Here is a 72089-nt window from a genome sequence, read left to right as displayed (position 1 = left end):
TGACAGAGAAGAGAGAGACATGAGAAATGAAAGAAGAGGAGAGTGGTAGAGAGCATGACAGGAGAGATGTGAGGACAGAGAGAAAAAAACAGTGATGAGAGAAGAAAACTCAAAGAGAGGGAGTCATTTAGAGAGGGAGAAAGCAGAATAAGGAGAGGAAAAATTTGAAGAGAGAAGAGAAGAGAGAAAGGTTGGAGAAGAATAGAGTTAAAGAGAAGAAACAAGAAGAAACAACAGGGGATGAGAGGAAACAAGAGAAGAGAGGAGGGGTGCGAGCGGAGCATGAGAGAGGAGTGTGTGAGAGTGTTGGCTTCAGGGACCTGCCAGGATAGCGTTGGTGTCATCTCCCTACAACCTCCCTTATCATTAAACACTGTCAGCTAGAGGAGCAGGAGGTGATAATTGTCTCTATGCTTACCTGGCTGGGAGGCTGCTCTTCTCAGCAAAACACACTCAGCGACACACACGCACATGCATGCACACAAACATGCACACTCGCACACACACACATAGACACACACATAAATCATTACACTCGCAGACAAACACACCGACAAACGTCCTTTTACTTCTTGTACATATGGAATACTAAGTTGCAGCAGATAACCTTGCCAGCTGACCGGCGATAGGTCCATAGACTGTCTGTTAAACTAATGGGGCAGAACGCCAGCATATTGCTTTCCCAGAGTCCCCTAGCGAGAGGGCCAATCATTTATTTCAGCCTAGTTGCCGTGGCAACATTTAGGATTGGTCTGGCGGTGGACGCTGTACAGTCCGGCCAACACAAAAACAACATCAGCAGTATAGTAAGTGTGTGTGTTAGGGCGGACCTGGGTTCAAATACAGGTGTATTTGATTCATTATTATTTTAAAACTTATTTTCAATGTGATTTCTCTTGTGCTGAAGACTGCATACGGTGACTGGATACGGAGGAGTGTATATGGAGACTGGAATGGAGACTGTATATGGAGACTGGAATGGAGACTGTATATATGGAGACTGTATATGGAGAGTGTATATGGAGACTGGAATGGAGACTGTATATGGAGACTGGAATGGAGACTGCAATGGAGACTGTATATGAATACTGTATATGGAGACTGGATATGGAGACTGGATATGAAGAATAGATATGGAGACTGTATATGGAGACTGGAATGGAGACTGGATATGGAGACTGTATATGAAGACTGTATATGGGGACTGTATATGAAGACTGGATATGGAGACTGGATATGAAGACTAGATATGGAGACTGTATATGGAGACTGGATATGGAGACTGTATATGGAGACTGTATATGGAGACTGGATATGGAGACTGGATATGGAGACTGTATATGGAGACTGGATATGGAGACTGGATATGAAGACTAGATATGGAGACTGTATATGGAGACTGGATATGGAGACTGGATATGGAGAGTGTATATGGAGACTGGATATGGAGACTGGATATGGAGAGTGTATATGGAGACTGGATACGGAGACTGGATATGGAGACTGTATATGGAGATTGTATATGAAGACTGTATATGGAGACTGTAAAGTGAGTCATTTCAGGCTGTATCACAACCGGCCGTGATTGGGAATCCCACAGGGCGGCGCACAATCGGCCCAGTGTCGTCCGGGTTAGGGTTTGGTCCGGGTAGGCCTTCGTAGAAAATGATTTGTTCTTAACTGACTAATTAAATAAATGTGGAGGCTGTATGTGGAAACTGTATATGGAGAGTGTCTACAGCACTGACTGGCATTGAGAAGCACAAAACATATTTTTAGCTGATCTGCTAAACTCGCTTAAGAAAAAAAAAATCTCGGAATTGACTCTGAGTGAAGGCTACATTATTATGTAGATGTAGGTGTTTTGACATGAATCTCATTCTATTATGTTCTCCAGCAGCCCACTGCAGCACGCACGAGCACACACACACACACACACACACACACACACACACACACACACACACACACACACACACACACACACACACACACACACACACACACACACACACACACACACACACACACACACACACACACACACACACACACACACACACACACACACACACACACACACACACGCACACACACGTACGCACGCACGCACGCACGCACGCACGCACGCACACACACACACACACACACACACACAGTACATCTCATCTCTGCTACCCACTCTGCCTGCCTGCCTCCTGGTAGCTACTCTGTGGGACACACAGTTGAAAATCACTGGCCTATTGTCAATGTGATGTAGGCAGGACAAAGCGTTTCCCTTCTCTCTTCACCTCCTGCTCACTGTCTTTTTGTCCCTTCCTCACTGCCTCAAATGTTTCCCTTTGTTTATCTTTACTCATCTCTCTCCCTCTCTACCCCTCTTTCCTTTTATACCCCTCTCTTTTACTCTCTACCCCTCTCTCTTTAGAGGCCTGCCAGTCTGTACCTGCCTAATTAGCACCTACTTTTACAAACCGCAGAGGAGAGAGAGGGGGAGGGGGGGGAGAAGAAATCGAGGGAAAGACAGGTGGGAGATAGAGAGAGTGGGGGGAAGGGAGAAAGAGAGAGAGAGAGAGAGAGAGAGAGAGAGAGAGAGAGAGAGAGAGAGAGAGAGAGAGAGAGAGAGAGAGAGAGAGAGAGAGAGAGAGAGAGAGAGAGAGAGAGAGAGAGAGAGAGAGAGAGAAGAGAGAAAGAAAGAAAGAAAGAAAGAAAGACAGACAGACAGACAGACAGACAGACAGACAGACAGACAGACAGACAGACAGACAGACAGACAGACAGACAGACAGACAGACAGACAGACAGACAGACAGACAGACAGACAGAAAGAAAGAAAGAAAGAAAGAAAGAAAGAAGGAAAGAAGGAAAGAAGGAAAGAAAGAAAGAAAGAAAGAAAGAAAAAAAAGAGAGGAACGAGTGGAGACAGAGAGATGGAGAGGGAGAGAGAGGGAGAGAGAGAGAGAGAGATTGCCAGTGATATAGAGGATGGGATAAAAAAACATGTCCTCTGTGGGCAAAGGAGAATCTCTAGCTGATGCACGATAAGAGAAGCTGATACACGATGAGAGAAGCTGATACACAATGAGAGAAGCTGATACACAATGAGAGAAGCTGATACACAATGAGAGAAGCTGATACACAATGAGAGAAGCTGATACGCGATGAGAGAAGCTGATACGCGATGAGAGAAGCTGATACGTGATGATAGAAGCTGATACGCGATGAGAGAAGCTGATACACAATGAGAGAAGCTGATACACAATGAGAGAAGCTGATACACAATGAGAGAAGCTGATACACAATGAGAGAAGCTGATACGTGATGAGAGAAGCTGATACACAATGAGAGAAGCTGATACACAATGAGAGAAGCTGATACACAATGAGAGAAGCTGATACACAATGAGAGAAGCTGATACGCGATGAGAGAAGCTGATACACAATGAGAGAAGCTGATACACAATGAGAGAAGCTGATACACAATGAGAGAAGCTGATACACAATGAGAGAAGCTGATACACAATGAGAGAAGCTGATACACAATGAGAGAAGCTGATACACAATGAGAGAAGCTGATACACAATGAGAGAAGCTGATACACAATGAGAGAAGCTGATACACAATGAGAGAAGCTGATACATAATGTGAGAAGATGATAATGGAACCAGATACATGAATTTTGGCTTTGCTCCTGAATATGACATCTTTACCTATACCATAGCCAAATAGATTTAAACTCAGTTTTTCAAAACTCCTGACATTTAATTATTGTAAAAATCTCTGTCTTAGGTCAGTTAGGATCACCACTTTATTTTAAGAATGTGAAATAATAGTAGAGAGAATTATTTATTTCAGCGTATATTTCTTTCATCACATTCCCAGTGGGTCAGAAGTTTACATACACTCAATTAGTATTTGGTAGCATTGCCTTAAAACTGTTTTACTTGGGTCAAACATTTCGGGTAGCCTTCCACAAACTTCCCACAATAAATGGGTGAATTTTGGCCCGTTGCTCCTGACAGAGCTGGTGTAACTGAGTCAGGTTTGTAGGCCTCCTTGCTCGCACACGACACTTTTTTAGTGCTGCCCACAAATTCTCTATAGGATTAGGGTCAGGGCTTTGTGATAGCCACTCCAATACCTTGACTTTTTTGTCCTTGGCTTTCCTTGACTTTGTTGCCATTTTACAACAACTTTAGAATTATGCTTGGGGTCATTGTCCGTTTGGAAGACCTATTTTCTGACTGATGTCTAGAGATGTTGCTTCAATATATCCACATCATTTTCTTTCCTCATGATGTCATCTATTTTTTGGAGTGCACCAGTCCCTCCTGCAGCAAAGCATCCCCAAAAAATGATGCTTCCACCCCCTGTTCTTCACGGTTGGGATGGTGTTCTTCGGCTTGCAAGCCTCCCCTTTTTCCTATGAAACAAAACGATGGTCATTATGGCCAAACAGTTTTATATTTTTTTCATCAGACCAGAGGACATTTCTCCAAAAAGTACGATCTTTGTCCCCATGTACAGTTGCAAACCATAGCCTGGCATTTTATGCCGGTTTTGGAGCAGTGGCTTCTTCCTTGCTGAGCGGCCTTTCAGGTTATTTTGATATAGGACTCGTTTTACTGTGGATATAGATACCTTTGTACCTGTTTCCTCCAGCATCTTCACAAGGTCCTTTGCTGTTGTTCTGGGATTGATTTGCACTTTTCGGCACCAAAGTACGTTCATCTCTGGGAGACAGATGCGTCTCTTTCCTGAGCGGTATGACGGCTGCATGGTCACATGGTGTTTATACTTGCATACTATTGTTTGTACAGATGAACATGGTACCTTCAGGCATTTGGAAATTGCTCCCAAGGATGAACCAGTGGAGATCTACATTTAGTTTTTTGAGGTCTTGGCTGATTTCGATTTTCCCATGATGTCAAGCAAAGAGGCACTGAGTTTGAAGGTAGGCCTTGAAATACATTCACAGGTACTCCACCAATTGACTCAAATTTTGTAAATTAGTCTATTAGAAGCTTCTAAAGCCATGACATAATTTTCTGGAATATTCCAAGCTGTTTAAAGGCACAGTCAACTTAGTGTATGTACACTTCTGACCCACTGGAATTGTGATACAGTGAATTACAAGTGAAATAATCTGTCTGTAAACAATTGTTGGAAAAATGACTTGTGTCATGCACAAAGTAGATGTCCTAACTGACCTGCCAAAACCATAGTTTGTTTAACAAGGAAAATAAATTACAGGAGCATATTAGTAACAGTACCATATAAGTAACAGTAGATACATAGAAGTTACAGTAGCTGCATATAGGTTGCAGTAGATACACATACTTTAAAGTAGCTACATATAAGTAACAGGAGATACATATTAGTAACAGTAGATACATATTAGTAACAGGAGATACATATTAGTAACAGGAGATACATATTAGTAACAGTAGATACATATTAGTAACAGGAGATACATATTAGTAATAGGAGATACATATTAGTAACAGTAGATACATATTAGTAACATATTAGTAACAGGAGATACATATTAGTAACAGGAGATACATATTAGTAACAGTAGATACATATTAGTAACAGGAGATACATATTAGTAATAGGAGATACATATTAGTAACAGTAGATACATATTAGTAACAGGAGATACATATTAGTAACAGGAGATACATATTAGTAACAGTAGATACATATTAGTAACAGGATATACATATTAGTAATAGGAGATACATATTAGTAACAGTAGATACATATTAGTAACAGGAGATACATATTAGTAACAGGAGATACATATTAGTAACAGTAGATACATATTAGTAACAGGAGATACATATTAGTAATAGGAGATACATATTAGTAACAGTAGATACATATTAGTAACAGGAGATACATATTAGTAACAGGAGATACATATTAGTAACAGGAGATACATATTAGTAATAGGAGATACATATTAGTAACAGGAGATACATATTAGTAACAGGAGATACATATTAGTAACAGGAGATACATATTAGTAACAGTAGATACATATTAGTAACAGGAGATACATATTAGTAACAGGAGATACATATTAGTAACAGGAGATACATATTAGTAACAGGAGATACATATTAGTAACAGGAGATACATATTAGTAACAGGAGATACAGTAACAGAGATACATATTAGTAACAGGAGATACATATTAGTAACAGTAGATACATATTAGTAACAGGAGATACATATTAGTAACAGGAGATACATATTAGTAACAGGAGATACATATTAGTAACAGGAGATACATATTAGTAACAGTAGATACATATTAGTAACAGTAGATACATATTAGTAATAGGAGATACATATTAGTAGATAGGATACATATTAGTAACAGGAGATACATATTAGTAACAGGAGATACATATTAGTAACAGGAGATACATATTAGTACATAACAGGAGATACATATTAGTAATAGGAGATACATATTAGTAACAGGAGATACATATTAGTAACATACATATTAGTAACAGGAGATACATATTAACAGTAGATACATATTAGTAACAGGAGATACATAGTAACAGTAGATACATATTAGTAACAGGAGATACATATTAGTAACAGGAGATACATATTAGTAACACATATTAGTAACAGGAGATACATATTAGTAACAGGAGATACATATTAGTAACAGGAGATACATATTAGTAACAGGAGATACATATTAGTAACAGGAGATACATATTAGTAACAGGAGATACATATTAGTAACAGGAGATACATATTAGTAACAGGAGATACATATTAGTAACAGGAGATACATATTAGTAACAGGAGATACATATTAGTAACAGGAGATACATATTAGTAACAGGAGATACATATTAGTAACAGGAGATACATATTAGTAACAGGAGATACATATTAGTAACAGGAGATACATATTAGTAACAGGAGATACATATTAGTAACAGGAGATACATATTAGTAACAGGAGATACATATTAGTAACAGGAGATACATATTAGTAACAGGAGATACATATTAGTAACAGGAGATACATATTAGTAACAGGAGATACATATTAGTAACAGGAGATACATATTAGTAACAGGAGATACATATTAGTAACAGGAGATACATATTAGTAACAGGAGATACATATTAGTAACAGGAGATACATATTAGTAACAGGAGATACATATTAGTAACAGGAGATACATATTAGTAACAGGAGATACATATTAGTAACAGGAGATACATATTAGTTATACATATTAGTAACAGGAGATATTAGTACATTATTAGTAACAGTAGATACATATTAGTAACAGGAGATACATATTAGTAACAGGAGATACATATTAGTAACAGGAGATACATATTAGTAACAGGAGATACATATTAGTAACAGGAGATACATATTAGTAACAGGAGATACATATTAGTAACAGGAGATACATATTAGTAACAGGAGATACATATTAGTAACAGGAGATACATATTAGTAATAGGAGATACATATTAGTAACAACAGGAGATACATATTAGTAACAGGAGATACATATTAGTAACAGGAGATACATATTAGTAACAGGAGATACATATTAGTAACAGGAGATACATATTAGTAACAGGAGATACATATTTATACATATTAGTAACAGGAGATACATATTAGTAACAGGAGATACATATTAGTAACAGGAGATACATATTAGTAACAGGAGATACATATTAGTAACAGGAGATACATATTAGTAACAGGAGATACATATTAGTAACAGGAGATACATATTAGTAACAGGAGATACATAACAGGAGATACATATTAGTAACAGGAGATACATATTAACAGGAGATACATATTAGTAACAGGAGATACATATTAGTAACAGGAGATACATATTAGTAACAGGAGATACATATTAGTAACAGGAGATACATATTAGTAACAGGAGATACATATTAGTAACAGGAGATACATATTAGTAACAGGAGATACATATTAGTAACAGGAGATACATATTAGTAACAGGAGATACATATTAGTAACAGGAGATACATATTAGTAACAGGAGATACATATTAGTAACAGGAGATACATATTAGTAACAGGAGATACATATTAGTAACAGGAGATACATATTAGTAACAGGAGATACATTTAGTAACAGGAGATACATATTAGTAACAGTAGATACATATTAGTAACAGGAGATACATATTAGTAACAGGAGATACATATTAGTAACAGGAGATACATATTAGTAACAGTAGATACATATTATTAGTAACAGGAGATACATATTAGTAACAGGAGATACATATTAGTAACAGTAGATACATATTAGTAACAGGAGATACATATTAGTAACAGGAGATACATATTAGTAACAGTATTAGTAACAGGAGATACATATTAGTAACAGGAGATACATATTAGTAACAGGATATAACAGGAGATATATTAGTAACAGGAGATATTAGTAACAGGAGATACATATTAGTAACAGGAGATACATAAACATATTAGTAACAGGAGATACATATTAGTAACAGGAGATACATATTAGTAACAGGAGATACATATTAGTAACAGTAGATACATATTAGTAACAGGAGATACATATTAGTAACAGGAGATACATATTAGTAACAGGAGATACATATTAGTAACAGGAGATACATATTAGTAACAGGAGATACATATTAGTAACAGGAGATACATATTAGTAACAGGAGTAACAGGAGATACATATTAGTAACAGGAGATACATATTAGTAACAGGAGATACATATTAGTAACAGGAGATACATATTAGTAACAGTAGATACATATTAGTAACAGGAGATACATATTAGTAACAGGAGATACATATTAGTAACAGTAGATACATATTAGTAACAGGAGATACATATTAGTAACAGGAGATACATATTAGTAACAGTAGATACATATTAGTAACAGGAGATACATATTAGTAACAGGAGATACATATTAGTAACAGTAGATACATATTAGTAACAGAGATACATATTAGTAACAGGAGATACATATTAGTAACAGGAGATACATATTAGTAACAGGAGATACATATTAGTAACAGGAGATACATATTAGTAACAGGAGATACATATTAGTAACAGGAGATACATATTAGTAACAGGAGATACATATTAGTAACAGGAGATACATATTAGTAACAGGAGATACATATTAGTAACAGGAGATACATATTAGTAACAGGAGATACATATTAGTAACAGGAGATACATATTAGTAACAGTAGATACATATTAGTAACAGGAGATACATATTAGTAACAGGAGATACATATTAGTAACAGGAGATACATATTAGTAACAGTAGATACATATTAGTAACAGTAGATACATATTAGTAACAGGAGATACATATTAGTAACAGTAGATACATATTAGTAACAGTAGATACATATAAGTTACAGTAGCTGCATATAAGTTGCAGTCGATACATATACTTTAAAGTAGCTACATATAAATTACAGTAGCATATAGATACAGTAGATACATGTAAGTTACAGTAGCTAAATATAAATTACTGTAGATGCATATAAGTTAAAGTAGATACAAATAAGTTACAGTGGCATATAAGTTACAGTAGCATATAAATCACTGTAGCTACATATAAGTTACAGTAGCTACATATTAGTTACAGTAGCAAATACGTCACAGTAGAATATAAGTTACAGTAGCTACATACAAGTTAAAGTAGCTACATATAATTACATTAGCATATAAGTTACAGTCGCTACACAAAGGTTACAGTAGCTACATAAAAGTTACAGTCGTTACATATATTTTACAGTAGCATGTAAGTTACTGTAGATACATGTAAGTTACAGTAGCTTCATATAAGTTTCAGTAGCATATAAGTTACTGTAGCTACGTATAGATACATATAAGTTACAATAGATACATATAAGTTACAGTAGCATATAATTTACAGTAGCTACATACAAGTTACAGTAGCATATAAGTTATAGTAGAACATATGTTACAGTAGCTGCATATAGGTTGCAGTAGATACATATAAGTTACAGTAGCATATAATTACAGTAGCATATCATTTACAGTAGATACATATAAGTTACAGTAGCTACAAATAAGTTACAGTAGCATTTAAGTCACTGTAGCTACATCTAAGTTACAGTAGATACATATAAATTACATTAGAATATAAGTTACAGTAGCTACACAAAGCTTACAGTAGCTACATATAAGTTACTGTAGCTACATATATGTTACAGTAGCATATAATTTATAGTAGAACATATGTTACAGTAGTTACATACAAGTTAAAGTAGCTACATATAAATTACAGTAGCATATAATTACAGCAGCATATACCTTACAGTAGATACATATAAGTTACAGTAGCTACATATAAATTACAGTAGCATATAATTACAGCAGCATATAACTTACAGTAGATACATATAACTTACAGTAGCTACATATAAATTACAGTAGCTACATGTAATTTACAGTAGATACAACTAAGTTACAGTATATACATATTCATTACAGAATCTACATATAAGTTACAGTAGCTACATGTAAATTACAGTAGCATATAAATTACAGTGGATACATATAAATTACAGTACCTACATATAGCTAATTCCAATCTGTAATCTCTTATTACATTTCGCAGCACTTCACTTTCAGTTGTTTTCTTCCAAACAGGCAGAATCTGAAAGTTGTGCCCTGAGTAGCCACCTGAGACATCGCCATGGAGACGCAGCTGCAGGAGGAGCCTGCCTGGGAGAGACTAACCACAGCTAGGCCTGCTGGGTGCCTAACACACACACAAACACACCTAGGCACACCTACACACACACGCACGCACGCACGCACGCACGCACGCACGCACGCACGCACGCACGCACGCACGCACGCACACACACACACACACACACACACACACACACACACACACACACACACACACACACACACACACACACACACACACACACACACACACACACACAGAACTGGGGTGTTAAAAATTAGTTGGTGGAGTTTGGTTATAAACCGTTACATCAGCCGTTTCGGGAGGCCGGTTGTGTTTGTCAAGAAGGAAAAATACAGGAGACATACTGTAAATGTGGGGTGAGGGGGGGGGGGTCTGAGTGACTGGGCACTAGTAGTACAGATTTATCACTAGTATCGATTAGCCTCAGTCTCTCAACACCACACACACACACACACACACACACACACACACACACACACACACACACACACACACACACACACACACACACACACACACACACACACACACACACACACACACACACACACACACACACACACACACACACACACACACACACACACACACACACACACACGCACCTCATACCATGCACACATAACACACACAAATGACATACACCTGCAAAAACATTTGCTCTCTGTCACGCTCATGAATTCAGAGAGAAAGACCACACAGAGACAGACAGACACTCACCTGGGCAGAAAATATTTGTATTTTGTAGTTTATTGCAAAATACCAACTTTTCAAATAATAATAATATTTTCTTTGATATTCAAATACAGGTCTCAGAAAAACAAATAACATTTGAAGGTATTTGAATATATGCAAGTCATTTGAAAACAAAAATATATATTTATTTGATGGCTGACAAATATTTGTTTGAGAATCAAAAACTACCACAGTTAGTTGATCATCAGCACATGGTCTGGAAGGCTGTTAGACATGCATCTTAATACAGCCTACAGATTAGAATGAAATACATGAGGTGCTGTGCTTTGGCAAAGTGGGTGGGGTTATATCCTGCCTGACGGGGCCACAGTGTCTCCCGACCCCTCCTGTCTCAGCCTCCAGTATTTATGCTGCGGTAGTTTATGTGTCGAGGGGTTAGGGTCCGTCTGTAAAATATCTGGTCAGTCTGTTATATCTGGAGTATTTCTCCTGTCTTATCCGGTGTCCTGTGTGAATTTAAGAATGCTCTCTCTAATCTCTTTTTCTCTCTTTCTTTCTCTCTTTCTCTCTTTCTGTCTGTCTGTCTTTCTTTCTTTCTTTCCTTCTTTCCTTCTTTCTTTCTTTCTTTCTTTCTCTCTCTCGGAGGACCTGAGCCCTAGGACCATGCCTCAGGACTGCCTGATGACTCCTTGCTGTCCCCAGTCCACCTGGCCGTGCTGCTGCTCCAGTTTCAACTGTTCTGCCTGCGGCTATGGAACCCTGACCTGTTCACCAGACGTGCTACCTGTCCCAGACCTGCTGTTTTCAACACTCTAGAGACAGCAGGAGCGGTAGAGATAGTCTGAATGATCGGCTATCAAATGACATTTTTTTTCCTGAGGTGCTGACCTGTTGCACCCTCGAAAACCACTGTGATTATTATTATTTGACCCTGCTTGTCATCTATGAACATTTGAACATCTTGGCCATGTTCTGTTATAATCTCCATCCGGCACAGCCAGGACTGGCCACCCCTCATAGCCTGGTTCCTCCCTAGGTTTCTTCCTAGGTTCTGGCCATCCTAGGGAGTTTTTCCTAGCCACCGTGCTTCTACACCTGCATTGCTTGCTGTTTTGGGGTTTTAGGCTGGGTTTTTGTACCGCACTTCGTGACATCCGCTGATGTAAGAAGGGCTTTATAAATACATTTGATTTGATTTGACATGGAATCACCATTTTTGCTGCTTCATGGTAACTAACAAATCTATTTTCATAATGAGTGACATAAGGTTATACAGTAACACTTGACATCCAGTTCTTAGACATGTGTAGTGATTTTGGGATTGTTACAATAGCAAAACTGTTTGATGGGACTTTGGAAATGGCTTTATAGCTGCATAATAATAGAGATATTACATACACTACTGTTAAAACGTTTGGTTCACTTGGTAATGTTCACTTGTTTTTGAAAGAAAAGCTTTTTTTTTGTCCATTAAAATAACATAAAATTGATCAGAAATACAGTATAGACATTGTTAATGTTGTAAATGACTATTGTAGCTGGAAATGGCAGATTTTTTATGGAATATCTACATAGGCGTACAGAGGCCAATTATCAGCAACCATCACTCCTGTGTTCCAATGGCACGTTGTGTTAGCTAATCCAAGTTTATCATTTTAAAAGGCTAATTGATCAATAGAAAACCCTTTTGCAATTATGTTAGCACAGCTGAAAACTGTTGTGCTGATTAAAGAAGTAAGAAAACTGTCTTCACACTAGTTGAATATCTGGAGCTTCAGAATTTCTGGGTTCGATTACAGGCTCAAAATGGCCAGAAACAAAGAACTTTCTTCTGAAACTCATCAGTCTATTCTTGTGAAACTCAAATGGCTTTGATTTTCTCTGAAGTATTTTCGGGTATCATTAAATGAATTGCAGTTTTCAACCTTTTCAGTGGCATGTTTAAAGAGTCATACAGTAGTTGACCATCACAACATATTTATACTTCTCTGTACAAAATATAATTGGTTGATTGGTTTAATTTGATTATGTACATCTGTGGCAATAGACATTCAGGAGAATGGATAGTTACAGAATATTCAGATAGAAATGTATTGTGTAGATCAAATATGATAGATTGGAATAGTGTAGGACATTGCGTTTGCTGTTCATTCTATTTCTATCTTTAACATGCAGTTCCAGATACAGCCCTGCCATTAGTTAAAGACAGCCAATCCAATCGGTTCTGAAAAGTAGTCACTTCCTGAGATCTGAATTCAAATATTTTTGGAAAGTAGTTGCTTTCTCAGATCTATATTCAAATTGTTTTAAAGAGTAGTTCATTTCTGAGATCTGTATTCAAATAGTTTTAAAAAGTAGTCATTTTTGGTGATCTGTATGCAAACAGCTGTAGTCACCTCCAAAGTAACTGTTCCTTACCCCCAAAAATATTTACTTTCCACAAAGCATAGTGAAAACCATAGATATCCCAGGTCTAACACACACACACACACACACACACACACACACACACACACACACACACACACACACACACACACACACACACACACACACACACACACACACACACACACACACACACACACACACACACACACACACACACACACACACACACACACACACACACACACACACACACACACACACACACACACACACACACAGCGGTCTGTATTATTTCCAGGGACAAAGGAACAGAAATAACAGAGTAAAGAGCGACAGAAGGACTCACCTCCTCCTCCTCCCAACAGGGTCTTGTTGGCTGAAAGATACACCAGAGAAGAGAAGCATCATGGGAAAACATTCTTTATAATGCAAATATCCCTTCTGGCTGGATTGTATACATAATGTTTTCAGTTTAATTGATAATAGACCTTCAAGGTCTTATACTGTATACTGTATACAGCTCTGGGATTGGACCACTGCGTCATCTGCTCTGCTTCTGACATATGACCTTAGACCTCAGTGATGTCACAAGCTCCATCATGAGCCCTCATCTCTCGGTTGATTTCAAGGCCGATTGGAATAAATGCTGTTATTTTCAGTTCCCCCCCTGCTGCTAGGAATCATGATCCTCCAATACTGAGTAACTTTTAACCTGACATGCTGGTCGATATGAGGACACCACAGCACCACACTAGCTAGCCAGGGGCAGCACAGCACAGTGGTTCAGTGTGTAACTCGTCTGGAAAGCTATCCATTCAGACAGGAAAATACAGAGGAACACGGGTAAATGGCCAGGGAGAGAAGAGGAAAGAAGAGGCTGGTCTTCTAGAAACCTTGGGTTTCTCCCTCTGTGTTACATCAACCATATTATGGATGACGCTTTATGCACAGAAAAACAAGTCTGTTACTCTTGTATACAAAGAGAGAGAGAGAGAGAGAGAGAGAGAGAGAGAGAGAGAGAGAGAGAGAGAGAGAGAGAGAGAGAGAGAGAGAGAGAGAGAGAGAGAGATAGACAGAGGGATAGGTAGAGCACGAAAGTGGGAGAGAGACGGGGAGAGAGAGACAAACACAGAGACAGAGAGGCTGAAAGAGGGTTAGGTTGACCACAAATGTTCTATATCTCAGAGGAGGAGAGGAGAGGCAGCAGAATGGCAGCATCTGTCTGTCCCTCTGGAAGACAAAAGCATGAAAGCAGAGCCCAGCAAGAGACACTGCCAAAAAATGCTCATGTGCATGCACAGCCACGCACACACACTCACCCGCACACTCACCCACAGGCACATACACTGACTCACAGGCACGCATACACAGAGGCGGGCCGAACAAGATTGAATGTTGGGGTAACCATGGCAACGCCAAAGCCCAAAGGTTTGTTACCGAAACCTACTTAATTAGAGAGAGACCGAGAGAGTGAAAGATGGGGGGGAGAGAGAGAGGGGCGGAGAGAGGGAGGGGTGGAGAGAGAGCGATAGGCAGAGAGAGAGAGAGAGAGAGGGGTGGAGAGAGAGAGGGGCGGAGAGAGAGCGATGGGCAGAGAGAAAGAGGGGTGGAGAGAGAGAGATGGTGTCAGAAAGAGGTAAAATAAGTATTTAGCCTGTGGAGGTGGCTCTCCCAATTCAGTCAGTTAAAGGAGAGAGAGAAGAACAGAAAGTGAGACAGAAGGATGAGCAGAGAAAAAAAATAGAAATAAAGAGAGAGAATGTGAGATGGAAAGCAACTGGTGAGACAGAGAAGGGTCCACCCAACAACAGTAAAGGCCTGGAGTCTACTAAACCACATTGTCACTTTGATTGGAGCCGGTGCATTGGTCAGATGACATGGAAATAGAACTCTTTGGCCATGCCTACCAGTGGTGGGTTTGGCAAAGAAATTAGAATTCATGAGAAGAAAATAACCCCATACCTACTGTAAAATATGGTGGTGAGTCTTTGATGTTATGAGACTATTTTGGGGGCAGGTAGCCTTGCGGGCAGGAGCGTTGGGACAGTAACCGAAAGGTTGCAGGATCGAATCCCCGAGCTGACAAGGTCAAAATCTGTCGTTCTTCTCCTGAGCAAGGTAATTAACCCACTGTTCCCCGGGCGCCAAAGATGTGGTTGTCGATTAAGGCAGCGCCTCGCACCTCTCTAATTCAGAGGGGTTGGGTTAAATGCGGAAGACACATTTCAGTTGAATGCATTCAGTTGTGCAACTGACTAGGTATCCCCCTTTCCCTATTTTGTTTACACTGGTCCTGGGGGCCTTGTTAACGTCAATGGCTTTATGAACTTTACCCAGTATCAAGACATTTTTGGCCAAAAACCTGGTTGCCTCTGTCAGTCTCAGGCTGAAACTTGGCCACATGTGAATATTCCAGCAAGACAATAACCCAAAGTACACATAAAAAACACAAACAAATGGTTAACTCATCACAAAATCAACATTTTGTACTGGCCATCTCAGTTTCCGGACCTGAACCCCATTGAAAACCTGTTGTTTGAATTGAAGCCATTAGCACAGAGGAAGTGGTCTAAGATCCCTCCCAATGTGTTCTCCAACTCAGAAAACATTTGAGAAAAAAGGTTCAGTGCCCAAGCAAGAAGATACAATTGCAGTTTAATTTAGACTTAGATGGGCAGTGAGGTATTGAAAGGTATTGAAAACAGGGTGTCAACTTATTTTAGAAACAAATAAAATACTTTTTAACAAAATCTCTTTCTCTGAGCAATTGTATTAGTATACAATCATTTCCCTGTTTTTTTTAGCATACAGTATAGCTGAGTATTTGAATGATTTATTTTATACAGTCATTTTAGCTGATTTTTATCATATGGGTGTCAATCATTTCAGACCCCACTATAAATCCCAATATACTAAATTATAGCTGTACATTGAACTTTTTCCAAGTGTTTCATATGATGATAAACTTGATTCCTGTTACAGTTAAATAAAGTGTTTGCTGATATGTAGTACTGATTTTTTTTAAAGGGACGTGACACAGAATAAGAGTTAGAAAAAAAAAGAGGGTGAGAAGGAGAGAGAGAGTGAAATAGAGAGAGAGAGGGAGAGAGAGAGAGAGAGAGAGAGAGAGAGAGAGAGAGAGAGATAGAGAGAGGAGGGTGAGCGAGCGAGAGAGAAAGAAAAGGAGGGAGGGCCAACAGAGAGAAGAGAGAGAGAGAGAGAGAGAGAGAGAGAGAGAGAGAGAGAGAGAGAGAGAGAGAGAGAGAGAGAGAGAGAGAGAGAGAGAGAGAGAGAGAGAGAGAGAGAGAGAGAGAGAGAGAGAGAGAGAGAGAGAGAGGAGGCTAGAGAAAACGCATAAGGAGCCACTACATTTCTGGGAACGTAAAATAAAAGATGGAGTGTAGCCTACCTTCTCCTGGAAAGGTAAGTAATGAGGTTATGACTGGACGGAGAGAGAGAGATGGAGAGAGAGAGAGACAGAGAGAGACAATAAGAGAGAAAGAGAGAGGGCACAGAGCGGAGGGGAATAGGTGATGTGTACCAGACTTGGTTTTCCACACTGAAAGGATGTACAGACCAGGGTTGAATATATATAATTTGAAAGAAAATGGACAGAAAAGATGAAAAGAAAATCTTGCTGTGACTGACAATGAGAATATATATATAATTGGTGGTATGTGGTGTTGTGTGTTAGGGCTGTGTGTGTGTATGTGTGTGTGGTGTGTTAGAGCTGTGTGTGTGGTGTGTTAGGGCTGTGTGTGTGTGGTGTGTTAGGGCTGTTGGGGTGTGTTAGGGCTGTGTGTGTGGTGTGTTAAGGCTGTGTGTGTGGCTGTTAGGGCTGTGTGTGTGTGGTGTGTTAGGGCTGTGTGTGTGGTGTGTTAAGGCTGTGTGTGTGTGGTGTGTTAGGGCTGTGTGTGTGTGGTGTGTTAGGGCTGTGTGTGTGTGGTGTGTTAGGGCTGTGTGTGTGTGGTGTGTTAGGACTGTGTGTGTGTGGTGTGTTAGGGCTGTGTGTGTGTGGTGTGTTAGGGCTGTGTGTGTGTGGTGTGTTAGGGCTGTGTGTGTGTGGTGTGTTAGGACTGCGTATGTATGTGTGGAGCAGCTGTGGGTTTCTCTACGGTTGTGGTTAGAATATACCGTAAGACTTAATCCTGCCTTGGCTTCAGAACTGAACAGTGATGTTGAGGATGATTACTATGGTGATGTTTCTGCTGCTGATAAAAACAACAGATCTGTACAATGTATCCAGAACTATTTCCTATTGTCTCTCTCCATCTCCTCTCCTTTATGTGCAACATGTTCATGTATTCTTCGCTCTCCTCCCTGTCACCTCTTGTTCCCCTCTTTCTCCAACCAAACCTCTCCTTTTTTTCTGCTCATTGATTGGATTCTATACATTTGATTGTACTTTCTTTGGACAAAAGCAGGAGAATCTGCTCTACAGTTTCATAATATTAACCTGCTATAATTTTAAAGATTACAACTGAACAGTCATAGGCCGATTGTAGTACGAGAACCACTTATATAGTAGAATAAACCAAGGCTATACCTCTTACAGAGAAATATTGACGTGTATTTTTCTGCCAAAAGGCTTTGCGTTATTTCAAGCACGGTGTCATTTATGCATCACGCAAACTGAATAATTAACTGAATTTAAAGGATAATATAACAAGCCAATTATGTTGCACATGGAGGACTTGTCAATAAAATACTTTATAGATTTATTGGTAAGGCTAGTCTGTCTGAACCGTAAAGACCTGCTGAATTCGGTAACGGAGCTGAACAGAGAGAAGACCATCAGCTCCCCGCGCGCACCACCATCACACACGCATGCAGAGCGTCAGCGCGCGCATGGATCACAGCACCGGCTCTTGCAACACCTGGCGCCCTTTACTCAACGTATACAAATATATAATGACATTATAGCCTATAGATCCACATGACTTTATGGCGAGGTTAGTTAATATGCGTAACCATATACGCGCAATAGCCATTTTTTTTAACAGATGTGCCTTTCGAGTTTCAGTGATCTGACAACTTATATTGTAACAGCGGGTTAAATTCAGGGTTAAGTTATAGAATACAGTGTACTTCTGTAATAAGGCACAGACACTGAGCTCTCGAACAAAGTCACGCAGGGAGCAAGGGAAACGGCGCGCAACGCTTATTATAATAGATTAGTGACTCTTTCCCTCACACACACTCTCACACACAGAGAGAGAGCGACACACGGGGATGGAGATGGAACAGCGCTGCGAAGGCGGTTTCCACGGCGATGAAGCATTTTGGAGGCAGTTTTTAACCATTGTAAACAGAAGAGAGAGAGAGACAGATAACGCGATCGACTCGACAAGCCTAGGCTGTAGGATCAAAAAGGTAGGATCATTCTATATGCTACAGGCTGTATAAAAACACATTCAAAATGGATTTTAAATGGTTAATTTTAAGATAAGTTATATCGGAACACAACAGGTTTATAAGAGGGGGAATAGGACCAGCCAGGTCACCCTTGATACAAGTCAGTATTCAACGTCCATTGATGTCTGAGGATCTCGGGAGATGTTGTAGAAATTGGGCCACTGGGGGCAACAGGGAGCACTGTTATCTTCAGTTAAGTTTTCGGTGCAGATGGGCATAAGTGGCTGCCTCTGGTGCCCATCAGAGTTAATATCTAACCTTAACCCCAATCTTAAGTGTCTGCCTCTGGTGCCCATCAGAGTTAATACCTAACCTTAACCCCAACCCAAAGTGTCTGCCTCTTGTGCCCATCAGAGTTAATACCTAACCTTAACCCCAACCCAAAGTGTCTGCCTCTTGTGCCCATTAGAGTTAATACCTAACCCCAACCCAAAGTGTAACCCCAACCCAAAGTGTCTGCCTCTTGTGCCCATTAGAGTTAATACCTAACCTTAACCCCAACCCAAAGTGTCTGCCTCTTGTGCCCATTAGAGTTAATACCTAACCTTAACCCCAACCCAAAGTGTCTGCCTCTTGTGCCCATTAGAGTTAATACCTAACCTTAACCCCAACCCAAAGTGTCTGCCTCTTGTGCCCATTAGAGTTAATACCTAACCTGTCTGCCTCTTGTGCCCATTAGAGTTAATACCTAACCTTAACCCCAACCCAAAGTGTCTGCCTAACCCCAACCCAAAGTGTCTGCCTCTTGTGCCCATTAGAGTTAATACCTAACCTTAACCCCAACCCAAAGTGTCTGCCTCTTGTGCCCATTAGAGTTAATACCTAACCTTAACCCCAATCTTAAGTGTCTGCCTCTGGTGCCAAAGGTTGCATGAACGAATCCAGCGATAGAAAGTTATTTTTACTATTTTTGTTTTTAGCCTATCCTAAAACTGCCTAACCTTAAGATGAACACTTTTGATGTTTGAAACAACTTAGAAATTTGACACTTGAGAAAGATGGATGGTCTAATTCTGACGTGAGACTGTGAGAGCTAGTTGCATGGACATAAAGGGCACTCTTACTAGTTTATTATTTGTATGGTGCATATTGATTTTTTCGCATTGTATTTGGATAAATAATGAAGCCAATGTGTGTGTGTGTGTGTGTGTGTGTGTGTGTGTGTGTGTGTGTGTGTGTGTGTGTGTGTGTGTGTGTGTGTGTGTGTGTGTGTGTGTGTGTGTGTGTGTGTGTGTGTGTGTGTGTGTGTGTGTGTGTGTGTGTGTGTTACACTCTGGATATGTGTGGATGTCTACAAGAAGTCCCAACAAGAATAGTTAACAAACAAAAATATGACAAATTTTGTTAGTCCCCACGAGGTCAAATGCTATTTCTGGGGGTTTAGGGTTAAGGTTAGATTTTGTGTTAGTAGCTTTAGTGTTAGGGTTAGCTTTAGGGTTAAGGTTTTGGGTTTAAGGTTAAGGTTAGGGTAAAGTTTAGGGTAATGGTTAGGGAAAATGGGATTTGAAATAGGACTTGTGTATCCCCACAAGATTAGTTATTCAAGACTGTGTGTGTGCATGTTTTATGTTATACTACTCAGGCCATAGGATCTAACTTTTTTTGTATGTGAACACACACACGCAGTATGGGCACTTAGTTGTTTACTCAAACGCAACGTATGGTGCAGCACAGCATCTCAAGCACAATAACATAAACAAAATATTACATCATCAGAACTCATTTCAGCACACAAACACAACAGGGCATAGAGAGCATAGAGGGCAGATGTCATACAGTTTTACTGGGGATTAATGTCTTTTAAAAACACATGCACACGCAAACACACAGGATTATGACAGAGCAAACAGGGCCATATTGAGATTAGAAGGAGATTCTCTGTGCCTAAACATTACAGAACATCAGATTAAAGGCAGAGACAGAGAGAGAGAGATGGAGAGATAATGCATGGCTTTCCATGTGGAAAACATTACACATTGACAATATAGAGAATGCCCAGGGGCTCCACTGGAGGATATACTAGGGGCTCTACTAGGGGCTCCACTAGGGGCTCCACGAGGTGCTCTACTAGGCTCTAATATGGGCTCTACTAGGGTCTCTACTTGTCTCTACTAGGGGAACTACTGGGGACTCCATTAGGGGCTCTACTAGGCTCGACTAGGGGCTCTACTAGGGGCTCCACTAGGTGCTCTACTAGGCCCTACTTGGGGCTCTACTAGGGGCTCTACTAGGCTCTACTAGGGGCTCTACTAGGGGCTCTACTAGGAGCTCTACTAGGGGCTCTACTAGGGTCTCTACTAGTCTCTACTAGGGGCTCTACTAGGGTCTCTACTAGTCTCTACTAAGGGCTCTACTACTAGAGGCTGTACTAGGGGCTCTACTAGGGGCTCTATTAGGAGCTCTACTCGGGGCTCTACTAGGGGCTCTACTAGGAGCTCTACTAGGGGCTCTACCAGGGGCTCTACTAGGCTCTACTAGGGGCTCTACTAGGCTCTACTAGGCTCTCTACTAAGGGCTCTACTGGGGGCTCTACTAGGCGCTCTACTAGGCTCTACTAGGGGCTCTACTTGGAGCTCTACTAGAGGCTGTACTATGGGCTCTACTAGGGGCTCTACTTGAGGCTCAACTAGGGCTCTACTAGGGGCTCTACTTGGGGCTCTACTTGAGACTCTACTAGGGGCTCTACTAGGCTCTACAAGCGGCTCTACTAGGGGCTCTACTCATCTCTACTAGGGGCTCTGCTAGGCTCTACCAGGGGCTCTACTAGGGGCTCTACTGAGGGCTCTACTAGGCTCAACTAGGGGCTCTACTAAAGGCTGTACTAGGGGCTCTACGAGAGGCTCAACTAGGGACTCTACTAGGAGCTGTGCTAGGGGCTCTACTTGGGTCTCTACTAGGGTCCCTACTAGGGTCTCTACTTGGGGCTCTACTAGGGGCTCTATTTGGGGCTCTACTTTTGGCTCTACTAGGAGCTCTACTGGGGGCTCTACTAGGTTCTACTAGGGGCTCTAATCGGCTCTACAAGGGGCTCCACTAGGCTCTACTAGGGGCTCTACTAGGGGCTCTACTAGTCTCTACTAGGGGCTCTACTTGGGGCTCTACTTGTGGCTCTACTAGGGGCTCTACTGGGGGCTCTACTAGGTTCTACTAGGCTCTACTTGGGGCTCTACTAGGGGCTCTACCAGGGGCTCTACTGGGGGCTCTACTAGGCTCAACTAGGGGCTCTACTAGAGGCTGTACTAGGGGCTCTACTAGGGGCTCTACTAGGGGCTCCACTAGGTGCTCTACTAGGCTCTACTTGGGGCTCTACTAGGGGCTCTACCAGGGGCTCTACTGGGGGCTCTACTAGGCTCAACTAGGGGCTCTACTAGAGGCTGTACTAGGGGCTCTACTAGGGGCTGTACTAGGGGCTCTAATTGGGTCTCTACTAGGGGCTCTACTAGGGGCTCTATTAGGAGCTCTACTCGGGCTCTACTAGGGGCTCTACTAGGAGCTCTACTAGGGGCTCTACTAGGGGCTCTACTAGGCTCTATTTGGGGCTCTACCAGGGGCTCTACTAGGCTCTACTAGGGGCTCTACTAGACTCAACTAGGGGCTCTACTAAAGGCTCTACTAGGGGCTCTACTAAAGGCTCTACTAGGGGCTCTACTAGAGACTCAACTAGGGACTCTACTAGGGGCTGTACTCAGGGCTCTACTTGGGTCTCTACTAGGGTCTCTACTAGGGTCTCTACTTGGGGCTCTACTTGGGGCTCTACTTGGGGCTCTACTAGGGGCTCTACTAGGGGCTCTACTAGGGGCTCTACTTGGCTCTACTAGGGGCTCTACTAGGCTCTACTAGGGGCTCTACTAGGGGCTCTACTAGTCTCTACTAGGGGCTCTACTAGGGGCTCCACTGGGTGCTCTACTAGGCTCTACTTGGGGCTCTACTAGGGGCTCTACTAGTGGCTCTACTGGGGGCTCTACTAGGCTCTACTAGGGGCTCTACTAGAGGCTATACTAGGGGCTCTACTAGGCTCTACTATGGGCTCTACTAGGCTCTACTAGAGGCTATACTAGGGGCTCTACTAGGGGCTCTACTGGGGGCTCTACTAGGCTCAACTAGGCTCTACTCGGGGCTCTACTAGGCTCAACTAGGGGCTCTACTAAAGGCTGTACTAGGGACTCTACTAGAGGCTCAACTAGGGACTCTACTAGGGGCTGTACTAGGGTCTCTACTTGGGTCTCTACTTGGGTCTCTACTAGGGGCTCTACTTGGGGCTCTACTAGGGGCTCTACTTGGGGCTCTACTTGGGGCTCTACTAGGGGCTCCACTTGAGACTCTACTAGGGGCTCTACTAGGGGTTCTACTAGGCTCTACTAGGGGCTCTACTGGGGGCTCTACTAGGCTCTACTAGGGGCTCTACTCGGCTCTACTAGGGGCTCTACTAGGCTCTACTAGGGGCTCTACTAGTCTCTACTAGGGGCTCTACTAGGGGCTCCACTAGGTGCTCTACTAGGCTCTACATGGGGCTCTACTAGGGGCTCTACTAGGGGCTCTACTGGGGGCTCTACTATGCTCTACTAGGGGCTGTACTAGGGCCTCTACTAGGGGCTCTACTGGGGGCTCTACTAGGCTCAACTAGGGGCTCTACTAGAGGCTGTACTAGGGGCTCTACTAGAGGCTCAACTAGGGGCTCTACTAGGGACTGTACTAGGGTCTCTACTTGGGTCTCTACTAGGGGCTCTACTAGGGCCTCTACTTGGGGCTCTACTTGGGGTTCTACTGAGGCTGTACTAGGGGCTCTACTTGGGGCTCTACTAGAGGCTGTACTAGGGGCTCTACTTGGGGCTGTACTTGGGGCTCTACTAGGCTCTACTTGGGGCTCTACGAGGCTCTACTTGGGGCTCTACGAGGCTGTACTAAGCTTATTTGATTTCAGATCATTTATTTAACTGTGACTTCAATATCAATTCAAAATAAAACCTATATAACATTTAAAAATGAACAATAACATCATCCATACACCATTCAATACTGTTTTACCTCTGTGAATTTCTAACTCGGTGTGTTATTATTTTACACGTTTGCTGAACATTTTGTATAAAAACAAAACTACCAAACCATTGTATAGGGCCCCAACCTCTCGGAGGCATTCTGAGTTCACATAGATCCTATCCAAAATAAAGATACTAGAGGAATGCATTACACAAGTGAGGGGAATTTCATGATCCATCTGAGTGCACACACACACAAACACGCAGCCCTATTTTTTGGAGCAGCACAACAGATCCACGCTGCTGCAGTAGGAGGCACAGAGAAAAGTTCAGGGACTGAATTTATTTCAACAGAATACAAACTGTAACCTTTACTGCCTCCATATATCCGCTCTGAATGTTTATGTGTGTATCTCTGATGATGTCTGTGTGTGAGCCTTGGGAGGGGTAAGTGACGTGTGTGTGTGTGTGTGTGTGTGTGTGTGTGTGTGTGTGTGTGTGTGTGTGTGTGTGTGTGTGTGTGTGTGTGTGTGTGTGTGTGTGTGTGTGTGTGTGTGTGTGTGTGTGTGTGTGTGTGAAGGTGTGTGCGTGTGAGTGAAGGTGTGTGTGTGTATGAGCAGTGAGGTGTCCAGGACTTAAATTGCCTGTTTATTCCCAGTCTCTGCATCATTCAGAGATAGTGAGAGAGAGAAAGAGAGAGAGAGAGGGAGAGAGAGAGAAAGAGAGAGAAATTATGTGGGGTTAGCATGTAAATTATTTGAGCTGCGAAAACACTGCATTAAATTTAATAGGCTGCCATCATGCTAGCTACGTGTGTGACAGTGAGATGGAGGTGTGTGTGTGTGTGTGTGTGTGTGTGTGTGTGTGTGTGTGTGTGTGTGTGTGTGTGTGTGTGTGTGTGTGTGTGTGTGTGTGTGTGTGTGTGTGTGTGTGTGTGTGTGTGTGTGTGTGTGTGTGTGTGTGTGTGTGTGTGTGTGTGTGTGTACAGTGAGTATTGTGTATTGTGTGTATGTGTTTGTGCATACAGTATGTGGGTGAGAATCTGACTGGAATAATTATTCTGATGATGATGATCCTCCAGATCAGAATTGGCAACCAATTTATGCAAAACATATTCACTGTGTTTCTGTCTGTCTGTGTGTGTGTGTGATACAGGAGTTTGGTGGCACCTTAATTGGGGAGGAAGTGCTCGTCGTAATACATCAGACATTGACTCCCTTCCAACCATTATAATGAGCCGTCCTCCCCTCAGCAGCCTCCACTGGTGTGTGACTGTGTGCGCGTGCGTGTACAGTACAGTATGTGTGTGTGTGTTGTGTTGCCTGTGTCTAAGTTCAAAACTCTATTAGGGCTTAAGTTAACAAGTAGTGTAGATAGTGTTTGTTTACCTGATATTTCATAGGAAAATGCAACAACGGTACTTCCTTCAAATAATTCAACACTTCCAAGAATTCCATTACTACCTGGTACCAAAATAATACACAATGGAGCTTGCTGTAATTAAGGAAACACCAACATAAAGCATCTTAATAGTGCGTTGGACCTCCACGAGCCAGAACAGCTTCAATGCACCTTGGCATAGATTCTACAAGTGTCTGGAACTCTAGTGGAGGGATGCAACACCATTGTCCTACGAGGAATTACCATTATTTGATGTCTTGTTGGTGTTGGAAAACGCTGTTTCAGGCATCGTTCCAGAATCTCCCATAAGTGTTCACGTAGGTTGAGGTCAATCAAGTACATAAACCCTGGATTGCTAATGCTATGTTTTGACCAATGAGAGGCTTTGAAGCCACAGGCCGCCATATTGGCACTCCTCAGAAAAGCAGTCCTGCAGAGGAATGAATGGAATTCTACAGTATTTAATTGAAATGTTACAAGGACAGAAATACATGTATTTAAGTATTTTGTTGTTGTGGTGGGGTCAGTAACATTAGTACTTTCTAAAAATTATACATTAAGGAAAATGTTTTAATATTTTATATAGTTTGTTGTGTATGTTTAGCTCACATAAAGGTGTGCAGTAAGGTGTTTGAAATATAATAAACATGGCAAAACCAAATGTAGACATTTATAAATGCATTTATATACAGTACCAGTCAAAAGTTTGGACGCACCTACTCATTCCGGGGTTTTTACATTGTAGAAAAATAGTGAAGACATCAGCACTATTTAATAACACATATGGAATCATGTAGTAACCAAAAAAGTGTTAAACAAATCAAAATATATTTTATATTTGAGATTCTTCAAAGTAGCCACCCTTTGCCTTGATGACAGCTTTGCTTACTCTTGGCATTCTCTCAACCAGCTTCCTCAACACCCCTATCTGCTGTTCCCACTTCAAGAGGGCCACCATTGTTCCTGTTATCATGCATTGTCGATCATGACTCAACCACACCTGAGGTAGTCAACTGGAATGCATTTTAATGAACAGGTATGCATTTTTTAAAGTTAATTATTGGAATGGAATTTCTTTCCTTCTTAATGCATTTGAGCCAATCAGTTTTGTTGTGACAATGTAATGAACACGAAGGGAGACAGAGAGCTGGTTTCAAATGCAGGGCGCAGCAGGTTTTTATTGCAAAGGACCACAGGAGGAGGCAGGGTCCATGGGCAGGCAGAAGGTCATACACAGGAGAAGGCAGGTAGCAGGGTCCAGGGGCAGGCAGAAGGTCATACACAGGAGAAGGCAGGTAGCAGGGTCCAGGGGAGGGCAGAAGGTCATACACAGGAGGAGGCAGGTAGCAGGGTCCAGGGGCAGGCAGAAGGTCATACACAGGAGGAGGCAGGTAGCAGGGTCCAGGGGCAGGCAGAAGGTCATACACAGGAGGAGGCAGGGTCCAGGGGCAGGCAGAAGGTCATACACAGGAGGAGGCAGGGTCCAGGGGCAGGCAGAAGGTCATACACAGGAGGAGGCAGGGTCCAGGGGCAGGCAGAAGGTCATACACAGGAGGAGGCAGGGTCCAGGGGCAGGCAGAAGGTCATACACAGCAGGAGGCAGGGTCCAGGGGCAGGCAGAAGGTCATACACAGGAGGAGGCAGGGTCCAGGGGCAGGCAGAAGGTCATACACAGGAGGAGGCAGGGTCCAGGGGCAGGCAGAAGGTCATACACAGGAGGAGGCAGGGTCCAGGGGCAGGCAGAAGGTCATACACAGGAGGAGGCAGGGTCCAGGGGCAGGCAGAAGGTCATACACAGCAGGAGGCAGGGTCCAGGGGCAGGCAGAAGGTCATACACAGCAGGAGGCAGGGTCCAGGGGTAGGCAGAAGGTCATACACAGGAGGAGACAGGGTCCAGGGGCAGGCAGAAGGTCATACACAGGGGGTCCAAAAGGGCAACAGTAAAGGCAGGGAAAAGGCTTGTAACGTAGTATGGGAGATCAGGCAATAGGTTGATAACAGGAAACCCGATAGGCTAAAGTACAGGCAGGCTAAAGTACAGGCAGGGAATAGGCAAATGGTGTCGTTAGTGAGGCAGGCAAAAACTATCATACATGGGAGGAGTAAATCACTGTAATGGCATTCTTCCTCCTCTTCTGAGGAGGAGTAGCGAGAAGAATCGGAGGACCAATGCGCAGCGTGGTAAGTGTCCATAACGTTTATTTTAAGATATAAACTGAACACTATGAAATACAAAACAATAAATGTGAACATGAACGAAAACCGAAACAGTACCGTGTGGCAACAAACACTCACACGGAAACAAACACCCACAACTCAAAAGTGAAACCCAGGCTACCTAAGTATGACACTAACGACACCTGCCTCTGATTGAGAACCATACTAGACTGAACTCAAAACCCCAACATAGAAAAACACACATAGACTGCCCACCCCAACTCACGCCCTGACCATACTAAATAAAGACAAAACAAACAATACCTCACAGTGATGGGGTGCAAAGAACTGAACTAAATAGTGTGTGATAATGACATACAGGTGTGTGAACAGGTCATTAGAATTCAGGTGATTGGGATCTGAAGAGTGAGCTGCATTCAGGGGATCTATGTGTTTGAGGGTGTGAAGCAGACGTTACAGACAAGGTAGGGGTGGTATAGAGAAGATAGCCCTATTTGGTAAAAGACCAAGTCCATATTATGGCAAGAATAGCTCAAATAAGCAAAGAGAAACGACAGTCCATCATAACTTTAAGACATGAAGGTCAGTCAATCCGTAAAATTTAAAGAACTAAGAAGCGCTATGATGAAACTGGCTCTCATGAGGACCACCACAGGAAAGGAAGACCAATAATTACCTCTGCTTCAGAGGTTCATTAGAGTTACCAGCCTCAAAAATTGCAGCCCAAATAAATGCTTCACAGTGTTCAAGTAACAGACACATTTCAACATCAACTGTTCAGTGGAGACTGTGTGAATCAGGCTTTCATGGTCGAATTGTTGCCAAGAAACCACAACTAAAGGACACCAATAAGAAGGAGAGACTTGCTTGTGTAAAGAAACACGAGCAATGGACATTAGACCGATGGAAATCTGTCCTTTGGTCGGATGAGTCCAAATTTGCGATATTTGGTTCCAAGGTCTTTGTGGATGCAGCGTAGGTGAACGGATGATCTCCGCATGTATGGTTCCCACCGTGAAGCATGGAGGAGGTGTGATGGTGCTTTGCTGATGAAACTGTCAACCAGCATTCTGCATCTTTATGCCATCCCATCTGGTTTGCGCTTAGTGGGACTATCATTTGTTTTTCAACAGGACAATGACCCAACACATCTCCAATCTGTGTAAGGGCTATTTGACCAAGAAGGAGAGTGATGGAGTGCTGCATCAGATGACTTGGCCTCCACAATCACCGACCTCAACCCAATTGAGATGGTTTGGGATGAGTTGGACCGCAGAGTGAAGGAAAAGCAGCCAACAAGTGCTCAGCATATGTGGGAACTCCTTCAATACTGTTGAAAAAGCATTCCAGGTTGAGAGAATGCCAAGAGTGTGGAAAACTGTCGTCAAGGCAAAGGGTGGCTACCTTGAAGAATCTAAAATATATTTGGATTTGTTTAACACTTTTTAGCTTACTATATGATTTCATATGTGTTATTTCAGAGTTTTGATGTCTTCACTATTATTCTACAATGTAGAAAATAGTAAAAATAAAGAAAAACCATTGAATGAGTATGTGTGTCCAAACTTTTGACTGGTACTGTAGCTACGGTAGCCAAAATAATGGCCTGCCCAGTAGTTTTTATTCATGACCTTGAGCGTGATGGGATGTGTGGAAGCACCTGCTTTCAATATACTTTGTATCCCTCATTTACACAAGTGTTTCCATTATTTTGGCAGTTACCTGTAGGCCTAGTTATTAAGTAATTATGTTTTTTTAAATGATCTTATAGCCTAGTATTTAAGTCAGATATCAGATAAATAGCTGTAAGCAAAATAAAATGTTAATCTAGGCGATTATATTATATGCAGTGCTTTTGGAAAGTATTCAGACCCCTTGACTTTTTCCACGTTTTGTTACCTTACAGCCGTATTCTAAAATTGATTAAATAGTTTTTTCCCCTCATCAATCTACACACAATACCCCATAATGACATAGCAAAAACAGGTTTTTATTTTTTTTGCACATTTATTAAAAATAAAAACTGAAATATCACATTGACAGAAGTGTTCAGACCCTTTACTCAGTACTTTGTTGAAGCACCTTTGGCAGTGATTACAGCCTCGAGTCTTCTTGGTTATGACGCTACAAGCTTGGCAGACCTGTTTTGGGGAGTTTCTCCCATTTGTTTCTGCAGATCCTCTCAAGCTCTGTCAGGTTGGATGGGGATCATTGTTACAAATCTTTTTTCAGGTCTCTCCAGAGATTGGGTTCAATCCAGGCTCTGGCTGGGCCACTCAAGGACATTCAGAGACTTCTGCGTTGTCTTGGCTGTGTGCTTAGGGTTGTTTTCCTGTTGGAAGGTGAACCTGTTTCCCAGTCTGAGGTCCTGGGCGCTCTGGAGCAGGTTTTCATCAAGGATCTCTCTGTACTTTGCTACGTTCATCTTTCCCTCAATCCTGACTAGTCTCCCAGTCCCTGCCGTTGAAAAACATCCCCACAGCATGATGCTTTCACCACCATGATTTTCCATAGGGATGGTGCCAGGTTTCCTTCAGACATGACACTTGGCATTCAGGCCAAAGAGTTCAATCTTGGTTTCATCAGACCAGAGAATCTTGTTTCTCATGGTCTGAGAGTCCATGACAACCCCAAGTGGGCTGTCAAGTGCTTTTTACTGAGGAGTGGCATCTATCTGGCCACTATAAAGGCCAGATTGGTGGAGTGCTGCAGAGATGGTTGTCCTTCTGGAAGGTTCTCCCATCTCCACAGAGGAACTCTGGGGCTCTGTCAGAGTGACCATCGTGTTCTTGGTCACCTCCCTGACCAAGCCCTTCTCCCTGGATTGCTCAGTTTGGTTCCAAACTTCTTCCATTTAAGATTGATGGAGGCCACTGTGTTCTTGGGTATCTTCAATGCTGCAGAATTTTTTTGGTGCCCTTCCCCAGATCTAATCTAATCTAATCTAACAATTCCTTCAACCTCATCCCTTGGTTTTTGCTCTGAAATGCACTCTAACCTGTGGGACCTTATATAGTGAGGTGTGTGCCTTTCCAAATCATGTCCAATAACAATTAATTTACCAAAGGTGGATTCCAATCAAATCGAGTCTCATAGCAAAGTGTCTGAATACTTATGTAAATAAGCTATTTCTGTTTTTTATTTTATATAAATCTGCTAAAATTTCTATAAAACAGTTTTCACTTTGTCATGAGGGAGTATTTTTTCCTAGCCACCGTGCTTCTACACCTGCATTGCTTGCTGTTTGGGGTTTTAGGCTGGGTTTCTGTACAGCACTTTGAGATATCAGCTATATAAATACATTTGATTTGATATGTAGATTGATGAAAACATTATTTTATTTAATCCATTTTAGAAACGGGCTGTATTGTAACAAAATGTGGGAAACGGGGAGGGGTCTGAATACTTTCCAAATGCACTGTACATCAGCGTAAAGGACTAAATGTATGTTGTGAGCCTTTGGAACTGAAAGATGTAATAGTACACACTCCTAGTGGCTTTTCATCCATTTCACTGTACAGGCTGACTCTATGGTTCAACTCCTGCAGGGCAAACAATATAACTCTCCCTCTCCCCCTCTCTATGTCTCTCCCTCTCTCATGTAATGTACTGGACTCCCACTCTCCCCTGTCAGGCTGAGTACTGTCACACTCACAGCGCTCATATTTAAAAGGAGAGGAGTGATCTAGGGAGGGGCTGGAGGAAGGGAGTAGCATAGCAGTAGTGCAGAAAACCACCTAAATGACCCAAAGCCCTGATGGTTGGCAGGCATCAATGGATGAAAGGGAGAGGAGAGAGAGGCTGGATGTACCAGAAGGGGAAGATGGGCATCTCTAGAGATGGAGCAGGAATCTCTAGGGAGGGAGCAGCCAAATGGACAGACTGGCCATAGGGCAATTCTGGCAAATGCCAGATGACCTGGTCCATTTGTAGCCTAGTGGTCCAGTTTAAATTAATATAAGAAATTATAGGGTTTTTTTTTGTGCATAATTACAGTTTTTCAGCTTCGAGGGGAGAAAAATGCTTTACATTTTTTAATGCTGGGCCGATTTCTGGTCCTAGTCCATCCCAGTGCAGCAGACACCCACCAAAATAACCCTATATGGCTGGCTGGTATCAAGGGAGAAGAAAGAGTGTGGATACTCAAAGAAGGAGAGGAGGAAGAGACTGAATTTACCCAAATGGGGGAGAGAACAGAGATCTCTAGGAACGGCGATGGAGAGATGAAGGGAGGGAGAGTGTCTAATACGAGAGGAGAAAGAGATGGTAGGAAGAGAGGGATGAGAGGAGGGTAGTGAGGGGACAGCTCAGCCTTGATGGCTGGCATCAATGGAGAAGTAGAGGGAGAGGAAGGAACGTGTGGGTCTACTCTCTACAGGGGGTGAATTGCTTTAGAGAGTAAAATAGGTTTGTTGTCCCATTGCATATGGTGATGGTCATTATCATTGAGTAAAGGGCTGCTGTTAGAGCTGATCACACCCTTCACCTGGAAGAAGGCTAATACAGGAGGTGTATATTCATGAGTGAGGAGTGTGTGTGTGAGAAAAAGAGAGAGAGAAAGAGAGAGAGAGGGTCAGAGAGGGAGAAAGAGAGAGAGGGTCAGAGAGAGAGAAAGAGAGAGAGAGAGAGGGTCAGAGAGGGAGAAAGAGAAAGAGAGAGAGAGAGAGAGAGAGAGAGAGAGAGAGAGAGAGAGAGAGAGAGAGAGAGAGAGAGAGGAGAGAGAGAGGGTCAGAGAGAGAGAGAGAGAGAGAGAGAGAGGGTCAGAGAGAGAGAGAGAGAGAGAGAGAGAGAGAGAGAGAGAGAGAGAGAGAGAGAGAGAGAGAGAGAGAAATATAGAGGAAAAGAGAGAGAAAGAGAGGGAGGAAAAGGTGATTGTTATGCAGGTGAATGAGGACCCAAAAGCGACTTGGCGAAAACAGAGTCTTTAATCCAGTAAAGTAAATCTACAATCATAAGGCATAATTCCACTCGTAATGACGAGAACAGACTGGAGACTCGATCAAGAACTGCAGGTTGCCTCGGGAAGGCACTTGAACGTAGCAGACTCAGACACCTGCTCACCACGCAGCATCTGAGGGAAACACGACACGACAGGGCGATACACAGACACAGCACGGTGAACAATAGACAAGGATCCGACAGGGCAGAAACGGAAAACAAGGGGAGAAATAGGGACTCTAATCAGGGAAAAAGATAGGGAACAGGTGTGGGAAGACTAAATGATTGATTAGGGGAATAGGAACAGCTGGGAGCAGGAACGGAACGATAGAGAGAAGAGAGAGAGGAAGGGAGAGAGAAAAAGGGGAACGAACCTAAAAAGACCAGCAGGGGGAAAATGAACAGAGGGAAAAGCAAAATGACAAGACAATCTAAGACAAAACATGACAGTACCCCCCACTCACCGAGCGCCTCCTGGCGCACTCGAGGAGGAATCCTGGCGGCAACGGAGGAAATCATCAATAAGTGAACGGTCCAGCACGTCCCGAGACGGAACCCAACTCCTCTCCTCAGGACCGTAACCCTCCCAATCCACTAAGTATTGGTGACCCCGTCCCCGAGAACGCATGTCCATGATCCTACGTACCTTGTAAATAGGTGCGCTCTCGACAAGGACGGGAGGGGGGAGGGAAGACGAACGGGGTGCGAAGAAAGGGCTTGACACAGGAGACATGGAAGACAGGATGGACGCGACGAAGATGTCGCGGAAGAAGCAGTCGCACAGCGACAGGATTGACGACCTGGGAGACACGGAACGGACCAATGAACCGCGGAGTCAACTTACGAGAAGCTGTCGTAAGAGGAAGGTTGCGAGTGGAAAGCCACACTCTCTGGCCGCAACAATACCTTGGACTCTTAATCCTACGTTTATTGGCGGCTCTCACAGTCTGTGCCCTGTAACGGCAAAGTGCAGACCTCACCCTCCTCCAGGTGCGCTCACAACGTTGGACAAACGCTTGAGCGGAGGGAACGCTGGACTCGGCAAGCTGGGATGAGAACAGAGGAGGCTGGTAACCCAGACTACTCTGAAACGGAGATAACCCGGTAGCAGACGAAGGAAGCGAGTTGTGAGCGTATTCTGCCCAGGGAGCTGTTCTGCCCAAGACGCAGGGTTTCTGAAAGAAAGGCTGCGTAGTATGCGACCAATCGTCTGATTGGCCCTCTCTGCTTGACCGTTAGACTGGGGATGAAACCCGGAAGAGAGACTGACGGACGCACCAATCAAACGACAGAACTCCCTCCAAAACTGTGACGTGAATTGCGGGCCTCTGTCTGAAACGGCGTCTAACGGGAGGCCATGAATTCTGAACACATTCTCGATGATGATTTGTGCCGTCTCCTTAGCGGAAGGAAGTTTAGCGAGGGGAATGAAATGTGCCGCCTTAGAGAACCTATCGACAACCGTAAGAATCACAGTCTTCCCCGCAGACAAAGGCAGACCGGTAATGAAGTCTAGGGCGATGTGAGACCATGGTCGAGAAGGAATGGGGAGCGGTCTGAGACGACCGGCAGGAGGAGAGTTACCCGACTTAGTCTGCGCGCAGTCCGAACAAGCAGCCACGAAACGGCGCGTGTCACGCTCCTGAGTCGGCCACCAAAAGCGCTGGCGAATAGACGCAAGAGTGCCTCGAACACCGGGATGACCAGCTAACTTGGCAGAGTGAGCCCACTGAAGAACAGCCAGACGAGTGGAAACAGGAACGAAAAGGAGGTTACTAGGACAAGCGCGCGGCGACGCAGTGTGCGTGAGTGCTTGCTTAACCTGTCTTTCAATTCCCCAGACTGTCAACCCGACAACACGCCCATAAGGAAGAATCCCCTCGGGATCAGTAGAAGCCACAGAAGAACTAAACAGACGGGATAAGGCATCAGGCTTGGTGTTTTTGCTACCCGGACGGTAAGAAATCACAAACTCGAAACGAGCGAAAAACAACGCCCAACGAGCTTGACGGGCATTAAGTCGTTTGGCAGAACGGATGTACTCAAGGTTCTTATGGTCTGTCCAAACGACAAAAGGAACGGTCGCCCCCTCCAACCACTGTCGCCATTCGCCTAGGGCTAAGCGGATGGCGAGCAGTTCGCGGTTACCCACATCATAGTTGCGTTCAGATGGCGACAGGCGATGAGAAAAATAAGCGCAAGGATGAACCTTATCGTCAGACTGGAAGCGCTGGGATAGAATGGCTCCCACGCCTACCTCTGAAGCGTCAACCTCGACAATGAATTGTCTAGTGACGTCAGGAGTAACAAGGATAGGAGCGGACGTAAAACGTTCTTTTAGAAGATCAAAAGCTCCCTGGGCGGAACCGGACCACTTAAAACACGTCTTGACAGAAGTAAGAGCTGTGAGAGGGGCAGCAACTTGACCGAAATTACGAATGAAACGCCGATAGAAATGAGCGAAACCTAAAAAGCGCTGCAACTCGACACGTGACCTTGGAACGGGCCAATCACTGACAGCTTGGACCTTAGCGGAATCCATCTGAATGCCTTCAGCAGAAATAACGGAACCGAGAAAAGTAACGGAGGAGACATGAAAAGAGCACTTCTCAGCCTTCACGTAGAGACAATTCTCTAAAAGGCGCTGTAGAACACGTCGAACGTGCTGAACATGAATCTCGAGTGACGGGGAAAAAATCAGGATATCGTCAAGATAGACAAAAACAAAGATGTTCAGCATGTCTCTCAGAACATCATTAACTAATGCCTGAAAAACAGCTGGCGCATTGGCGAGACCAAACGGCAGAACCCGGTACTCAAAATGCCCTAACGGAGTGTTAAACGCCGTTTTCCACTCGTCCCCCTCTCTGATGCGCACGAGATGGTAAGCGTTACGAAGGTCCAACTTAGTAAAGCACCTGGCTCCCTGCAGAATCTCGAAGGCTGATGACATAAGGGGAAGCGGATAACGATTCTTAACCGTTATGTCATTCAGCCCTCGATAATCCACGCAGGGGCGCAGAGTACCGTCCTTTTTCTTAACAAAAAGAACCCCGCCCCGGCCGGAGAGGAAGAAGGCACTATGGTACCGGCGTCAAGAGACACAGATAAATAATCCTCGAGAGCCTTACGTTCGGGAGCCGACAGAGAGTATAGTCTACCCCGAGGAGGAGTGGTCCCCGGAAGGAGATCAATACTACAATCATACGACCGGTGAGGAGGAAGGGAGTTGGCTCGGGAACGACTGAAGACCGTGCGCAGATCATGATATTCCTCCGGCACTCCTGTCAAATCGCCAGGTTCCTCCTGAGAAGTGGGGACAGAAGAAATGGGAGGGATGGCAGACATTAAACACTTCACATGACAAGAAACGTTCCAGGATAGGATAGAATTACTAGACCAATTAATAGAAGGATTATGACATACTAGCCAGGGATGACCCAAAACAACAGGTGTAAAAGGTGAACGAAAAATCAAAAAAGAAATAGTCTCACTGTGGTTACCAGATACTGTGAGAGTTAAAGGTAGTGTCTCAAATCTGATACTGGGAAGATGACTACCATCTAAGGCAAACATGGGCGTAGGCTTGTCTAACTGTCTGAAAGGAATGTCATGTTTCCGAGCCCATGCTTCGTCCATGAAACAACCCTCAGCCCCAGAGTCAATCAAGGCACTGCATGTAGCACCCGAACCGGTCCAGCGTAGATGGACCGACATAGTAGTACAGGATCTAGATGAAGAGACCTGAGTAGTAGCGCTCACCAGTAGCCCTCCGCTTACTGATGAGCTCTGGCCTTTACTGGACATGAATTGACAAAATGTCCATCAAATCCGCAATAGAGGCACAGGCGGTTGGTGATCCTCCGTTCCCTCTCCTTAGTCGAGATGCGAATACCTCCCAGCTGCATGGGCTCAGTCTCTGAGCCAGAGGAGGGAGATGGTTGCGATGCGGAGCAGGGAAACACCGTTGACGCGAGCTCTCTTCCACGAGCTTGGTGACGAAGATCTACCCGTCGTTCTATGCGGATGGCGAGAGCAATCAAAGAGTCCACACTGGAAGGAACCTCCCGAGAGAGAATCTCATCTTTGACCACTGCGTGGAGTCCCTCCAGAAAACGAGCGAGCAGCGCCGGCTCGTTCCAGTCACTAGAGGCAGCAAGAGTGCGAAACTCTATAGAGTAATCCGTTATGGATCGATCACCTTGGCATAGGGAAGCCAGGGCCCTAGAAGCCTCCCTACCAAAAACTGAACGGTCAAAAACCCGAATCATCTCCTCTTTAAAGTTCTGGTAATTGTTTGAACAATCAGCCCTTGTCTCCCAGATAGCTGTGCCCCACTCTTGAGCCCGGCCAGTAAGGAGTGAAATGACGTAAGCAACCCGAGCTCTCTCGCTAGAGTATGTGTTGGGTTGGAGAGAGAACACAATATCACACTGGGTGAGAAAGGAGCGGCACTCCGTGGGCTGCCCGGAGTAGCAAGGTGGGTTATTAACCCTAGGTTCCGGAGGCTCGGCAGGCCAGGAAGTAACAGGTGGCACGAGACGAAGACTCTGGAACTGTCCAGAGAGGTCGGAAACCTGAGCGGCCAGGTTCTCCACGGCATGGCGAGCAGCAGACAATTCCTGCTCGTGTCTGCCGAGCATGGCTCCTTGGATCTCGACGGCAGTGTTACGAGCGTCTGTAGTCGCTGGGTCCATTCTTTGGTCGGATCCTTCTGTTATGCAGGTGAATGAGGACCCAAAAGCGACTTGGCGAAAACAGAGTCTTTAATCCAGTAAAGTAAATCTACAATCATAAGGCATAATTCCACTCGTAATGACGAGAACAGACTGGAGACTCGATCAAGAACTGCAGGTTGCCTCGGGAAGGCACTTGAACGTAGCAGACTCAGACACCTGCTAATCCACGCAGCATCTGAGGGAAACACGACACGACAGGGCGATACACAGACACAGCACGGTGAACAATAGACAAGGATCCGACAGGGCAGAAACGGAAAACAAGGGGAGAAATAGGGACTCTAATCAGGGAAAAAGATAGGGAACAGGTGTGGGAAGACTAAATGATTGATTAGGGGAATAGGAACAGCTGGGAGCAGGAACGGAACGATAGAGAGAAGAGAGAGAGGAAGGGAGAGAGAAAAAGGGGAACGAACCTAAAAAGACCAGCAGGGGGAAAATGAACAGAGGGAAAAGCAAAATGACAAGACAATCTAAGACAAAACATGACAGTGATACTAAGAAAATACAGTATGGTGCCTTTTCTCCCCTTCTCTTCTCCTCTTCTCTCCTTCCCTCCTTTCCTTCTCTATGTATTTTAGCCCTACTCCCTCCCTATATCTCGTTCTGTCAGGTTGCCTGTATCTCTTGCTCTCGCTCTCTAAACGGATTCTCTAAATGGCTGCTGTGTGTCACTGTTTTAAAAAGCTAGTCACATCCCTCTCTCTCGCTTTTACACCCTCTTATTCTCTTTAGCTCTCTCCTGGTTTTCCTCTTCCCTTTCTCTTTTCATCCATCTCTCTCCCTTCATCCCTCTCTGTATGAATGGACACCCTTGGCTGATCTCTCCGGTCATGGCCTCATGGCCTCTGCAGTCTGTCAGGCCTCACTGTGTCTGTGTGTGTAATGTCATACAGTCAGGTCAGAGCAGTCAGCGAAACACAGTGAGCAATGTGAACTGTTCAATTCTGTATTACATCACCAGATATTGTGTAGTTGTGACACTCATACGTGAAGTGGTAGGGTGGTTATACAGCACAGTCATTCAGTGAGAGGTTCAATCTGCATAGCAAACCATGCTCTGTGGTTTTACACTCCCCGTCACATTTACCACCCACTTCTATTTACTATAAAACACGGCTGCGTTCCTGTAAACACACACGCACACACACACATTCCCGTCAGTGGACGTGGATTCAGGCTTTAGTGAGTTTAAACCTTGCTCAGGCTAACAGTCATTTCTGCCTCCAAATTACATTCCAATGGGTTCATAAATCTGCCCCCTCCCTCCCTCCCTCCCTCCCCGCTCTGGCATTCCCTCACTCTCTCTGTCTACTCTATCTCTCTCATTCCCCCATCACCCACTCTTCCTCAGTCTTTCCAGCTCTCCCTCAGTAAATTAGAAATAGGAGGGAAGTGTGTGTGTGTGTGTGGGGGGGGGGGGTTACGTGAGTTGTTGGTTAAACAGTTTCAACACACACACACACTAGTAGAGAAGAGACATGCAGACAAACCATTTAAAAAAATGCTCACCTCAGCACATGTACATCATTTGCATTCTTCTACACACCACACACACTGGTTATAATGAATGTTTGTTGCACAGCACACATTGGCGCTCTAATCAAACCTATTGAGAATGTTTTTCTACTCATTGGTGGTAGATAGAATTGTTCTCTGGAGAATCCTCAATATTGAGCCCAATATTACCAGAACGCACACCAGAGTACGAGATATTTCCTATAGTGCTGCTCTGTGAGTGTTCTGGTAATATAGTGGGCCATAAAATATTACCAAAATACACCTAGTCTATCTGTGTTACTGCTGTAGAAGACCTAGGCCATCTGTGTTACTGCTGTAGAAGACCCAGTCCATCTGTGTTACTGCTATAGAAGACCCAGTCCATCTGTGTTACTGCTGTAGAAGACCCAGTCCATCTGTGTTACTGCTGTAGAAGACCTAGTCCATCTGTGTTTCTGCTGTAGAAGACCCAGTCCATCTGTGTTACTGCTATAGAAGACCCAGTCCATCTGTGTTACTGCTGTAGAAGACCCAGTCCATCTGTGTTACTGCTGTAGAAGACCTAGTCCATCTGTGTTACTGCTGTAGAAGACACAGTCCATCTGTGTTACTGCTGTAGAAGACCCAGTCCATCTGTGTTACTGCCGTAGAAGACCCAGTCCATCTGTGTTACTGCTGTAGAAGACCCAGTCCATCTGTGTTACTGCTGTAGAAGACCCAGTCCATCTGTGTTACTGCTATAGAAGACCCAGTCCATCTCCAGTAGTGCAGTGTAACTGCTGTTCTAAGTGTTATTGTGGTCAGAACATTAGAGCTGTCAGCCAATGAGACACAGAGGAACCATTTTATTTTATATTATATTCTATTCCACAGCTACCACTACAGTGTGAGCTAGCCAGGGCGGAACATAGGCTGTGTCAGCATGGGGAGTGAGGAGCACAGAAACACAACCATCTCTCCTCACCACACTACAGTACACTACACTACAGTGCATTACACCTCACCACACCACAGTACACTACACTACAGTAAACTACACTACAGTACGCTACACTACACACACAGACTACCTCACCACACATACACAACAGCTCTACACTTGTACACACAGGGTCTGGACTCTGTAACATTCCCTTTCTAGTCCTTTCAGTCTAGTGTGTTTCAATTCTGGTCCTTGGGGTGTGCAGGATTTTGTTCCAGACCATTACTAACATAACTGATTCAACAAAGTCTTGTTGTGTAGTTGAATAACTCTATTGGATGTGTTAACACAGAGTTGGAATGAAAGCCTGCAGTCCCTGTGGATCCTCATTTCTAGGGCTGAAGAACAGTGCTTTACTCCTAGACTCTTAACCTTGCCAAACATAACTGTCGAGTTACTGAAGCTGGAGTGTCTATCCTTTGAAGATTAACTTGAGCATGGTTAGACTTGAGCATTCGTATTAAGCAAACACATTATTATGGTTCTTCTGGAACCTTCTCTGCTGTTATACAGTTGACTCATAGATAAAGTAGTGAATGGTTGTGTCCCAAATGGCACCCTATTCCCTACATAATGTAGGGCACTACTTTTGACCAGAGCCTTGGGTGTGTGTGTGTGTGTGTGTGTGTGTGTGTGTGTGTGTGTGTGTGTGTGTGTGTGTGTGTGTGTGTGTGTGTGTGTGTGTGTGTGTGTGTGTGTGTGTGTGTGTGTGTGTGTGTGTGTGTGTGTGTGTGTGTGTGTGTCCTAGCTAACTGCCGTCTCTGTTCTCCCCACAGGGGGGCACTACGTCAGACTAGTCAGGCTGTGCCGCTGGGGCAAGTACCACTGAGACAGAGGGACGACATCGCTCCTTCCACCAACAAGCTGAAGAACTGAGGCTGACAAATCCACAGACAACACACAAACATTCTCACACGACACACACACAAGTAACAATGATCTCACACACATGTGGCCCGCAGCAGAAATTGAGCAGTTCACACTGGCCAATTATCAAGCAATATCAACTTTAGACGCTAATCCCCAAAAATTTGAGGAGAGAAAAAGTGTCTGGGTGGATAGCGAGCAGTGTCACTATAGGCTTTAATAAGAGATTATTCATTATAATCCTCAAAGTGAAGGATAACAAGTGGCCCAGACTCCTGTGACCTCCCATCCCACCACCACCTCCTTGTCCTCCTCCTCCTCTAGCACCTCCTCCTCCTCCACCTCTTCCTCCTCCTCCACCTCCTCCACAGTCTCTAACCTCTTCTAATCTCTGAGGTGTGTAACGTTCTCTGTTCCCCCCAGCTGGTTCAATCTATACAGACACACACAGACTGACTGGATGACCATCTGGACATATGTAAATCAACATGAAGACAACATAAACCAACCAGCAGAGAGGCCTTGAAGACTGACTCTCCTGGATACTGACTGAGCTGCCAGATGCTACTCTGGATGGGGCTGGAGACTGTAGGCTGTTAGGCTAGCTAGGCCATGCTGCTCCCTGTGCCTTCCTCCTCTCCCATGCTGCTTCCCTGGAAACCTATAGGCTGCAAACATCATCATCGTCATCTTCATCGTCATCTTGATCGCTCACCAATGCCACAGGAAGTACCGTGGCTCAGAGGGAACTGACTGAACCTCTGAACTACTACGGACAGAGTGGACTGGAACTGTCATCACACACACACACGTACGCACGCGCACACACACTGACTTGTCACACACACACGAACAGCCCCTTCAGCTGTGGAACAGACAGAAGAAGACAGAAGGCAAAGAGAGACTCAGCACTGAGAGGGTAAGTTAAACAGGTTTCTCAAACATCATCTTTAGAGATTAGAGGTTCAACATGTTGCTCTGAAATATCTAAAAACATAACCTGCCATATAATTTCTCTATATTCTACTGAGAAATACAGATCGTTTGTGTCATTTCAAAAAATGTTTTGAAATGCTTAGAGCGATGCCTCAGAGAAAACAGCAGTGAGTGAGGTAGTAAGAATAGGATCCAAATTAACTGACAGAAATGAAAACAAACTCACTAGGGAGGAGAGGAGAGGGCAATTGGAGGAGGAGAGAGCTGGGATCTGATTGATCCAATCTGATTGATCCAATCTAAGTGTGAAGGAATGGAGTGAGTGAATAAAGAAACAAAAGGCTGAGGAGCTGTACAGATTAAATAGATTAATCCAAGGAGAGAGGTAGAGATCGAGAGAGAGAGGGGGGTGGAAAGAGATGGAGAGTGAGAGAGAGGGGGGGTGGAGAGAGAGGTATGGCAGAAATAACTACATGGACAGTTATGTACACAAACACAAGAGTGAGGAAGAGTTGATATGAAAGATGGAGTGAAGGTAGAGAGATGAGCGCAGGAAGAGAGACGCTCAGATAGAGAGATGAGCTCAGGAAGAGAGATGCTCAGATAGAGAGATGAGCTCAGGAAGAGAGATGCTCAGATAGAGAGATGAGCTCAGGAAGAGAGATGGCTCAAATAGAGAGATGAGCTCAGGAAGAAAGATGCTCAGATAGAGAGATTAGCTCAGGAAGAAAGATGCTCAGATAGAGAGATGAGCTCAGGAAGAGAGATGCTCAGATAGAGAGATGAGCTCAGGAAGAAAGATGCTCAGATAGAGAGATGAGCTCAGGAAGAAAGATGCTCAGATAGAGAGATGAGCTCAGGAAGAGAGATGCTCAGATAGAGAGATGAGCTCAGGAAGAGAGATGCTCAGATAGAGAGATGAGCTCAGGAAGAGAGACGCTCAGATAGAGAGATGAGCTCAGGAAGAGAGATGAGCTCAGGAAGAGAGATGAGCTCAGGAAGAGAGACGCTCAGATAGAGAGATGAGCTCAGGAAGATAGATGCTCAGATAGAGAGATGAGCTCAGGAAGAGAGATGAGCTCAGGAAGAGAGATGCTCAGATAGAGAGATGAGCTCAGGAAGAGAGATGCTCAGATAGAGAGATGAGCTCAGGAAGAGAGATGCTCAGATAGAGAGATGAGCTCAGGAAGAGAGACGCTCAGATAGAGAGATGAGCTCAGTAAGAGAGATGAGCTCAGGAAGAGAGATGCTCAGATAGAGAGATGAGCTCAGGAAGAGAGACGCTCAGATAGAGAGATGAGCTCAGGAAGAGAGATGAGCTCAGGAAGAGAGATGCTCAGATAGAGAGATGAGCTCAGGAAGAGAGATGAGCTCAGGAAGAGAGATGCTCAGATAGAAAGATGAGCTCAGGAAGAGAGATGCTCAGATAGAGAGATGAGCTCAGGAAGAGAGATGCTCAGATAGAGAGATGAGCTCAGGAAGAGAGATGCTCAGATAGAGAGATGAGCCAAGGAAGAGAGATGCTCAGATAGAGAGATGAGCTCAGGAAGAGAGATGAGCTCAGGAAGAGAGATGCTCAGATAGAAAGATGAGCTCAGGAAGAGAGATGCTCAGATAGAAAGATGAGCTCAGGAAGAGAGATGAGCTCAGGAAGAGAGATGCTCAGATAGAGAGATGAGCCAAGGAAGAGAGATGCTCAGATAGAAAGATGAGCTCAGGAAGAGAGATGCTCAGATAGAGAGATGAGCTCAGGAAGAGAGATGCTCAGATAGAGAGATGAGCTCAGGAAGAGAGATGCTCAGATAGAGAGATGAGCCAAGGAAGAGAGATGCTCAGATAGAAAGATGAGCTCAGGAAGAGAGATGCTCAGATAGAGAGATGAGCTCAGGAAGAGAGATGCTCAGATAGAGAGATGAGCTCAGGAAGAGAGATGCTCAGATAGAGAGATGAGCCAAGGAAGAGAGATGCTCAGATAGAGAGATGAGCTCAGGAAGAGAGATGAGCTCAGGAAGAGAGATGCTCAGATAGAAAGATGAGCTCAGGAAGAGAGATGATCAGATAGAAAGATGAGCTCAGGAAGAGAGATGAGCTCAGGAAGAGAGATGCTCAGATAGAGAGATGAGCCAAGGAAGAGAGATGCTCAGATAGAAAGATGAGCTCAGGAAGAGAGATGCTCAGATAGAGAGATGAGCTCAGGAAGAGAGATGCTCAGATAGAGAGATGAGCTCAGGAAGAGAGATGCTCAGATAGAGAGATGAGCCAAGGAAGAGAGATGCTCAGATAGAAAGATGAGCTCAGGAAGAGAGATGCTCAGATAGAGAGATGAGCTCAGGAAGAGAGATGCTCAGATAGAGAGATGAGCTCAGGAAGAGAGATGCTCAGATAGAGAGATGAGCCAAGGAAGAGAGATGCTCAGATAGAAAGATGAGCTCAGGAAGAGAGATGCTCAGATAGAGAGATGAGCTCAGGAAGAGAGATGCTCAGATAGAGAGATGAGCTCAGGAAGAGAGATGCTCAGATAGAGAGATGAGCCAAGGAAGAGAGATGCTCAGATAGAGAGATGAGCTCAGGAAGAGAGATGAGCTCAGGAAGAGAGATGCTCAGATAGAAAGATGAGCTCAGGAAGAGAGATGCTCAGATAGAAAGATGAGCTCAGGAAGAGAGATGAGCTCAGGAAGAGAGATGCTCAGATAGAGAGATGAGCCAAGGAAGAGAGATGCTCAGATAGAAAGATGAGCTCAGGAAGAGAGATGCTCAGATAGAGAGATGAGCTCAGGAAGAGAGATGCTCAGATAGAGAGATGAGCTCAGGAAGAGAGATGCTCAGATAGAGAGATGAGCCAAGGAAGAGAGATGCTCAGATAGAAAGATGAGCTCAGGAAGAGAGATGCTCAGATAGAGAGATGAGCTCAGGAAGAGAGATGAGCTCAGGAAGAGAGATGAGCTCAGGAAGAGAGATGAGCCAAGGAAGAGAGATGCTCAGATAGAAAGATGAGCTCAGGAAGAGAGATGCTCAGATAGAGAGATGAGCTCAGGAAGAGAGATGAGCTCAGGAAGAGAGATGAGCTCAGGAAGAGAGAAGGCTCAGGGAAAAGATAAGGAAGAACGAAAAATGTAAAATCATTGAGAGGAAATGTGTAAAGGCGAGTCTGGCGCTGAGACACACACCTTATCCAAAAGGTATGATCATGAAAGGAAGAAGGTGGATGTCGCAGAAAGGTACATCCTATTTGATATTCATAGTGGGGACTCGCCCCCCAAAAAATATCCTCCACCTTGACACTCTCCCTTATGTTCCTCTCTCTCACTCACTCGCTCACTCTTTCTATCTGTCCCTGTTGGGTGAACACTGGCATAGGCAGTCCTTAGAAGTCATCTGTTTTGGGTTAAAAATAGATCCACTCTGAAACACATCAAGATCCAGTCTTTATTCAGGATAGAACTTTATCCATCATTATCATAATCCAGCCAAAACTCCACCACAAGGCCCTGAGACGGGACGTCCATATGAAGACATCACCAGATACACAGCAGTAGTACATCATTGTTAATGATGGTCCTTTTAAAACCAATTTGACTCTTTATCTCACAACCCATTGCCAGAGTCAGCCTCATCTTCTTCTCTCAGTCTGTCCATCTCTTGTTTGCTTTGCATGTATTTTGACTGGAGCCGAGGGGCAATTTTGCATGTTGTCCTGAGAGTGAGAACACACAAACACACAATTTAACAAAAGGAAAATCTTGCCTGCAGAGCATTTGTTTGTCAAATGTACTGTCAAATCATGTCAAGCATTTCAGAGGATAGGAGATCACATGTCCAAGTCTGAAACCCCTAGAATATACTGCACTGTATAATCACATTTCTTGGTGTCATATAAATAGTATACTCTAAAACGCCACTGACATTCCTTTTTGTTTATCTGAATTGTAAATTGATGGCGCTCTCAAACATTCAACACCAACGGACAAGCAGAGAAATGTAAACCGAGGAATGTATAAATGTAAAAAAAATAATGTTTTTAATGGATATGTAAAACACAAACTTCAATATTTATTGGGAATTCGGAAGATCTTCACTGAATAATGTATACCACATTTGGAGAACAATAACCACAGACACACAGACACACTGAGAGACAGACACACAGACACACAGACACACTGAGAGACAGCATGCATAATACAGTACATGTCAGTTTGTGGTGAGTGAATGTTTGTGGTTTTTCCAAATCCCAAGTCACAGTTACGTTGCCTCTCAGACTTCAATAACGAACTACAGACTGTATTCGAATCAATTGTGGATTTATTCAAATTTATCCAAGGGGGGTAATTTCTGACTGGGGTTACCAACAGTGCATTTAGAGAAAGATGTTTTACAGAATATCAACATCACCGATATTACCTAGTCTAATCTGATCCCCCCCCCCCCCCCAATGTTTCTCTCTCATCATTAGAATTGAATTCTTCAAACTCTAAACTGTTGTGTGTGTGGGGGGGGGGTTCTAATCTGACATATGGATTTTTCTTTTAGAAGGTGGATCATTTAGCCATTTGAGGACTCCTTAAGGTATCAAAAAATATATGCAAAAATAATTGTATCAAATATTGAGTTTGGCCTTTACTACTATAGCTAAGAGAAACATATTGAATAACAACACATTCATAAATGGCAAAAAGTGCTTGTCCTATATCTAGAAAATATCATATTTTTACACATATATAGACCCTTTTTGGGTAGGCACAAAACTACCGATACCAGACAAGTTCCGTGACACTTGTGGAGATTGTAAAGCAAAACGCATATCATCATCATGTTCGTGAGTCTCCCCTTTCAATAGAGTGGTCATAATAGTTTGTCAAACCGTTTAGACCGATCCGGAAGTGTCATGGTCTGACAAACACCCTTCTAGCTCTGCCACCTTTCACCGCAGATGGGTGGTCTCATGGTCTGACAAACACCCTTCTAGCTTAGCCACCTTTCACCGCAGATGGGTGGTCTCATGGTCTGACAAACCCCGCTCTAGCTTAGCCACCTTTCACCGCAGATGGGTGGTCTCATGGTCTGACAAACACCGCTCTAGCTTAGCCACCTTTCACCGCAGATGGGTGGTCTCATGGTCTGACAAACACCGTTCTAGCTTAGCCACCTTTCACCGCAGATGGGAGGTCTCATGGTCTGACAAACACCGCTCTAGCTTAGCCACCTTTCACCGCAGATGGGTGGTCTCATGGTCTGACAAACACCGCTCTAGCTCTGCCACCTTTCACCGCAGATGGGTGGTCTCATGGTCTGACAAACACCGTTCTAGCTCTGCCACCTTTCACCACAGATGGGCTCTGCCACTTTTCACCGCAGATGGGCAGTCTCATGGTCTGACAAACACCGCTCTAGCTCTGCCACCTTTCACCGCAGATGTGGAAGTGTGATATCGGCGGATGCGGTAGATTGAGACACATGCAATGCAAAAAACAGACATCTCTTGCTTAAACTGACGTATTTTGATGGGAATTGTATTAGCAGGTAAAAAAATCTAAAATCCTTTCACTCATTCGTTAAACTTTCTCCAATCTCTTTGTGTTCCTCTCACACTCTTCACTTCCCTTCAATGTCGGTCCCTCACCCACTGTGTAGACCATGTATCTGATGTATGTCCTGTCATACTATTTCTGTCCAGAAAGCATCAGATACATGTAGAGGGGCGTGGTTTCGCTCGGTCGGATGCTTTCTCCGGTGATATACAGTCGTTTAAGCAGAGGGGAAGAGGCGAAGTGAGAGGGCTCACTCTCACCAAAAGCTGTCCAGCATAAACCCAATGCGTTTCTATGGGAATAATAGGCAGACAAAAGCTTGTTGCCTGCCTTCCCATCTTTGCGACAAAGACTCCAATTGTTAGGGCAGAGACATGAGCATCTCGTCATTATACAGATCTTTGGTTTCAGCCTCTTGCGAATTGGAAAGGAAAGTTGGCAGAATTGCTCTAAAGTAAATAGATGTTTCGCCAAAATTATATAATTACTCCTTTCTAAATGAAATCATTCAAAATACTCCACCAGGAAGCACGACTTAGCCACAGAGGATCATTAGCTTCTATCATTTTTTTTGCTGCAGATTGTTTCAAATCAGACGTGTGGGAAGCCTGTCATTTGGGTATTGCGCGTGGCTGATTGAGTTGCTGCTGTCAGTGAAAAGCGTCTAAAATATGTGTGAAAACGCAACTCAAATCCCCGCGAAGGGAAAGGGGTATGGACTGTAGGCGTAAGTAAGGATGACAAAAGGCAGAATGTGGTACCGTTTACAAGGACTTTATTCCTTTACACGGTAATATGGGGAGCAGGGTCTGGATGGAACCAAAGTAAATATCAAAGCCCCAGCTCCTATTTAACCTGCCTAACCACTACTTACCTAATTTAGCACCACCTGGTGCCCTAACCAAAATACAGGGGGTGGTCCGCCCAGGTCTTACCTCGTGTGCCTAGACAGTGAATATACTACGGGTATATGTATGCCCGCGGGCCTCTTGCCTAAGCACTCCCTAGGTGCCTTCCCCTTCCCCCCTGGGAACAAATGACACAGAATATTAAGCAATCCACTTCACAATAAAACTGAGAAAAAACTAACTCAGGCCATTAAAGAAGCTCTGACAAAGCAACAAACACAGAACATACCAAAGCTGCTACCAACAACAACTAACATAGTACATACCAACAACCAACATGCTATACCCCTCAGCCATCAACATGCTATACCCCTCAGCCATCAACATGCTATACCCCTCAGCCATCAACATGCTATACCCCTCAGCCATCAACATGCTATACCCCAGCCATCAGCCATCAACATGCTATACCCAACATCAGCCATCAACATGCTATACCCCTCAGCCATCAACATGCTATACCCCTCAGCCATCAACAACATGCTATACCCCTCAGCCATCAACATGCTATACCCCTCAGCCATCAACATGCTATACCCCTCAGCCATCAACATGCTATACCCCTCAGCCATCAACATGCTATACCCCTCAGCCATCAACATGCTATACCCCTCAGCCATCAACATGCTATACCTCTCAGCCATCAACATGCTATACCTCTCAGCCATCAACATGCTATACCTCTCAGCCATCAACATGCTATACCTCTCAGCCATCAACATGCTATACCTCTCAGCCATCAACATGCTATACCTCTCAGCCATCAACATGCTATACCTCTCAGCCATCAACATGCTATACCTCTCAGCCATCAACATGCTATACCTCTCAGCCATCAACATGCTATACCTCTCAGCCATCAACATGCTATACCCCTCAGCCATCAACATGCTATACCCTCAGCCTCTCAGCCATCAACATGCTATACCCCTCAGCCATCAACATGCTATACCCCTCAGCCATCAACATGCTATACCTCTCAGCCATCAACATGCTATACCTCTCAGCCATCAACATGCTATACCCCTCAGCCATCAACATGCTATACCCCTCAGCCATAAACATGCTATACCCCTCAGCCATCAACATGCTATACCTCTCAGCCATCAACATGCTATACCCCTCAGCCATAAACATGCTATACCCCTCAGCCATCAACATGCTATACCTCTCAGCCATCAACATGCTATACCTCTCAGCCATCAACATGCTATACCCCTCAGCCATAAACATGCTATACCCCTCAGCCATCAACATGCTATACCTCTCAGCCATCAACATGCTATACCCCTCAGCCATCAACATGCTATACCCCTCAGCCATCAACATGCTATACCTCTCAGCCATCAACATGCTATACCCCTCAGCCATCAACATGCTATACCCCTCAGCCATCAACATGCTATACCTCTCAGCCATCAACATGCTATACCCCTCAGCCATAAACATGCTATACCCCTCAGCCATCAACATGCTATACCTCTCAGCCATCAACATGCTATACCCCTCAGCCATAAACATGCTATACCCCTCAGCCATCAACATGCTATACCCCTCAGCCATCAACATGCTATACCCCTCAGCCATCAACATGCTATACCCCTCATCCATCAACATGCTATACCCCTCAGCCATAAACATGCTATACCCCTCATCCATCAACATGCTATACCACTCAGCCATCAACATGCTATACCCCTCATCCATCAACATGCTACACCACTCAGCCATCAACATGCTATACCCCTCAACCATAAACATGCTATACCCCTCATCCATCAACATGCTATACCACTCAGCCATCAACATGCTATAACCCTCATCCATCAACATGCTATACCCCTCAGCCATCAACATGCTATACCCCTCAGCCATCAACATGCTATACCCCTCAGACATCAACCTCCTCTCTCAGCAATGATCTATATCAGAATCAATCTCTCTGCTATCTCTTCCCAGCAATGATCTCTCTTCTGAACAGAACACTGGCTTTTATATAGCTTCAGAAGGAATGGGTAATTGGAGACAGCTGCGTCTTGACGAGGGGGTGGGGCCAGCTCTCCAATTAGCCATGGAGTCGACCAATCAGCTGCTTGAGGAGAATTCAGGAAACCGTCTCCTGAAACACACACTCAAATACACAAGCTATAACACAGAAACTGGGGAACGTAACATGTAGCAAACATTTCTAAAAAACTGATTTTGCTTTGTCATTATGGGGTATTGTGCCTATATTGATGAGGGAAAAAAAACATTTAAACTATTTTAGAATAACGCTGTAACGTAACGAAAGGGGTCTGAATACTTTCCGAATGTACTGTATTACACTTAGTTGATGATGGAAGTTATCGGCCTACTGCTGCATTGGCCTATAGGCTATCTCTGAGTTCTATGCTCGCCAATGGACTACAGTGTATCAATGTGTCCATGTGGCAGGGGCTAGTGCTCTCGCCATAGTCACATTTTTACTGTAGATTTGTATCATTTTACTTCAGATTTTTATGATTAACCACGTGACATCGATTTTGAGAAACAAACAAATTTACCTGTTCCACGAAAATTTGCATATATATATATTTATAACTGGCACGCAGATCGGTAGAAATGCTAGGATAAATTGTAAACTTCCCCAAACTTGAAGCTCATGAGTTGCCTATGGTCTTTACTATTACACCAATTTAAAAAAAATGCATGTAAGTGCACAGATAGGAGGTCCAAAAATGGGCCCGCCTCTGGAAATTAAATGCCGGTCCAACAGATTCGTTCTGGCGCCGGGTCTGCCCATATTATCCTGACAGCTTCTGGTTGGTAGGAGTGACCCATATTATCCTGACAGCTTCTGGTTGGTAGGAGTGACCCATATTATCCTGACAGCTTCTGGCTGGTAGGAGTGACCCATATTATCCTGACAGCTTCTGGCTGGTAGGAGTGACCCATATTATCCTGACAACTTCTGGTTGGTAGGAGTGACCCATATTATCCTGACAGCTTCTGGTTGGTAGGAGTGACCCATATTATCCTGACAGCTTCTGGTTGGTAGGAGTGACCCATATTATCCTGACAGCTTCTGGTTGGTAGGAGTGACCCATATTATCCTGACAGCTTCTGGTTGGTAGGAGTGACCCATATTATCCTGACAGCTTCTGGTTGGTAGGAGTGACCCATATTATCCTGACAGCTTCTGGTTGGTAGGAGTGACCCATATTATCCTGACAGCTTCTGGTTGGTAGGAGTGACCCATATTATCCTGACAGCTTCTGGTTGGTAGGAGTGACCCATATTATCCTGACAGCTTCTGGTTGGTAGGAGTGACCCATATTATCCTGACAGCTTCTGGTTGGTAGGAGTGACCCATATTATCCTGACAGCTTCTGGTTGGTAGGAGTGACCCATATTATCCTGACAGCTTCTGGTTGCTAGGAGTGACCCATATTATCCTGACAGCTTCTGGTTGGTAGGAGTGACCCATATTATCCTGACAGCTTCTGGTTGGTAGGAGTGACCCATATTATCCTGACAGCTTCTGGTTGGTAGGAGTGACCCATATTATCCTGACAGCTTCTGGTTGGTAGGAGTGACCCATATTATCCTGACAGCTTCACTTAAGTTGGGCCCAGCGACTATTCATACACTATCTCAAGCACTTTCTTTGTCCAAAAAACATCACATCAGTAAAACTTGAAGAAGAAAACACATTTACACAACATAAGAATTTGAAGGACATTGGAATAGAAATGACCTGTAACTCTCATTCTTTCTCTTTCCTGAAGTACAATTACTTTCGAAACTCATGAACTCTCTCTCTCCCTTTCTCTCTCTCACACAGAGGCTGGGACTATGGCTGCCGAGAGTCTGGCAGAGCTCCGTGATTGGCTCTTCCTGCTCCTCCTGTGCCTGACTCTACTGGCTGAGATGCTGGAATTGGCGGCGGCAGCAGTTGCCATGGAGGAGGGCGAGGAAGACTTCCTGTGCCCGTTGGTGTGCCGGTGTGACGAAGGCTTTGTCTACTGTAACGACCGGAGCCTGAGCATGATCCCTCCTCTACCGTTAATGGCTACTGTTCTCTACTTACAGAGCAACCGGTTGGCCAACTCCGGCCTGCCTCCATCGTTAGAGCGCAGCAGTAGCATCCGTGTGGTCTACCTTTACGCCAACCAACTAGACGAGTTTCCTATACACCTGCCGCCGTCGCTACGGGAACTACACCTGCAGGACAACAACATTCGGACGTTGCCGCGCACGGTGTTGGCCAGGTTACCGTTGCTAGAGAGGCTACACCTGGACGACAACTCCATCTCCACAGTGAGCATTCAGGAGCGGGCCTTCTCCGGCACGCCACGGCTGAGGTTACTCTTCCTCTCCCGGAACCACCTGTCCAGCATCCCAGCCGGCCTCCCGGCTTCTTTAGAGGAGCTGAGGTTAGACGACAACCGCATCAACACCATCCCCACCCACGCCTTCCGGGGCCTGGCTTCACTGAGACGCCTGGTCCTGGACGGGAATCTCCTGGCCAACACCCGCATTGCCGACGACACCTTCTCCCGCCTGGCCAACCTCACGGAGCTGTCGCTGGTCCGCAATGCCCTGCAGGCCCCGCCCATCAACCTTCCCAGCACACACTTGCTAAGGCTGCACCTGCAGGACAACGGGCTGATCCACATGCCCCGGGGGACCCTGGACGGGATGAGGAGGCTGCAGAGGCTGGACCTGTCAGGTAAACAGCCGGGGATGGAATTTGGAGGGGTGGGAGGTAGTAGGGGGAAACGCAATGGAACAGAGTTTCCATTGTCCCATAATTTCCATAGCTAAAATCCTAAGATTTTACATTGCTGAGTTTCTGCACTGTAGACTAAAAGGCAGCCCGTGTATTGCAGAGTAACTGTAGTGAACTACTCCATTTCCATCCCTGCAGGGAACAACCTGACCACACTGCCCCGGGGGCTGCTGAGGGACACGGACGGCCTAGAGCTGTTGCTGCTCCGGGGGAACCCCTGGTACTGTGGCTGCAACCTGCTCTGGCTCCACGCCTGGCTGTATGGCCGAGGGGCAGCAGTGACAGTACGGGGCCTGACCTGCCACGGGCCGGAGGTGGTTCGAGGCCAGGCCCTCAGGGACCTCTCTGGGCTCATGGACCAGTGTGAAGGCCCACCAGGAGGGGTGAACACTGTCTCTAGTACTACCACCACCTCCCCCCCCAGCCAGGGCTCTATGTTTACCCTCAGGGCCATGCGGCCAGGCCTGGTGATGCCACCGGGAGGAGGAGAGGCGGGGGGGCAGGCCTCACACAACGCTCTAGAACTCACGTTGAAGCCCCTGTCTGCAGACAGCGTGCAGGTGACGTGGCTGTGCCCACAGCCAGCGCCCTCCTTCCGGCTGTCGTGGCTGAGGCTGGGCAGCAGCGCCGCTCTGGGTTCCATCACAGAGACGCTGGTCCCCGGGGAGAGACAGCAGTACCTACTAACCCAGCTCACGCCACGATCACACTACCTCGTCTGCCTGCTCCCCCTTCGCTCCACCTCCTCCCACTCTAGAGGGTCACAGAGAGGACAGCAGCAGGAAAAGGACACAACAGACCAGACCCCCGTCTGCGCTCAGATAGAGACGGGGGAGGCTCTGCGCCCCGAGGGGGGAGACGGGGGTGATGACTCAGACACAGAGATGGCAGCCCTCCCCCTGGCCGAGATCATTGGCGGAGCCACGGCCCTGGTCTCCCTCATACTCATCTTCGGCATCTTCTGCTGGTACGGCCAGCGCGCCGGGTATGTCTCCGGGGAAACAGACTCCTATGGGGTCCGAGGACAGCGCGGGGTTGGAATGGGGAAGCCATACGATGACTATGTGGAGTCGGGCACTAAGAAGGACACCTCCATCCTGGAGATCAGGAGCCCCGGCTTGGCCATGACGCCCATGATGACCCATCAGCCACTGCAACCCAAAGGAGGGGAAGATGTGACCTATGTGCACACCATCTTCCCCTCATCGCACGGTAACGGCACCTACCGGAGCAACCAGAGTCACAATGGCATCATCACCCAACTGGGTCACACGGCGGGCTACGGGACCAACCGGGGTTACCGGGAGCAAGGGATGATCCCGGATATAGACTACTCCTACACGTGATGACATCATCTAAGACACACTTCTCCCACCCCCACCGGTTGGACGCTGTCCTAAGGATACGGTTCTAGCAGGCGGTTGGTTGGTTGGTCTTCTTGGTTCCAAAGTATCCTCTGTGCCTCCTCAGTTCTGCTCTGAATCTTATTGGTCTGTTACTTAGCTGACTGGCTTGGGGTGTTGTGTCCCCAAAGGGCAACCAGACATACATGTTAGCTAGGTGACAGAAGTGCCAGTCAAGTCGTACCATGCTGGGTATTGACCCATGTTGACCCATGACTCATGTTTAAACGTTTTGAGGTCTTTACAGCTACTACACTCTTCCTTCTATTCCATAAAACCATGTTAGTAGTTTGAGGTGGAGGTTTAGGCCTAGGTAGATAATATAGGCAAATATATACCAGAAAGAAGCACTTGTGTAGATGGCTATACTACTAAATACGTCTGTTTACGCTGTGTAGACACACAGGTAAGGGTTTGATGGAACTAGTCATTAACAACCTACAAACAACAACTCATCATCACTGACTGACAAAACAAATATATGCTCCTATCTTAGAGACATGTGCCTATCAGAGAGAGAGAGAAATAGAGAGAGGGGGAGAGAGATATGGAGAGAGCTATATAGAGAGAGATATTTATAGAGAGAGAGAACTAGATATATATATAGAGAGAGGGAAATAGAGAGAGACAAAGAAAGAGAGATGGAAATATATATATATATATATATATATATATAGGGAGATTAGAAGCCTTGGTGTCAGGTTTGTAACTTCAAAAACAAATTAGAAATATCAGTTTTAGTAAAGGGACATAGTCTTAGAAATTCGTGTTTGCGCGCGCCGTAAAGACATTACGCACCTGCTAAAATTGGTTTCCTATTGAACATACTTCTTTCCCGAAATAAATATTATAGTTTGATGACATTTTAGGGTATCTAAGGAGTAAATAGAAATGTATTTTGACTTGTTGAGATAAAGTTTAGAGGTAGATTTTCAGATTCCTTTCTCTACAAGTTGAACAAGTGTGAGAGAGAAATACATAGAGAGAGAGAGAAATAGAGAGAGAGAAGAGAAATACAGAGAACGAGAGAGAAATAGAGAGAGAGAAGAGAAATACAGAGAAAGAGAGAGGGAGAGAGAGATGAAAATATTGTTCTAGCTGAGTGGAGCTGTTCTGATAACAGCAGATAAGGGGCTCCTACTGCAGCTGAGTGGAGGTGTTCTGATAACAGCAGATAAGGGGCTCCTACTGCAGCTGAGTGGAGGTGTTCTGATAACAGCAGATAAGGGGCTCCTACTGCAGCTGAGTGGAGGTGTTCTGATAACAGCAGATAAGGGGCTCCTACTGCAGCTGAGTGGAGGTGTTCTGATAACAGCAGATAAGGGGCTCCTACTGCAGCTGAGTGGAGGTGTTCTGATAACAGCAGATAAGGGGCTCCTACTGCAGCTGAGTAGAGGTGACAGTTCTGATAACAGCAGATAAGGGGCTCCTACTGCAGCTGAGTGGAGGTGACAGTTCTGATAACAGCAGATAAGGGGCTCCTACTGCAGCTGAGTGGAGGTGACAGTTCTGATAACAGCAGATAAGGGGCTCCTACTGCAGCTGAGTGGAGCAGTTATGATAACAGCAGATAAGGGGCTCCTACTGCAGCTGAGTGGAGGTGACAGTTATGATAACAGCAGATAAGGGGCTCCTACTGCAGCGAAGTGCCCGCCACCGCCTGCCCCTGGACTCTAATGAGAGAGAGAGAGAGAGAGAGAGAGAGAGAGAGAGAGAGAGAGAGAGAGAGAGAGAGAGAGAGAGAGAGAGAGAGAGAGAGAGAGAGAGATGCAGAGAGAGAGAGAGGGAGAGGGAGAGGTAGAGAAAGGGAGAGAGAGTGGCAGAGAGAGGCAGAGAGAGAGGGAGAGAGAGGGAGAGAGAGAGAGGCAGAGAGAGCGAGAGAGAGAGGCATAGAGAGAGAGAGAGAGAGAGAGAGAGAGAGGCAGAGAGAGAGAGAGAGAGAGAGAGAGAGAGAGAGAGAGAGAGAGAGAGAGAGAGAGAGAGAGAGAGAGAGAGAGGGAGAGAGAGAGAGAAAGAGAGGGGAAGAGAGAGACAATAATTGAGGAAGAGAGGGGGAGAGGAGTTTGGGAGAGAAGGTGGAGAGTGAAGAGGGAAAGCAAAGAGAGAACTAATGGCAGAGGGAAATGATGAAAAGGGAATATATGAAAGGATAGAGTATTTTGCTTATCGCATGTCATCGTAGAGAAATATCTCCAATCAAATTACGTAAATCAACCCAAAGTAAAAGGCATTTTTTTATTGGTTGCTATCAGGAAAGATGTAGAAAAAGACCTGCATTTACAGTGATGTACCCATTCAGCCCACAAACATCTGAACACAGCAAGCTGTAATAGCTGTAATAACTACCATTATATGGAGCTATTATACTATATGATAGCTCCCCATTATATAGCTCCATAGTATCTATCTATCTATGTACATCATAGACAGACAGGTCACAGGTAGGGGGCAGAGAGTTCTGTAGAAATCAGGGATGAACCAAACTGCAGCACTGTGCATCGCTGCACTCTAATCACACACACACACACACACACACACACACACACACACACACACACACACACACACACACACACACACACACACACACACACACACACACACACACACACACACACACACACACACACACACACACACACACAGGATGCATAGCGAGAAACAAGGCATGGAGAGTAGAATGAAGGGAGTGATGGGAAAAGGAGGGAGAGAAGGAAAAGAGAAAGAGATTGTTAGAGTGAGTTATGTATAGACTATAGGTTTTAATAAACCATGATACACTTCATTAGCCTTATGTCTTTATCCAATCCAGAACTCCACTGGGAAAAGACCTAGAGCCCTCTTTACGGTCTTAGAAACCTTTCTTTTAAATACTCTCAGCTTTTCACAAAGAATAAAGTCCTACTTGTAAATCTAAATGGTCAGAACTGCTTGTTTGGTTCAGTTTGTTTGTTTTTAAATGCAAATAAAAATGGATTGGTAAAAGTGAAAATGTTTTTATCCTGTATGTGTTTTAGTGGGAGGTGGTGGTGGGTTATGTTAAATTATACTGTACAAATAAAGTGGCAGAATATTAGAAAGAATCAATAGCAACATAAATACATAATGAGGCAGAGTGATGTTTATTAAATATACTCTCTGAATACATAGTAGCTGTGTTATTATTACTGCCTAGATTTACGAGCCTTAGGAACCTACTCCCTATCAATTTGTGTGCGTGTATCAACATGTTCTGGAGACGCGAGGGGTAAGTGACGTGTGTGTGTGTGTGTGTGTGTGTGTGTGTGTGTGTGTGTGTGTGTGTGTGTGTGTGTGTGTGTGTGTGTGTGTGTGTGTGTGTGTGTGTGTGTGTGTGTGTGTGTGTGTGTGTGTGTGTGTGTGTGTGTGTGTGTGTGTGTGTGTGGTCTGTCTGTGTGTTAACGTGAGGACATGCCTCCCATTCTAAGTGAGTACTAATGCTGTAAGCACAAATCAATATAACAAGCCAGGGAGGGTGTAAGTGTCTATCTCAGACAAGCAGTATGTGAAACACAGTACAGTGTGTGTGTGTGTGTGTGTGTGTGTGTGTGTGTGTGTGTGTGTGTGTGTGTGTGTGTGTGTGTGTGTGTGTGTGTGTGTGTGTGTGTGTGTGTGTGTGTGTGTGTGTGTGTGTGTGTGTGTGTGTGTGTGTGTGTGTGTGTGTGTGTGTGTGTGTATAAACCTAGCTGAATTTGTCCAATAGAACCTCTTGTTTGCAACTTTGGACTAATGATTACATGCTAGATCAGCTAGATGCAGGCAAGACGGTATTGAATGTGTCAATGTCTGTCACCTTGATTACTCCAATTTGTTTCTGGACCGACGTTATAAGTTGTAGCGATCTCATGATGGGTACAGGGAAAATGAAAGTATCATGTAGCAGCCTAAACCTATTACTGTTGAACTGGGTGAATGGAATATAAATGACAGTCATCCAATATCCTGTAGAAGAAACAAGGCTCCCTAATCTGGAACAGCACTGACTGCCACTGGTATACAACTCCCAACTAAATGCTTACTTGTTTCCATCTCGGCAATGTAGTGCAGAGCGATTAACTGGCATTTCAGTTATCTTTTGGTTTTTAAAATTGTTAAATTATTTGAATTCCATTTAGTTGTTTTTTTTTCTGAGAACTCAATGCGCAATTTCTCTAGAGATATATCAGATCAAGCCCGAACTGTGCGATGTACAGTGAGGGAAAAAAGTATTTGATCCCCTACTGATTTTGTACGTTTGGCCACTGACAAAGAAATGATCAGTCTATCATTTTAATGGTAGGTTCATTTGAACAGTGAGAGACAGAATAACAACAAAAAAATCCAGAAAAACGCATGTCAAAAATGTTATAAATTGATTTGCATTTTAATGAGGGAAATAAGTATTTGACCCCCTCTCAGTCAGAAAGATTTCTGGCTCCCAGGTGTCTTTTATACAGGTAACGAGCTGAGATTAGGAGCACACTCTTAAAGGGAGTGCTCCTAATCTCAGTTTGTTACCTGTATAAAAGACACCTGTCCACAGAAGCAATCAATCAATCAGATTCCAAACTCTCCACCATGGCCATGACCAAAGAGCTCTCCAAGGATGTCAGGTACAAGATTGTAGACCTACACAAGGCTGGAATGGGCTACAAGACCATTGCCATGCAGCTTGGTGAGAAGGTGACAACAGTTGGTGCGATTATTCGCAAATGGAAGAAACACAAAAAACTGTCAATCTCCCTCGGCCTGGGGCTCCATGCAAGATCTCACCTCGTGGAGTTGCAATGATCATGAGAATGGTGAGGAATCAGCCCAGAACTACAGAGGAGGATCTTGTCAATGATCTCAAGGCAGCTGGGACCATAGTCACCAAGAAAACAATTGGTAACACATTACGCCGTGAAGGACTGAAATCCTGCAGCGCCTGCTCAAGAAAGCACATATACATGCCCGTCTGAAGTTTGCCAATGAACATCTGAATGATTCAGAGGACAACTGGGTGAAAGTGTTGTGGTCAGATGAGACCAAAATGGAGCTCTTTGGCATCAACTCAACTCGCCGTGTTTGGAGGGGGAGGAATGCTGCCTATGACCCCAAGAACACCATCCCCACCTTCAAACATGGAGGTGGAAACATTATGCTTTGGGGGTGTTTTTCTGCTAAGGGGACAGGACAACTTCACCGCATCAAAGGGACGATGGACGCAGCCATGTACTGTTAAGTCTTGGTTGAGAACCTCCTTCCCTCAGCCAGGGCATTGAAAATGGGTCATGGATGGGTATTCCAGCATGACAATGACCCAAAGCACACAGCCAAGGCAACAAAGGAGTGGCTCAAGAAGAAGCACATTAAGGCCCTGGAGTGGCCTAGCCAGTCTCCAGACCTTAATCCAATTGTAACGGCTTTCTTTAGGTGAAGGAGAGGCGGACCAAAATGCAGCGTGGTTGTTATTCATTGTACTTTAATAAAGAAACTGTACACGAATAAACTAACAAAACAACAAACGTGTGAAAACCTAAAACAGTCCTATCTGGTGCAAACACAGAGACAGGAACAATCACCCACAAACACACAGTGAAACCCAGGCTACCTAAATATAGTTCCCAATCAGAGACAATGACTAACACCTGCCTCTGATTGAGAACCATATCAGGCCAGACATAGAAATTGACAAACAAGACATCCAACATAGAATGCCCACTCAGATCACACCCTGACCAACCAAAACATAGAAACATACAAAGCAAACTATGATCAGAGTGTGAAACCAATAGAAAATCTGAAGGTTCGAGTTGCCAAACGTCATTCTCGAAACCTTAATGACTTGGAGAAGATCTGCAAAGAGGAGTGGAACAAAATCCCTCCTGAGATGTGTGCAAACCTGGTGGCCAACTACAAGAAACGTCTGACCTCTGTGATTGCCAACAAGGGTTTTGCCACCAAGTACTAAGTCGTGTTTTGCAGAGGGGTCAAATACTTATTTCCCTCATTTCAATGCAAATCAATTTATAACATTTTTGACATGCGTTTTTCTGGATTTTTTTGTTGTTACTTTTTGTTGTTGTCTCTCACTGTTCAAATAAACCTACCATTAAAATGATAGACTGATCATTTCTTTGTCAGTGGGCAAACGTACAAAATCAGCAGGAGATCAAATACTTTCCCCCCTCATTGTAGTAGGGAGTAGGTAGTTTCCAACAGGCCAATATTCTATATAGGTTAGAGAAGAAATTGCGGCATTTAACGGCAATGACCATAATCCATTGTGTGCCTTCTTCTCACAGACCAGAGAGGGAGAGAAGACACAGTAGATGTGCAATCGAAAGGGATAGAGAGCAGTTGCTTCACGAGGTATCTCTACCTGAAAATACATTATCTAAGTGATTGATAGTTGCCATTCATCAGTCAAAAGTATGCCTTATTTACTTTGAAGAACTACTAAAATAGTGATTTTGTCAGACAGCATAGGCAGCAGCTCTAAAGAGATTAGATTACTTGGAATTAAATAATTAAGTCATCAAATAAAATAAATGTAATATACAGTACACAACAACTGAAATAAGGTATTAAAGTAAAGTAATGTAATTAAAGTAAAGTAATGTGAATAATAAATTAATAAGTGATAAGCAGTAATAGACAGTCACTAATCGCTCAGCGCTACCACAATGCAAAATACTAGAAATAATCAAACAGAAGAATAGGAACATCAGTAGAATAGAATGAACCTTTTAGCATCAGTATAATACAGGAAGGCACAATTTATAGTCCAACATGTACACGTGTTTTGGGGAAGGAGGGATTCGGGGGGGCAAGTGTTTAAATTGTGCAGTGTTTAGAAATCATAATAAGACTCTGGCATTGATGTATATAGTTGTGTGTGGGTGAGTGTACTGTATACCTGTGTGTGTGTGTGTGTGTGTGTGTGTGTGTGTGTGTGTGTGTGTGTGTGTGTGTGTGTGTGTGTGTGTGTGTGTGTGTGTGTGTGTGTGTGTGTGTGTGTGTGTGTGTGTGTGTGTGTGTGTGTGTGTGTGTGTGTGTGTGTGTGTGTGTGTGTGTGTGTGTGTGTGTGTGTGTGTGTGTATACACACAGGGGACGCACACACTGCTTCAGCATCAGGAGAGCTGTTTATCATCTCTGAAGAGGGTTTGCTAGCTCTAAGAATTAGCAAGACAGGTCCAGCATGCATCCAGGTCCAGAGCATCGATCACAATATTATCCATGTAGGTTGTGGCAATATTGGTTATGGTCATCAGCAGTGTTGTAGTACTCGAGTCCAGAGTACTTGTGACTCAACTTGGACTCGACCATTGGTGACTCGGACTTGAGACTCGCCTTCTCGACCACTCGCCCTTCCGTGCCTTGTATTTGATAGGCTAATAATGTGTCCATTTTGTTATAATGTTTGAGTCACTCAAATAGCATAAGCCACGGCAAAATGTGTAGAATTGCAGTAAATTAGCTTTAAAGCTGCAACATTGTATCTCCGCCACATGGCAAAATGTGTAGAACTGCAGTAAATTAGCTTTAAAGCTGCAACATTGTATCTCCGCCACATGGCAAAATGTGTAAAATTGCAGGAAATTAGCTTTAAAGCTGCAACATTGTATCTCTGCCACATGGCAAAATGTGTAGAATTGCAGACCTTTTCTTTAAAACAGCAACATTTTGTCACCACGGCCAACAGGAGGGCTTCTTCGGTCGGCGAGCGCACAATTGGCCACGCCCATGCCACGTCCACCACCTAAGCCCCATTTTGATCCAAAGCAAGAACTATAAAACAAAGTCTAGCTATTGGTCTCTCCCTCCCCTTGAGTATAGTAAAGGAGGCTGTCTTTGTCATGTTGCTCTGCCCTCCCACTTCCCCCCCTGCATCCCAAAGCCAGATTCTGGCAAGACTCCCTTTAGTTTTAACGCTGAAATAAAAAACATACACAAATATCAGTGGGTGATTTCAAAAAAGTAGTTGAGAGCCTGAATTACCATTCATATATGTAATAAATAAGTAGTGAAACACAGGCATTGAGTAGTGATGAATGGTAAATGAGTTGGTTTCCTTCACAACAGCTCTGCACTGCGCTGCAAAGCACAAGAAGTATGAATGCCCTGACTTCTGCAGAGGCCATATCACCATAAAAACAGATTGGCCATGCAGTGCCTTTAATCCATTGCAGCGGCTGGGGGATGACACAGTCCAAGAAGAAGGGGAGTGTGGCTGAAAGGTGCTCCATGGTCAATCCAACCCCTGCATTGGTCACGCTGAATTTACGGTGATATGGCCTCTGAATCAGTCAGGGCATTCATACTTCTTTCACTTTGTGGAGCAACGCAGATCTGCTGAGCAAAGTGGATATGAATGAAGTTGTCAAGGAAGTGAGTTTGTGTTCATACAGGACCTCCCGCCCCCCATCTAATGTCAACCTATCATGTCAATGCGGAGCTATATGGAGCTCTCCGCATTGTTACAAAATTTGGAAGGCACATGGCAATGCTGTACTTAATTTGGCCTCTGCATGCCTCCAGAGGCTCTGCAATTGCGTCACACCCTCCATACTGCGCCTTCGACCACATTTTCGGATCAAGCATTAATCTCTCTCCAGAATGCGTTCTCTCCACCAATTCGAGCACATTCTTCGTTTCAATTATTATTATTTTTAAACCTTTATTTTCCTAGGCAAGTCAGTTAAGAAAGATATATTATTTACAATGACAGCCTAGGAACAGTGGGTTAACTGCCTTGTTCAGGGGCAGAACGACAGATTTTTACCTTGTCAGTTTAGGGATTCAATCTAGCAACCATTCAGTTACTGGCCCAACACTCTAACCACTAGGCTACCTGCCGCCTCATAACTTCATTGTGTGAATTGTTTGCATTTGATTGTTAGTGTCTTTCAATTCCCCATTACATATATCCCCAGTAGACCATATACAATTAATTCTTATCATTTCTCATCTACAATATTGTCACATGCGCCGAATACAACAGGTGTAGACCTACCATGAAATGCTTACTTACAAGCCCTTAACAATGCAGTTCAAGAAATAAGGCTAAGAAAATATTTACTAAATAAACTAAAGTAAAAAATTAAATAAAAAGTAACACAATAAAATAACAGTAACGAGGCTATATACAGGGGACACCGGTAGAGTCAATGTGCAGGGGTACAGGTATGTCGAGGTAATTTGTACATGTAGGTAGGGGTAAAGTGACTATGCATAGATAATAACCAGCGAGTAGCAGCAGTGTAAGAACAAGGCGGGTCAATGTAAATAGTCCAGGTGGCCATTTGATTAATTGTTCAGCATTCTTATGTCTTGGGGGTAGAAGAGGTTAAGGAGCATTTTGGACCTAGACTTGGCGCTCCAGTACTGCTTGCCGTGCGGTTGCAGAGAGAACAGTCTATGATTTGGGTGACTGGAGTCTTTGACAATTTTTGGGGCCTTACCCTGACACCGGGTAAGGTCCTGGATGGCAGGAAGCTTGGCCCCAGTGAAGTACTGGGCCGTATGCAATACCCTCTGTAGAGCCTTAAGGTCAGATGCCAAGCAGTTGCCATACGTAAAACTGACCATCCTACCGATCCTCGACTTTGGCCATGTCATTTACAAAATAGCCTCCAATACCCTACTCAATCTGTTTTGTCAACAAAGCCCCATATACTACCCACCACTGCGACCTGTACGCTCTCATTGGCTGGCCATTGCTTCATACTCGTCATCTACAAGACCCTGCTGGGTGAAGTCCCCCCTTATCTCAGTTCGCTGGTCACCATAGCAGCACCTACCTGTGGCATGCACTCCAGCAGGTATATCTCTCTGGTCACCCCCAAAACCAATTCTTCCTTTGGCCGCCTCTCCTTCCAGTTCTCTGCTGCCAATGACTGGAACATACTACAAAAATCTCTGAAACTGGAAACACTTATCACCCTCACTAGCTTTAAGCACCAGCTGTCAGAGCTCACAGATTGCTGCACCTGTATATAGCCCATCTATAATTTAGCCCAAACAACTACCTCTTCCCCTACTGTATTTGATTTATTTTGCTCCTTTGCACCCCCTTATTTTTATTTCTACTTTGCACATTCTTCCACTGCAAATCTACCATTCCAGTGTTTTACTTGCTATATTGTATAGTATCCCTTATCTCACCTCATTTGCTCATATCGTATATAGACTTGTATTATTGACTGTATGTTTGTTTACCTCCATGTGTAACTCTGTGTTGTTGTATGTGTCGAACTGCTTTGCTTTATTTTGGCCAGGTCACAATTTGTAAATGAGAACTTGTTCTCAACTAGCCTACCTGGTTAAATAAAGGTGAAATACATTTTTTAAATAGTTTACGGTCACTGTTGGGACGACATCATCAATGTACTTAATGATGAAACCGGTGACTGAGGTGATATACTCCTCAATGCCATTGGATGAACCCCGGAACATATTCCAGTCTGTGCTAGCAAAACAGTCCTGTAGCGTAGCATCTGCGTCATCTGACCACTTCCGCATTGAGTGAGTCACTGGTACTTCCTGCTTTAGTTTTTGCTTGTAAGCAGGAATCAGGAGGATAGAATTATGGTCAGATTTGCCAAATGGAGAGAGCGGGAGAGCTTTGATGTGTCTCTGTGTGTGAAGTAAAGGTGGTCTAGAGTTTTTTCCCCTCTGGTTGCACATATGACATGTTGGTAGAAATGAGGTAAAATAGAGTTAAGTTTGCCTGCCTTAAAGTTCCTGGCCACTAGGATTGCCACTTCTAGATGAGCATTTTTTTGTTTCCTTATGGCCTTATACATCTCCTTGAGTGCGGCCTTAGTGCCAGCATTGGTTTGTGGTGGTAAAAAGATGGCTATGAAAAATATAGATAAAAACTATCTTGGTAGATAGTGTGGTCTACAGCTTATCATGAGGTACTATACCTCAGGGGAGCAATACCTGGAGACTTCCTTAATATTAGACATTGCGCACCAGCTGTTATTTACAAAAAGACACACACCCCCACCCCTTGCCTTATCTGTTCTGTTCATATCTGTTCTGTTCATATCTGTTCTGTCCTGCCGATGCACGGAAAACCCAGCCAACTGTATGTGTCGTCGTTCAGCCACGACTCTGTGAAACTTAAGATATTGTAGTTTTTACAGTCCCATTGGTCTCTGATGGTGATCATCCAGTTTATTTTCCTGTGATAGAACAGGCTAATAGAACAGATGTTAGAGGCAGGTTACCCACTCACCGACAAATTCTCACAAGGCACCCCGATCTCCACCCCCTGTATTTCTTGATTTTCTCCACGCGAATGATTGGGATTTGGGCCTGGTTTTGGAGAAGCAGTATATCCTTTGCCTTGGACTCATTAAAGAAAAAATCTTTGTCCAGTTCGAGGTGAGTAATCTCTGTTCTGATATCCAGAAGCTCTTTTTTCGGTCATAAGAGACGGTAGCAGCAACATTATGTACAAAATAAGTTACAAACAATGCGAAAAACCCCCCACAAAATAGCACAGTTGGTTAGGAGCCTGTAAAACGGCAGCCATCCCCTCCGGCGCCATTGTTTGTTTGGTTACAGTAATTGTTGTTTATGTTTTCAATATATTATTATTCCATTATTTTACCTGTTCTCATTGTCTGAGTGTGCACGTTGTTTGCAGAGCGCACAACCTATGCTATGCTTGTGAGAAACAAGTTTGGGTTAATTTAATTCCATTTTAGGCACCTTAAACAGCTTGCCAGCAAAATCTGTTTTTACATCCATTGAGAATGACAATAGTTCCTCACTGTATTTGAAATATCTTCCCAGCTCTCTCCTTTTTCGATATCCACTCTGCCTGGAAGCGTAGCCCATGTGAATTCATTTTATCAGGATTTTCTTATTTTTTTAACCACTTTTTCATGGTATCCAATTGGTAGTTACAGTCTTGTCCCATCGCTGCAACTCCCTTATGGACTCGGGAGGGACAAAGGTTCAGAGCCGTCCTCTGAAACACAACCCAGCCAAGCCACACTGCTTCTTGACACAATGCCCGCTTAACTCGGAAGCCAGCCACACCAATGTGTCAGAGGAATCACCGTACACCTGGCGACTGTGTCAGCATGCATTGGCACCACAGGAGTTGCTAGTGCGCGATGGGACAAGTACATCCCTACCGGCCAAACCCTCCCCTAACCCAGAGGTGTGCCGCACCATGGATCTCCCGGTTGCAGCCGGCTGCGACAGAGTCTGGACTCAAACCAGGATCTCTAGTGGTATAGCTAGCACTGCCTTAGACCACTGCGCCACTCAGGCAGCAGGACATTTTCTACCTACAGGCTGCAATGTTTATATTTGTTGGTTTTATAGGCTATTTTACATAGTTGGCAATGGCAATAGAAGTTACTTTTTAGGTTTGAATCATTGTAATTTAGATTTGGATATAATTTTAATTAACCACATGATTTTGAGATAAGAAAACATTATTATAAATTAAATGAAACTGTTCCACGAAAATGTGCATTATGAAAACCATAACTGAAAGGCAGATCGGTAGAAACGGTAAGATAAACGTTAAGGTTGCCGACTTCTTACACCAGCAACTTCAGGAGATTCACTGCAGAATTTGCAAAAGCCAGTTGGAGCAGGAGGAGGATTTGGGTCAGGTTACATATTTTCTTTTGGTTATCTTGATCTCTGGCTCCCCCTTAAGTCATTTGTGTCTTATTTCATCAAACTGTGTGCTTAAAGAAGTGGTCACTTAAACCAACTGGTCGATCTACAAGCAATTCCTACTTGATCAACAAACATTTATGTACAATCCCCTAAGATAAAGCCTTGCGTTCCTATTTTTTTTATTTGTTTTGCGCTGTTGACAGTAGAAGCACTTGATTCGTCAGCCCTAGTGCCAGGAAGGCAAAGTTTTCAAATTTTGAACCATTTCATGTGTCCAAAGTTATTATATATTTATTTTTAATTTTAGCTTTATTTAACTAGGAAAGTCAGTTAAGAACAAACTCTAATTTACAATGACGGCCTACCTCAGCTAATTTTCTGGGCAAATTGTGCTCCGTCCTATGGGACTCCCAATCACGGCCGGTTGTGATACAGCCTGGAATCAAACCAGGGTCTGTACTGACGCATTTAGCACTGAGATGCATTGCCTTAGACCGCTGCGACACTCTGGAGCCATTCGGGAGCTATAGGCCTACCACTGGCCAATCAGATATTGCAGATCACCGTGTCTGCAGTTTCCTTGCGCCGTAGACTGCAAAAATAAGCCTATGGCCTCCAGCAATGTTGATAATGTGAGATTTCAAGACTTTTAAAACCATGACAAGAGAGAGCAAAGAGCTGCTGTTTTTATGAGTAAGTACATGTTTAAATTGTTATATTTAAATTGTGATATTATTTGCTGCTTGTGTATTTTTTTTATGTCAACGAATATTTCACTTTCTCTGGTCATAGGAGAGAGTAACAACATGAATTGGTGCATGAGGCATACGTAATGCAGTGTGACCTAAGTTTCGCCATCAGCTGGAAGACTGTCTACCTTTTTCTCAGCAGAAGGAGGGAGAGACGAGGGACGGTGAGTCGGGTGAGAGGCAACCTCGTCACTGCTCCCTCCTGCCCCTCAGACTGACCAGATGCAGGTCATCAGGCCAGTAAAAACAAAGCAAAGTATTATGCTCTCTCAGCTGTTCCTCACAAGTAATACAACACATGGTCTATTACCAGTGTGATTATATGGGGCGGCAGGTAACCTAGTGGTTAGAGCGTTGGACCAGTAACCAAAAGGTTGCTGGATCGAATCCCCGAGCTGACAAGGTAAAAATCTGTCATTTTGCCCCTGGTCATGGCAGTTAACCCACTCTCCCCAGTAGTCTGTCATTGTAAACAAGAATTTGTTCTTAACTGACTTGCCTAGTTAAATAAAGGTTACATTTTTTATTACATATACCTAAAACAAAACCCTGAATGCTCTGAGAAGAATAACATTGGCAGGGCAATTCAAGCATAATGTGGGCCTATATATAGCTTACTGCACATACCTTGTTGCTAATGAACTGTTTTAAATTGGTTATGTTTTTTAGGTCAGGGTTAAAAAAAATCTGAGCGAAAGTGAGCCTGACTCAGAAAAGGTTGGTGACCCCTGGCTCAAAGCATCAGAGAAGGTCCGTGCATATAGTTGATTTGATTCAAAACACATAGGGTGTGTCTGTATACGGAAAAATGCATGTTTAAAAATGTTGACCAATCGATTGGTCGAAAGAACAGTGGACTTTCGGTTGACCAAGATCGTTTTTTTTTGTCAGGGACAGCCCTAGAACATACTAATTAAGGTATAAGCTGTCTCTCTTGACGTGATGTGTGTTTTGTACTATATATATATATATATATATATATATATATATAACTTTCTATATATATATATATATATATATATTTTTTTTATCCCTTCCCCGTAGGACGCCTTTTGCCTTTTGTTAGGCCGACATTGTAAAGAAGGTTTAGTTATTAACTGACTTGCCTAGTTAAATAAAGGTGAAATAAAATAACAAATAAATAGGCCTAGCTCAGTTGAACACACAACAAAGCATACAGCCTTGATAAACTCAGCCTTAATGAACGCAGCCTTGATGAGCACTGTGCTGATGAGCAGACCGACTCCTTTCTGAAATTTCCACATTGCACTGGGCCAATCAGGCTAATGAGGCTCTCACTTCCTCCATTCGAGCTAAAGTGGCGATTGATTGGGGGGTGGGAAGCCTTTACAGAGGGGAGAGATAATTGCTATGAATGGGCAATCTGCAAACTCATTCCCTTTTCCCCCACCGTTGTGTTTACCCACATACCGGTCATTAGGGATTGACTCTGGGGGCTCCTGTTAACTTGTCAATGTCAAACATTTAAATGAAATATAAATCAGACCGCTGTAAATTATTCTGGGATAATTTGTCTGTCCGTTTTGGAGTGCTTCAGCATTGCAGTGGTTGCTGATGGTGGTCCTACCGAGCGGAATGCGTGTGTGCATGTGGGTCGACAGACAAACTTTCTAACTACAGTGTGGATACAGTTGGCCTACAGTAGAGAATTCACAGTTAGAGATACACTAACTAAAACTGACAGAAAAAGCCTGAAGTCACTACAGAAACCACAGCAGAGATAGCAGTCAGTTACAATACCTCCAACCTCCAGCACACACGCACTGCTGGGTCGAGTGACTTACAATGGCTAGTTGAAATTTATATCTATTTTTGTTGTTGTGCATTTTGCTATTTTCCTCGACTCCTGCATGCTTTGTTGACTATGAACTTTCTTGTTTACCCAACCGTCTGACAGACTATGTTTGTTCCCACACTCAGCACTCTAACTCTCTATTGGTTACACAGACTTTTGGCCTCCCATCCTATTCTAACCACCTTTCGCCACCTTTGTATTCATGTTACCTGTTAAAATTGCTGTATAATATGATCTTGTTGCCATCTAATGCACATTCACATGTCATAAATCAATACTGCAGATCTCTCCCTGTCCTCTGCCGTGCATTGATTGTATTACTGTTGATGATATCTGGAATGTGCATGTACACCCTGGCCCATCTACAGCCCCAATTCTGGTTTCTGCTCTGATATCTGCTTCACGGATTTCTGCTCTCGTAAAAGCCTGGGTTTTCTGCATGTTAACACTAGAAGGTTATTACATAAAATTGATCAATGAAAGTGTGGGTTCACAGCTCCAATCCAGATGTGCTGGTCATTACTGAGACGTGGTTAATTAAGAAAGAGGGTTTTGGATACTGATGTTAACCTTTCAGGTTATAACATTTTTCGGCAAGAAGATTTTCCAAAGGTGGGTGCTGTCCACCAAGTCTGTCCCCAAACAATTTGATTTGTTGGTTTTAAGCTTTCAACTTTCAAATAGTTCTTTGTTGACTGTTGCTAGGTGCTATTGTCCTCCATCAGCACCGGCCTGTACCCTACCTGCCCTAAGCTCTCTCCTGGCCCCTTACACTAAGTCTGAATTTGTCCTGCTAGGTGACCTAAACTGGGACATGCCTAAACCACCTGACCAAGTCCTAAAGCAATGGGACTCCCTAAATCTTTCTCAGATTATTACCAATCTCACAAGGTATGACTCCAAACACCCAGAAAAGGCTACTCTCCTTGATGTGATCCTGACAAATAATCATGATAGGTATCAGTCTGGTGTTTTATGTAATGACCTTAGTGTTAGTAATGGCTGCTCAGTGAAACGACCTGTCCTGATTGGTCATAGACGCTTGCGAAAAAACTTTAATGAGCAAGCCTTCCTTCATGAACTGGCCTCTGTAAAATGGTATAGAATCAGCTTGATCTCCTCTGTCAAAGACGCTTGGACTTTCTTTTTAAATATTTTCAGTGGTATTGTTAACAAACACGCCACCATAAAGAAAATGAGAATTCAAAACAGGTTCAGCCCCTGGTTCGACCGTAATCTTGCAGAGTTACTCCACCTCAAGAATTGCATTTGGCGAAAGGCTCGGCACACGCATATTCAGGCTGACTAGCTCTCGTTCAGGCAAATGAGAAATAAATGCACTCAGGCTATCCAGAAGGCAAAAGTTAGTTACTTTAAGTAGCAGTTCCCTCTCTGTTGGTCTAACACCAAGAAGTTCCGGAAAACGGTTAAAGACCTGGAGAATAAAACCTCCTTCTCACAACTGCCCTTAATGTTGATGATGTGGTTGTTACTGACAAGAAGCACATGGCTGATCTCTTTAATCACAACTTCATTAAGTCAGGATTCCTATTTGACTCAGCCATGCCTCCTTGCCCGTCCAACATTTCTTAATCTCCCACACCTTCTAATACGACAACCCTCTGCAATCACAGTGCCTTCTTCCATCACATGTACAACTGATACTCAAGATCTTGCACACTAATGAGATGCTATTGAGCCCACACTACTACACTGTCTGAGCCAAGGACTACATACTTTCTGGTAAGTTTTGATTACAATACTGGGTGGGGTGAATATATTTTATGTGACATACTGTACATTATTTTTTGTTAACTAATAAATAGTGGCCTACTGCAAATCATTTCTAACTTGTTAACAATTTCTGCTAGTTCATTTTTGCTACCATGTGGGTGGTTTTAGCTTGCATGAGCTTCTTAACTGAGGAGTGTTAATTCACCTGTTTCCATACATGTTTCATTTTAAAACATATATCTTACAAAGGAGTTGTTTAATCTACCTGCTTAACTATTTATCTGTACATGGAATTGTATTTGTTTATTTTTTACTCCTTTTTTTCTCATCTTTACAGGAAAATGCCACGGGCACTATCTGATGTGTGGAGACATTTCACTGCAGCTAGTGTAGAAAGAAAGGCTGTGTACATATGCAAATACAGTGCCAAATCATATGTGAAGAATGCAACAAAGATGCAGAATCATCTGGCCAGGTGCATGAAGTTCCCTCTGCGCTCACAACAAGCAACCTCTGACAAAAGTCCCTCGACTTCTATTCGAGGTGAAAATGATGAATCAGACACCTTATCGATAGCAACAGCTCATGATCCTCCTGGAATCAGGAATCATTTTTTTACTCAATGGAGGAACTTAGTCAGAGAAATGCTGATGAATGTCTTGCTCGAGCTGTGTACTCAACTTGTTCACCTCTGATGCTCACAGGCAATATGTATTGT

At 43.9% G+C, this 72089-nt stretch overlaps 1 protein-coding gene across 2 annotated transcripts; it reads left to right on the top strand.

The window, feature by feature from the left end:
• The first annotated feature begins 17188 nt into the window (after positions 1-17188).
• On the top strand, positions 17189-55370 carry LOC124010432 (leucine-rich repeat transmembrane protein FLRT1-like). Of its 2 annotated transcripts, none has more exons than XM_046322850.1 (4): positions 17189-17316; positions 40799-41808; positions 52088-52975; positions 53174-55370. In XM_046322850.1, the coding sequence occupies exons 3-4, from the start codon at positions 52099-52101 to the stop codon at positions 54379-54381; spliced, it is 2085 nt and encodes a 694-aa protein (XP_046178806.1). In that variant the 5' UTR covers positions 17189-17316; positions 40799-41808; positions 52088-52098; the 3' UTR covers positions 54382-55370. The 2 variants fall into 2 exon arrangements, with proteins under 2 accessions (XP_046178806.1, XP_046178805.1); XM_046322849.1 differs by lacking the exon at positions 17189-17316 and adding an exon at positions 18964-19266.
• Positions 55371-72089: the final 16719 nt, after the last annotated feature.

This window comes from Oncorhynchus gorbuscha, linkage group LG23, assembly GCF_021184085.1.
Source record: "Oncorhynchus gorbuscha isolate QuinsamMale2020 ecotype Even-year linkage group LG23, OgorEven_v1.0, whole genome shotgun sequence".
Taxonomy (NCBI): Eukaryota; Metazoa; Chordata; class Actinopteri; order Salmoniformes; family Salmonidae; genus Oncorhynchus; species Oncorhynchus gorbuscha.
The sequence above is the reverse complement of the archived record's forward strand: the minus strand, read 5'-3'. Positions and strand labels throughout refer to the sequence as shown.

What these genes read in the sequence shown, in the direction of transcription:
- LOC124010432 (XM_046322850.1), top strand. Translation starts at nt 52,099, where the DNA reads ATGGCTGCCGAGAGTCTGGCAGAGCTCCGTGATTGGCTCTTCCTGCTC. An exon ending in GCAGAGGCTGGACCTGTCAG is followed by an intron (nt 52,976 to 53,173) that starts GTAAACAGCCGG and finishes CCATCCCTGCAG; the next exon opens with GGAACAACCTGACCACACTG.